The 72089-nt window shown below is 50.2% G+C and overlaps 1 pseudogene; it reads right to left on the reverse strand.

Annotated features, from left to right (window-relative positions):
• Nucleotides 1-2661: 2661 nt before the first annotated feature.
• On the reverse strand, nucleotides 2662-42613 carry LOC147106008 (vasopressin V2 receptor-like; annotated as a pseudogene).
• Between the last annotated feature and the right edge of the window lie 29476 nt (nucleotides 42614-72089).

Genomic DNA, 72089 nt, shown 5'->3' on the forward strand with positions numbered 1-72089 from the left:
GACATTGCAATCAGGGAGGAGGAGTGTGAAATGTTAGATGAAATAACAAAGTGAAAGAGGAAGTATTAAGGGGTTTAATATCTTTGAAAATGGATAAATCCCCTGGCCCGGATGAAATGTTTCCCAGACTGTTAAGAGAAGAGGAAATAGCAGAGGCTCTGACCATCATTTTCCAATCCTCTCTGGCTACAGGTGTGGTGCCAGAGGACTGGAGGACTGCTAATGTGATACCATTGTTTAAAAAGGGAGAAAGGGATAAACTGAGTAATTACAGGTCAGTCAGCCTAACCTCGGTGGTGCGAAAATTATTGGAAAAAATTCTGAGGGACAGGATAAATCTTCATTTAGAAAGACACGGATTAATCAGGGACAGTCAGCGTGGATTTGTCAAGGGAAGGTCGTGTCTGACTAAGTTGATTGAATTTTTTGAGGAGGCAACAAGGAAGGTCGATGAGGGTAGTGCATTTGATGTAGTCTATATGGATTTTAGCAAGGCTTTGAGAAGGTCCCGCATGGCAGACTGGTCACGAAAGCTCATGGGATCCAAGGCAAAGTGGCAAGTTGGATCCAAAATTGGCTCAGAGGCAGGAAACAAAGGGTAATGGTCGAAAGGTGTTTTTGTGACTGGAAGGCTGTTTCCAGTGGGGTTCTGCAGGGCTCAGTACTGCGTTGTGGTATATATCAATGATTTGGACTTGAATGTAGGAAGTATGATTAAGAAATTTGCAGATGATACAAAAATTGGCCGTGTGGTTGATAATGAAGAAGAAGGCTGCAGACTGCAGGAAGATATCAATGGACTAGTCAGGTGGGCAGAACAGTGGCAAATGGAATTCAATCTGGAGAAGTGTGAGGTAATGCATTTGGCAAGGGCTAACAAGGCAAGGGAATACACTAAAAATGGTAGGACACTGAGAAGTGCAGAAGATCAGAGGGACCTTGGAGTGCATGTCCACAGATCCCTGAAGGTAGCAGGACAGGTAGATAAGATGGTTAAGAAGGCATAAGGGATACTTGCCTTTATTAGCTGAGGCATAGAATAGAAGAGCAGGGAGGTTACGCTTGAAATGTATAAAACACTAGTTAGGCTGCAGCTAGAATACTGCGTGCAGTTCTGGTCACCACATTACAGGAAGGATGTGATTGCACTAGAGGGGGTGCAGAGGAGATTTACGAGGATGTTGCCTGGGCTGGGAAATTTTAGCTATGAGGAAAGATTGGATAGGCTGGGGTTGTTTTCTTTTGAACAGAGGAGGCTGAGGGGAGACCTAATTGAGGTGTATAAAATTATGAGGGGCCTAGAAAGAGTGGATAGGAAGGACCTATTCCCTTAGCAGAAGGGTCAATAACCAGGGGGCATAGAGTTAAAGTAATTGGCCAGAGGTTGAGAGGGGAGTTGAGGAGAATTTTTTTCACCCAGAGGGTGGTGGGGGTCTGGAACTCAATGCCTGAAAGGGTGGTAGAGGCAGAGACCCTCATCGCATTTAAAAAGTACTTGGATATGCACTTGAAGTGCCGTAACCTACACGGCTACGGACCAAGAGCTGGAAAGTGGGATTAGGGTGGATAGCTCTTTGTCGGCCAGCGCGGACATGATGGGCCGGATGGCCTCCTTCTGTGCCATAAATTTCTATGATTCTGATTCATACGAGGAAACCCGAACCTCCGGACCGTCCGAAACTTCACCCGCCCCCTGCCCCCACACCTACGTAACCCACCCCTGTTAATATCCAGGCCAATGTATTTGAAGGGCAACAAGTCTGGCCCAATAGGTCAGTGCTGACTATTTATTTGTTGTATATGTTCTTGGCTCATAGCTGGAACAAGCACTTTTGAGTTCTTTTTTTAATGATGGGCTGGATTTTGTCGTAGAAATGGCGGTGAGGCTATCAGTGCTCACCGTTATTAAGGAGCAAATCAGACAGCAACACATGCGCAGTTAAATGCGGAAATCAAGAAGTTGCGGTCCAAGTTGCCCTGCTCTTCCACAAGCTTCGCTCTCCCAGTATCTCCCTGAGAGACTCGGCATAAATTTGCAGTACTTACCCACCAGATACCCACTAAGCATGCCAGGGAAAGTTAGGGCTTGTCCATTCAAGTATAAGTTCATTTTTAACGGCGTGATAAGTCTTAATTACTGCCAAACAACCTCACTGGCACTGAAAATTTCCTTTAAATGAGTGGAGTCTCATTCATTCAGATTTTAATTATTGTTGGAGACGTAACATAATAAAAAAAATTAAATAAGTGTTTTTTTTACTTTTTCTTTGTCTCTTTTATCATCTTTCTTTCCCTCTCTTTATTTTGTTTTCTGTACATGATTTGGCATTGAATTAAACATTCTAATTTACTCTTCCTGGTTTCAACTCTGCGTGTCTCAGTGAGGATTCTTCAATCTGAATGGTTGAGGAGACACGCTGTTGCTTGCCCAGTTCACACAGGCCCCAGATCCCCTGGAGAGGGCACTGTGCTGTTTCGGCTCTCTAATTACCGCAAATTCCAGTGCAAAAGCCGGCGGAAAGTCTGTGGGCGAGTGTGTGTGTAATGAATGGCGAGCGCCGTTTGTTCGCTGGCTGCTGATGGCAAAATCCGGGCCGATGTCTCTGGTCTTTCTCGTGGATGCAGGTTTTCCGATTGGGATGCGGTACAGCCTTGGCAAACCTAGCGACAGAAGGCCATGTAGATCCATGGGTTTGTGCAACTGTTGAGGCTTGCGAGGAGCATTCTGATGGTGAATGGCGATCCTTGAAACAGTGAATGATACACCGCAGTATAAATCTACTGCACCATAACAACCACCAATGTATAAGTTAATAGATACAGAATGCACTCGTATCAAATTACGTTTTGTTTTAATCTTGCTCTGAACTAGTTATTTTTGAATTGTATTTCCAAGATTTCACATTCACCTATTTTGTGAAGCTATGACATTTATGCCTCAGAAGTCTTGGGTTGTCACAAGCCCTTAGTTTATTGGTGTGTATCTTGTACCAAATTGAATAAAGTGTACGTAGACGCTTGTCTCAAATAGGAAGGTCATTCATCGCTTGTCTTGAATTCTGGTGAACTGGAAATAGCTGAAAAAGGTAACAGGATCACTCTGACTCCTCACCACCCCTACACCCTGAGCAGTCTTTACTTTGTGATTCTGGTCAATGTGTGTCAGCTCGCTATTTGAGCGCAAGGGTTTCACAGGAAAGCTCCATTCTGTTTGAACACGCATGCTTCCAGCCAAGGGCCAGTGGAAAGCTCTCAGGAACAGAAATAATGGCTGATATTTGGCACTCTAACCTAGCGGACTAAGGCCAACTGCAGGACCCCCTTCTGCCATGCTGGTCAATACCAAATAAGTCAGCGAAGGCTTGGATCAGCTGTTCCCTGGGTAAACACAGAGCTCCTGCAGCATGCGTTCAACAGAAGCAGCAAAGATATCATCTCTTTTTAGCCAAAATCTAAAAGCACTTGGGTCATGCTAGTACACATTGTGCACAGTAAGAGAAATTAATGATGGCACGGTATAGCAATCATATTTATGCTCGTCACACATTTCTAGCTGCTTTTACATTACAAGCACAGCCACCACATGAGCAAGCCCATATACTGAATCGTTAAAAATACCACTAGGATAAAGGAGCTCGCTTCTGCCAATCTAAACACAGGGAGTTCATCCCATCTGTTTGCTGTCTGTGAGGCTCCATGTAAAAGTAGCAACTTCCTAAGGCGAGAAAGTGGCACACAAGTGCCTCCATGGTCATACTGCTTCTGGAAACTGGGTGCAGTATATAACCATAAAGTAACAGCATTTTATGGGTGATGCTTCGGGTAAAAGACTCATAGTCTGTGGCAAAAACCGCTGGGAAAAAATCAGTGGTATTCATAAACATTGAATGGTTGCAGTGAAATCTGATGCATATTATTATACTAATATAATGTATTTTTTAACATGCAGATTTAATTTATCCTGCTGTACCCACAGATGGTCATAGGCAAGGTCATTAGTTTTTGGTTTTCAATGGATGAGTTTCACGATGCAATGCCAAAATCACTGGCATCCATGTAATAAAAACAGAGGACTGAATTTTAATGGGGAAGGCAGGTTGGGAGCTGGGCCTGATTTGAATGGGAAGCCTCTGTTTCCCACCCGCAGCCAGCCAAACCCCTCCTCTGTGCCTGCAGCACTGGGCCGCAGAGAGGAGGGAGGGGGGGGACTGCATGGGAGCTGCCGCAACAGCGGGGGTGGGGTGTCCGAGTTGGATCGGGCCCACGGAGCGCCTGCAGCGGGGTGGCGGGGGGTTGTTCAAGTTTGATCAGGGGCCACGGAGCAGCAGCAGAAACAGGGGCAGGGAGGGCCGAGGGGTGGCCGGGTGGGGGTCTGAGGAAGATCGGGGGCTGAGGGGGGGGGGCAGAGGTGGCGTCGGAAGAAGATCGGGGGCCGGGAGCAGCACGGAGAGGGGTGCACTTCCTCACAGCTTGTAGAAAATATCAGGGCATAAGGGAGAATTTCTACCCAAAATTCACAAAAATATGCCCGGAATTCAGAAATTTGAATGACGACCAAAAACTCCCATACCTACTAGGGGAAGAGAGAAATTGCATAACACTAGCGGCACACTATGTTACAGCTTGCCATAAACAGAGGGACAACCAGTAAATATAAGAAAAGAGTATATATAAATTATATGAAAGTATATATTTATACACTCAGAGATATATCTGTTTATACACTGTATGGATAGATCTGTATTTTTGTGAACAAACATGAATGTTTTCCGATGCTTTGGCAACATAAGATGTAACTTGTCATGCCAATAAAGCGATTTGAATTGAATTGAATTGGTGGGGGTGGGGTGGATTGGAGGCCTGTGGTGGGGGGGATCGGAGTCGTGGGGCGAGGAGAGGCCTGGCTGCGGGGGGGGGGGGGGGAGGTGGTTCGGAGGCCTCGTCGGGGGGTCTCCGATCGAGTGGGGTGGGTTAGTTAGTGACCCTTGATACAGGAGGTAAGTGTACCTCTGGATCCAGCAGTCCTCGCTTTTCCTTAGCTGCCGGGTTTTACGAGGTGTGCAGAACCTGACCAACTAAAGTTAAATACAAAATGGAGGCTAAAGAGGCTTCCAGCCTCATTATAATATTTAAATAGACGACCCGCCTCCTGGCAGCGGATTGGCTGCCCTGCCCCCGTTAAGACTGGAAGTGGGCGGGTTCAGATCGGGATTCAGATTTTTAACACTTTAACTACCGCCACACTCCCATCCTACCTGTTTTTATTTTTAGGCTAAAAGTTCAGTCACTAGTGGGCCCAACCACTGGCACTCAAGGCAGCCCATTATCCACCGCTCTAACCGCATAAAGGTCTACACCCTCCGCCTTTACCACAGCTAAATGCTATTTAATGTTTGATTGCTGGATGGAAGGTAAATAGTTCTTGGCTTGTGCGTGCAAATCCTGAAAGAGCCCTTGCACCATGTGCTCAAGCACAGGGTTATACTTAAGCACCAACAGACTGCTCAACAGCCTCACACAAAGCTCGTGAACCTTTTCAGCCGCGTATATTGTACAAGATATCCTTTGAAGAGTGCGCTCGGTGTAATTAACCAAAACAAGCCAATGGCCCAGAAATTCGGCTCTCCACGGGTGAGTACGCATGGGGTACTCACCTGTAGGCCCAATGGAAGTGCCGGTTTCCTGCATGCACTGCGCATGCGCGGGAAACCGGCACTTCCGTTCCCCTGAACGAAGGGGTTCAGAGGTCGAACGCGTGCGCAGGAGAGGCTGCGCGTGCGTATCGAACTTCGGATTTCTTTGCAGGTTTTCCCGGGAGGGTAAGTCTGCAGAAGTTAGATATGTAAAAAGCAGGCGTAAGGCCTGCTTTTTACAAGGTAAGTGGTGAATTAATTAAAATTACAACATTTTTTCCACAGGTTTATTATTTTTAAATACTTTAAAGCAAGGTAAGTTTATTTTTAGCCCCGTTAGAAAATAAAATTATTTTTTTCAAAAATTTAAATTATTGTTTAAAATAGCTATTTCATGTAATTTATGGTTTATTTAAAAAATGTGATTAAAAAAATAATTTATTTGAAGATTTAGTGCTATTTTAGGGCCGTAGTATTTATAAGTTTTGACAGGTCTTCCTGTCAATCTTATGAATGGAGCATTCCCTGCTCCGATTGGCTCTCCATGGCCCACGTGATCCCAGGGGACGCATCGAACTACCTGCGCCCCTGGGATACGCAAGCACTGCGTGCCGGCAGCTGGAGCAGGCCCAAGATCGGAATCCCATGGGGGCCCACAGCTCAACGGCCGGCGCGCAAGGTAAGTGCAAGTCGGGGGCTTACACCCGCGGGAAGCCCCCGACCCGAATTTCTGGGCCAATATGGTGACCAGAGTGAATCTGGTTTCCCAGCAATTATCAGATGACATGTTGTTGGTCTACATTTCAAAATTGGCACCATCACAAGAAAGCTCATCTATTGATGCTGATTAAAGGGAGCCAATTTGTGATCGAGAAATGCATCAGATGTTCAACTACTCGCCAAATAAACAAGCCAAGCAAAAAGAAAATACTGGAAAAATGGCATGTAGACGGTCTGTTCTGTGAGTGATCTGTAAACCTAGGACGTCAATGCAAGTACAGTTTAATCCAATTCTAAATATATAAATCAGATGTTATCAAATGCTTGCTAAAAGTAAGTCTTTGCCAAGGTCCAATATTATCCTTTCTTGTTGCAAATTGGTCTGGGTGCCAACTTTCACATTAATAGAACTCCTTTGAATTTTAGGCAAAACTCTCGAGATGCTGTGGTAATTTAGTTATCTAGGACAACGTCCGTAGTAACTTGGATTTATGTAGTCCCTTTAGCATCAAAAACTCTAGGGGCACATGCATAGAAATAGACAGGCAAACAGATTCTGTGACATAGATGGAGAGATGGGGGTATCAGCGAAAGCCTAGTTGAAAAGGTGGTTTTATCTGAAGGGAGAGGGAGGAAGCTGCTTTTATATAGCTCTTTCACATCCACAAGACATCCCAAAGTGCTTCACACACAATGAATTACTTGAAAAGTGTAGTCACTGTTGTTTTGTAGACTTAAGTGGCAGCCAATTTGAGTACAGCAAGGTCCCACAAATCACAATGAAGGGAATGACCAGATAATCTGTCTTTGGTGATGTCGGTTGAAGGTAAATATTGGCCAGGACACCAGGAGAACTCCCCTGTTCTTCTTTGAATAGTGCCATCGGCTTTCTTTTACCGAACAGGCAGATGGAAGGAGAAGTAGAGAGGGAGAGAGCATACAAATTCAGAAGATATTCGATGATCACAAATTGCTCCTTGTTTTTTTTTTCCTCCTGGGTTCTGGTCCACTACAATCATTGCAAGTGCAGCTTTGTCAAACCTTTGCACCCAATAAAAGGATTATATTTTGGCCTTTCAATAATCGGCTGGCTTCCATCTCATCTTTCTCACAATATAGATGTGAAAATAATAATTTGGGTGAGTGAAAGTATCCAAACAGAACATATACAGAATTTACAGCCTTTACCAATCTCCTTGATCTCAGTCCAAAGAAGCTATCTCGCCTAACTGTCTTTCGTTGAAGCCTGCAGATAGACTTATTGATTGGAGTAAGACAGGTTGATCAATACATTCAAAAATAGTGACCAGGAACAAGCAGATTTAACTAACAGTCTGCTTGATTCAAAAGAAGTTACCAAACACATCTGACCAAATTTCAGTTTAATGGCCTGGCTTCTCTCTCCAGTACCCTGAAACAATTGTATTAAATTAAACTAGGATAGGATTTCGGTGCGTGAAACTGCTTTTTAAAACCCTTATGCATCATAATAAAATTAAAAAGCTAATACTTGGCTAAATATCAGACAAAAATGCTCATCCCATTCATTCACATTATGTCTGTCAATTCCCTGGGTTGGGGATTCTTTAGCTTAGAGAGAACCAAGCTTGATAATTTGAGATTTTTCTTTATCGCTATCACCTGACAGTATATTTAAGACTCCAGTTGTGGCACTGCAGCAACTCGCCAAGGCTTCTTCGGCAGCACCTCCCAAACCCACAACCTCCAACACCTAGAAAGACAAGGGCAGCAAGAGCATGAAAACACCACCACCTCCAAGTTATCCTCAAAGTCACACACCATCCTGACTTGGAAGTATATCGCTGTTGGATCAAAATCCTGGAACTCCCTCCCTAACAGCACTGTGGGAGTACCTTCACCAGATGGACTGCAGTGGTTCAAGAAGAAATCTCACCACCACCACCTCAGGGAAACTAGAGATGGGCAATAATTGCTGGCCTTGCCAGAGATGCCCACATCCTGAGAATTAATCATTTAAAAAAGTATATGTATAAGGCTGTGACACCATATAAAGTCTAACTTAAAATAACCAAGTGCACAACCAAAGACAACAGCAGGACCAGCAGTAGTTAGTACATTCCCTCTCCAGTTTCTAAACCTAACTGAACTCCGAAGACCAAGTAAACAATTTGCATGAACCCACCTTGCTCCTACAATGATGCCAAGAAAACCTTAGCATCAAGGTTCCTGCTCCAATAATTCCCACGTAATCACAATGGGCCAGTAATTCCGGTCCCAACGCGTGAGTACGGACGGTGTACTCACGCGTGGGCCCGTTGGAAGTGCCGGATTCCAGCATGCACAGCGCATGCGCGGGAAACTGGCATTTCCTCTCCATCGAACTAAGGGGTTAAGAGGTCCTTCGTTTAGATAGGTTTGCACGTGTGCAAGGGCCTGAACTTTTTGGAAATGAATAAAGGAGGCGTAAGCAGTGGATTCTTGAAGGTAAGTGGTCTATTATTTAAAATTATTACATTTTTTCCACAGCTTCATTGTTTTTAAGGACTTTACAGTAAGGTAAGTTTATTTTTAGACCCGAATTCGTAAAAGAAAATTTTTTTCAAAAATGTTATTAATTGTTTTAAATAGTTTTCTAAAAGTTATTTATAGTTTATTTAATTATTGGGATGTTTTTTTAAATTTTAATTAAAGTTAAACTAGTCTTTTGGGCGCCCGTACTTTTCATGAGTTTGACAGTCTTTACTATCAAACTCATGAATGAGTTTCCCCTCCCCTGATTGGCTGCAGAGTGCTCACCTGATCCCAGCCGGCACATCGCACTAACTACGCCGCTGGATCAGGTAAGCACATCGCGCCGACATCTGAACCGGGCCAGTGACAGGAAATGCAAGCAGGCCTGGGCTTCAGATGTCAGCGCGCAGGGTGAGTGCAGATCGGGGGCTTGCACGCGCGGCAAGCACCCGATCTTAATTTCTGGCCCAATCCCAAGTCCTAGAATTCCCAAGTAATCTGGCTACACCTCACACCATTGGCACTTCACTGTGACTTCGACCTCGAAGTATTCCTCGGTTTGAAAACTCTGGCATTGTTACATTCAAAAGAAATTCTGGTTAACAAAATTGAGGCTCATGGAATAGGTGGGTCAGTGGCAGCTGGGATAAGGAATTGGCTTAAGGACAGAAAACAACGAGTTAGAGTCATAGGCCTAGAAATTGGGTATAGCCCTGCTTGGGGCGTTAGAAGTGGCGCTGCGCAAATTTTATAGCCAGACGCAACTTATCGCCACCTCGCGCGATATTGGATTGCAGCGCCCCTAAAGGTGATTGAGGCGTGAGTTCAGGCATTACACGGGGCTCCTAAGGCGCTAACTCGGTGGCGCTACTCAATATCGGCGCAGGCGGGCGCAGCGCAGGTGCTGTCAATAATCGATGAGCACGAGGCTTTCAGGCGGCGGCCAGCTCTTAAAGGGGTGGGTCAGTCAGCTCCAGCATCCACACTCTGCACCTTGTAGGCCTGAAAATCGGAGCAGGCCCTTCTCTGGTGCAAAAAACTTGGAGCAGATGGAGAGGGTGAGGCAGAGAGCAGAGCGGTTCACCAATGAGGCTCTGGAGGTATTGGTGGCCGCAGTGGAGCGCCGGCGAGATGTACTCGACCGACGAGCTTGGAGGGATGTTTGTCAGAGGGTCAACTCCAGCAGCATGGCGACCAGGAGCCCTGTGCAGTGCAGGAAGAAATTCAACGACTTCACTCGGGTCGTGAGGGTGAGTGGTGTTTATGCAACCTTCTGCATCCCTCCATTTACACCTGACTATGGGTACAGGGTGCGCTATGCCCCAATGGACATCTGTCAGCAAGCACCCATGGCCTTTTCTGGGCACACACATGCACATTTGACTCAGGGCATTATGTAAGGGCTCTTCCACCATGGGGGGCATGAGATGATAACTCAGGGCATCATGTAACATCACTTCCCGTCCTTTCCCCTGCAGGCCAAGCTGGCGAACATCCGCAAGGATCAGCTTCGCACCGGAGGAGGTTGCCCTTGTAATGTATGTACCTTTAAGGGGGGAACTACTTTGTACATGTTAAGTCTGTGTGTTATAGTGATAATTACTACACAGACTACAAGAGTAAATTCAACAGGTCTTTACTGGTTGGAGGTAGGGACTATACTGAATACAATATTACTACACAGTGCTTATATACTGGTGTGGTCACCACCGGTATTACGTATACAGCAGCCAGAGAAAGTTGTACATCTCTTAAGGTGGAACAGGCTTAAGTTCTCTTAAGGTGGAACAGGTTACATACACCACAATCCTCCCTTTTTAGCTTAACACTCATATCCCCATTTAACATAACATAATAACATATATACATATATAACTTCAGGTATAACAGTTCAAAGGTTCAGTCTCTCAGGAGGCTTTCTGATGCGGCTTGGATAACGCCTCTCAGTAGTCTCTGATTCTTGTTGTTGAGGTGCCTCCTCTATTTGGTTTCCAATGTATTGGGTGTCATCATCATCAAGTACATTCCCTGCCGAGGTAGATGCTTCAGGTTCATTAACGTCTTCCACAGTTGTCTCTGTCACAACCATGGGTTCGACCCTTGCTCTCGACTCTACCAGTTGATCCGCATGACGCCTTATCACATTATGACCAATATCTACTGTGTACATCAGAGGTCCTTGTCTGGCCCGAATTGTTCCGGACTGCCATTTTTCATTTCCATAGCCCCTTGCCAACACTGGTTGTCCTACGTCGAAAGTTCGAGTGGTCTTGTTGTTAATATGCCGAAACTGTTTGTTTTCCACTTCCCTCCGCACATTTGGTTTTAACAAGTCCAACTTGGACCGCAACCTCCTGTTATAAAACATCATGGCAGGACTTTGGTTAGTCACTGCATGATCGGCATTTCGATAGGACATCAGGAACTTGTCGACCTTGTGTTGCAGTGGAATCTGATCATCGTTCATGGCCTTAATTGCCTTTTTGAATGTCTGGACAAATCTTTCAGCCAACCCGTTTGTCGCCGGATGATATGGGGCAGAGGTATAATGTTTTACTCCATTCTTCTTTAAGAATTGTCGGAATTCTTCCGATACAAACTGTGGTCCGTTGTCCGAACAGATCTGTTCTGGCAATCCGTTCCTTGCGAATATTGTTCTTAACACCGCAATTGTCTTTTCTGAAGTAGTGGTATTCATCTTGATCACTTCTGGCCATTTGGAATGTGCGTCCACCGCGATTAGGAACATGGAGTCCATGAATGGACCAGCAAAGTCAATGTGTACGCGTTGCCATGGGGCTGAAGGCCATTCCCATGGGTGTAGCGGTGCTATCGGAGGTGCATTTTGCACTTTTTGGCACCCAGCGCAGCTTTTCGTTAACTCCTCAATCTGTTGGTCAATACCCGGCCACCATACATAAGCCCTAGCAAGACTTTTCATTTTAACTCCCCCCAGATGACCTTCATGCAGTTCGTTTAAAACTCTTTCCCTTAACTTGGGAGGAATAATCACTCTTGTCACGTACATCAAGGTACCATGGCAGACGGACAGCTGGTCTCGCCTTGCCGAAAATGCCGGTAACAGAGGATCACCCCGTGTTGGCCATCCTTTCACTGTCACCTTGTAGACTCTGGACAGTGTCGGGTCGTTCCTGGTTTCTCTTTCAATACTTGCATTGGTGACTGGTAAACACTCGATGATGGTCGAATGAAATAACTCAACAGGGTCAACTTTCGTCGTGTCTTCTTCTTCAGGTAGTGGCAGGCGCGACAGCCCATCAGCATTGCCATGCTGTTTCGTACCTTTGAATTCTATTTGATATTGATGTGCCCCTAGGAAAAGAGACCATCTCTGGAGACGCTGCGCTGTCATCACCGAAACACCCTTCTTAGGGTTAAAAATGGATACCAACGGTTGATGGTCTGTCAGAAGTGTGAATTTTTGGCCCTGCAGGTAATGATTAAACTTCTTCACTCCCCATACAAGGCTAAGAGCCTCCCTATCGATCTGCACATAGTTGCGCTCAGCGGAGGTCAATGATCTGGATGCAAACGCGACTGGCCTTTCCGTGCCATTTGGCAACTTGTGTGAGAGTACTGCCCCAATACCATATGGAGAAGCATCACAAGCCAACCGAATAGGCAGTGTCGGGTTGAAGTGAGCCAACACTTCCTCTGAGGTGATCAATTCTTTGCTTTTGCGAAATGCCTTCTTACAGTTTTCGCCCCATTCCCATGGTACCCCTTTCTGTAAAAGAGCGTTTAACGGGTGCAGTACCGTGGATAGATTTGGCAGAAATTTATGGTAATAGTTAATTAATCCTAGAAACGACCTCAACTGAGAGACATTCTCCGGAGCGGGAGCCTTTACAACTGCCTCAATCTTGTCAGGAGACTTATGAAGCCCCTCCCGGTCAATGACATGGCCACAGTACGAGATCCGCTTCTGGAAGAACTCACATTTCTGCCGATTTACTCTAGGTCCATACTCTTTCAGTCTGTTGAGCACCAGTTCCAAGTTTGCGAGATGTTGTTCATCACCATCACCTGTGATCAGAATATCGTCCAGGTAACATTGTGTGCCTGGAATTCCCTGTAATACCTGCTCCATGGCCCTCTGCCAAATTGCTGGAGCCGATGCCACTCCAAAAACCAGCCTATTGTACCGGTACAACCCTCGATGCGTGTTGATCGTGAGGTATTGGCGTGACTCTTCCTCAACCTCCATCTGCAAGTACGCCTGCGCCAGGTCTATCTTGGTGAAGTGTTTCCCGCCAGACAATGAAGCGAAAATATCCTCAATCCATGGAAGCGGATACTGCACCGTGTGAAGCACCGGATTAACGGTGATTTTGAAATCTCCACAGATGCGAACCTTCCCTGGATCTCCTGGCTTGTTGCTCGCAGGACGTTTCATAACGGGAACAATGGGCGTAGCCGACTCACTCCAATCTACCTTAGACAGTACACCTGAACGTTCTAGTGCTTCCAGTTCCGCTTCAACAGTAGGTCGTATTGCATAGGGTACCGGTCTGGCTTTAAAAAATTTTGGTTGTGCATGTTCATCAATCTTGATGTTTGCCGTAATTCCTCTCAGTGTTCCCAGTCCCTGCTGGAACACCTCTTTAGCATCATCCAATATTCTGGACAATCGTTTAGGTTTGACATCTGTTTCCCCGGAATCTACCATTAGTGCCTTCAAGGAATGCCAGTCCATATTCATTTTCCTAATCCACTCCCGTCCTAGTAGTGGTGGACCTCCTTCAGGTAGCACATATAAGTCCATTACTTGGCTTTCTTCGCCCTTGTGGACCACTTCTACCTCTATTTTTCCCATGGGGTACACTCTTTGCCCCGTGTATGTTTTCAATATAATCTCCGTATCCTGTAGGGGAATATGTTGGAATAACCTTCTGTAATCTTTCTTATTCATGACCGTCAATGCCGATCCAGTGTCCAATTCCATTTTTACTTGGACTCCTGCTATCTGAAGAGTGACCCAAATTGTCTGGAGATCTGCATCCTTACCAACGTTGTGTACTCTTAAGCTATCCAGTTCATTACTGCAAGCGTCTGAATCTGACTTCTGTTCGGTCAAACTGTTCTTTGTCACCTTGTGTACCTTTGCGTATTTTCCTTGCGGTGACTTTTTGTTGCTGGTCTTCTTTCCTGACCGGCATACTTTAGCTATGTGGCCAAGCCTGCCACACGTTCTGCATTCTTGGTTTTTAAACCAACACTGGTTCTGATCGTGCGTTGTCTTTCCACAACGATAACATTTGACAGAACTCAAACCCAATTTGTTTGTACCGAGTTCCGGTGACCGTAGCTGCATTACTGCCGTGCCTCTCGCTGCGGCTTCGTGTGCTGCTGCCACAGTGACCGCCTTCTCAAGCGTCAGCTCATTCTCCTCGAGCAGTCGCTTTTGTGTATCCTGTTTAAATAAACCACACACAAATTTATCTCGTAGTGCCTCTGTCAGTCCCGTTCCAAACTGACAATATTTTGCTAGCTTACGTAATTCCATCAAATATTCAGCATTGCTTTCATTCTGCAGCTGCCTTCTGTCGTAAAATTTAAATCGTTCCGCTAGCATCAGCGGCGTGGGGTTTAGATGATTTTTCAGGACAGTAACAATCTCATCGAACGTCTTATCCGCCGGTTCATCTGGTGATAACAGGTGTTTCAATTGCCCGTATGTCTTCGCACCCATTAAATTTAATAATGTTAGTGCTTTATCTGCATCAGGAATTTTATTTGCCTTACAATAATTTTGTATGCGTTCTACATACATGGCCCAATCTTCGATGTCACTATCAAAGGTATTAATGTTCCCATGTTCAGGCATCGTTGCAATTGTATTTTTATGTTATCCAAGATGGCGGCTTCCCGCTCTTGTCGTCGTCCTCCGCCCACAAAATGGCGGTTTTCCCGCGCTTGGCGGTCTTCAACCGTCCCCCGACGCTGTCTCCGCTTCACCGCGGCTCTCGCGCCTTCAGTTTCCCCAGACGCTGCGCCTTTTAGCCCGAATGCGGCCCTTATCTCCGGTCGCGATCGATGTCCCCGCGCTGCGCCTCTCGCTCGAAAGTGGCCCGGCCCTTATCTCCGGTCGCGATCGATCTCACCGCCCTTATTCCTCCGTCTTCCCAGCCCCGTCTGTACAGCCAACGCGGTTGACTTTCTGTCGCGTCGCTGCCCGGCTTACCCACCACCGAGGTAGAAAGAAGAAAGCTGACAGTCGCTGATGGAGGCTTCGAGGTCAGGATGTCTTCTGCACTCCGGTTTCTCGATGCCTGCCGCTCGACGTGTCTTCCAGTAGGGTGATGAGGGTGGAAACCTCTCTTCGACGTCCTGTCTGTGGACGAAGCCGCCGTGGAAATAACTGCCGCAGGGTAAGAATCGGACTCGTCGCCACTGTTAAGTCTGTGTGTTATAGTGATAATTACTACACAGACTACAAGAGTAAATTCAACAGGTCTTTACTGGTTGGAGGTAGGGACTATACTGAATACAATATTACTACACAGTGCTTATATACCGGTGTGGTCACCACCGGTATTACGTATACAGCAGCCAGAGAAAGTAGTACATCTCTTAAGGTGGAACAGGCTTAAGTTCTCTTAAGGTGGAACAGGTTACATATACCACAGTACAGCTCATGCATACTGTAGTACCGGCAGTGACCACACCTGTATATAACGCTGAGAAGTAATCTGTACAGATCAGTTGCAGTTTGAGCCATGTTGCGTAAACACCTGTTGTACCGTTCTCCGCAGTCCGTTTCTTATTATACACGGACGTAACATTGGTGACGAGGCAGGTTCGAACCTACCTGCAACTCTGCATCACCTCCCGGGGATTCGTTCCTGGAGATCAGTGGATTGGAGGTCAAGGCCAGAGACTCGGGCGTCGACCACGGGCAACCGCCCAGTCATCCAGCAGAGACTCGAGAATTGCGGGGGAGGCTGTCGAGAGCCAGGCTTGGCTTTCCAGTCGAGGTGGTCCAGCGAAACGGGCTGGCAACAGGTAGTGCGCAGACCCTTCCCAGACGGCGGTGGGCTGGAGCCCGACCGAGCGACACAGCAAAGGGCCGAGCAGCGTCGACGGGGAGAGAGAGAGAGGGCAAAGTGCACAGGGCGCAGCCGGTGTTCAGGGGCCGATCAGTGTCGGAGAGAGGGAGAGAGAGATGCGCAGAAGCGCGCGAAACCTACAAGGCGCCGCCATTGCCACGAGAACCACCGGGAGCGGCATCGGCAGCAGCGGGGGAGGAAGGAAAGCGTGGGAGACGCCATTTTAAGCCATTGGGAGACGCCATTTTAAACCACACCCAAAATGCCGAAGAGTGGCAGTATCACCGCATTTGAAAATGAAGTCGAAGATTGGACTACATATGTCGAACGAATAGAGGTGTACTGCAAGGCAAATGAGGTGTCAGATGACAAGAAAGCGTTGGTATTGTTAAATTTAATGGGTGCAAAGACGTATGGTTTATTACGAAATCTAGTAACCCCAACGAAGCCAATGGAAAAGAGTTTTGAAGACATAGTAACGATACTAAAGGAACATTTAAACCCCACACCGCTGCTGATAGCAGAAAGATTCAAGTTTCACAAACGGAACCAGCATAAGGATGAAAGCAATGCTGATTATTTAACAGAACTGCGCAAACTATCGAAACACTGCCAGTTTGGAGCGGGACTGGCAGATACCTTAAGGGACAAGTTTGTGTGTGGGCTTCAAAGTGAAGGAACCCAGAAACGGCTTTTATCTGAAAAGGACCTTACGCTGGAAAAGGCTTTCAGCATTGCGGTATCATATGAAGCAGCAGCACGGGGCGCTGCAGAGATACAACAGAGACCGCAAGAATATGGCACAAACGAAATGTCATATGGAACAGAGAAGTGCTATCGCTGCGGCAGAACAACACACGACCAGAATGATTGCTGGTTCAAAGACAAAGTGTGCAGACAGTGTGGAAAAGTAGGACACATAGCACGAGTCTGCAGGTCGGGAAAGAAAACCAGCAATAAGAAACCGACCAAAGGGAAGTACAAGAAGGTACATAAGATAACGGAGAATAGTTCAGACGAACAAAAGAGTGATAACGACTCCGAAAGCAGGGAACTGAGTTGTCTAAAACTACATAATGTGATCACAACGGAGGATCACCGAACCATTTGGGTCACTCTCAAGATAGCAGGAGTCCAGGTAAAGATGGAATTGGACACAGCATCAGCTCTAACAGTCATAAACCTACGGGACTACGAGCGGCTATTCTCACACATACCCTTGAGAGACACAAAAATTATTTTGAAGACGTACACGGGGCAAAAAGTCTACCCCAAAGGAAAAATAAGGGTGACCGTTACATATAACGGTAAGGAAACACCAAAACTAGACCTGTATGTATTGCAAGATGGAGGACCACCATTAGTGGGACGTGAATGGATCCGGAAAATACAACTGGATTGGCATTCCATACAGGCACTGACTGTGGCTGACAAAAAGGATGACGACGTCACATCTGGGCGACTGTCAAAGATCCTAACTGACGCGCAAGAAGTGTTCCAGCAAGGACTCGGAACACTAAAAGGCATGACAGCGACAATTAAAATTGAAGAAAACGCAAGCCCAAAATTTTTTAAGGCCAGACCTTATGCGATCCGCCCAGCCGTCGAAGCAGAGCTGGAGAGCCTGGAACATTCAGGTGTACTGTCCAAGGTAGACTGGAGCGAGTGGGCTCATCATCGTCTCTGTGATGAAAAAGTCATTGAGCAGCACGCCTGGGGAACCAAAGAAGGTTCGCATCTGTGGGGACTTTAAGGTAACAGTGAACCCGGTCCTTCACACCGTACAATATCCACTTCCGCGGATTGAAGATATTTTCGCCTCGCTATCTGGAGGGAAACGCTTCACTTAAATTGATCTGGCCCAGGCGTATCTGCAAATGGAGGTAGAAGAAGCATCAAAAAATACCTCACAATTAACACCCATAAAGGTCTCTACCAATACAACCGGCTGGTATTCGGGGTAGCATCAGCTCCGGCTATTTGGCAGAGGGCAATGGAACAAGTCCTGCAAGGGATCCCAGGGACGCAGTGTTATTTGGACGACATCCTGGTCACGGGCGAAAATGACAGTGATCACCTTGCCAACCTGGAGCAGGTGCTCACTAGATTGCAGGAATATGGGCTCCGAGCTAACCGCCCCAAATGCGAGTTTTTTAGAAAACAAATCTCGTATTGTGGCCACGTTATCGATAAAGAGGGGTTACATAAGTCCCCAGAGAAGATTGAGGCAGTAGTCAAGGCTCCAGCACCGGAAAATGTGTCACAACTGAGGTCGTTCCTCGGGCTGGTAAACTACTACCATAAGTTCTTGCCAAATTTGTCTACAATATTACACCCACTGAACACCCTACTGCAAACTGGGGTGCCATGGAAGTGGAGTGACGAATGTAGATGAGCTTTCCAGAAGAGCAAAACACTAATCACATCGAAAGAGGTATTGGCCCATTACAACCCAGCATTACCAATTCGGTTGGCATGTGATGCGTCACCCTACGGCATTGGAGCAGTGCTGTCACACAAATTCTCGGACGGCTCAGAGAGGCCAATAGCCTTTGCGTCACGATCACTAACCTCAGCCGAGCGTAACTACGCCCAGATTGACAGGGAGGCCCTCAGCCTAGTGTGGGGAGTGAAAAAGTTCAATCACTATCTGCACGGGCAGAAATTCACCTTGCTGACTGATCACCAGCCTCTTGTCTCCATTTTTAATCCGAAGAAGGGCGTTCTGGTGATGACTGCGCAACGACTACAAAGATGATCACTTTTCCTAGGGGCGCACCACTATGAGATTGAATATAAGGGCACGAAACAGCATGGAAATGCTGATGGGCTATCACGCCTGCCACTGCCTACTGTGGAGGAAGCACCAGCAGTGGATCCTGTCGAAATATTCCATTCGACTATAGTTGAATACCTACCGGTAACTAACGCTTGTATCGAAAAGGAGACCCGAAATGACCCGACACTATCTCGGGTATATGATTTGACGGTGAAGGGATGGCCAGCACATGGCAACTCACTGTTGCCAGCATTCTCGACAAGGAGAGAACAGCTGTCAGTGTGCCGGGGGACCTTGATGTGTGGATCCCGAGTGGTAATTCCACCCAAGTTAAGGGATAGAGTGCTCAATGAGCTTCATGAGGGTCATCTGGGAGGGGTAAAAATGAAAAGCCTAGCCAGGGCTTATGTGTGGTGGCCGGGAATCGATAAACAAATCGAGGACCTGACCAAGAGCTGCTCAGGATGCCAGAAAGTCCAAAATGCACCACCACAGGCCCCTCTACACCCATGGGAGTGGCCCTCATCTCCATGGCAACGGTTGCATATTGATTTTGCTGGTCCATTCATGGAATCAATGTTTTTAATAGCCGTGGATGCACACTCGAAATGGCCTGAGGTCATCAAAATGTCCTCCACCACCACGGAGAAAACTATTGCAGTCCTACGGACCATTTTTGCCAGGAATGGCTTGCCAGAACAGATTTGCTCCGACAACGGACCACAGTTTGTGTCCGAAGAGTTACGGAGGTTCTTGAAAAAGAATGGGGTAAGGCATTACACATCCGCCCCGTATCATCCAGCCACAAATGGATTGGCTGAGAGGTTCGTACAAACCTTTAAGAAGGCAATAAAGGCTATGTAAAATGACAACATTCCGCTGCAGCACAAGGTGGACAATTTCCTGTTCGCCTACCAGAATGCGACACATGCAGTCACCAACCAGGCCCCAGCCATGATGTTCTTTAACCGAAGGTTAAGATCTCGCCTGGATTTGCTCAGACCAAACGTACGAAGAGATGTTGAGAGTAAGCAATTCCAGCACATCCATGAGAAGCCAACAAGGAGCTTCAATGTAGGGCAACCAGTCTTGGCCCACGACTACCGAACAGAAAAATGGCAGCCAGGAACGATATGCACACGGCAGGGCCCACTAATGTACACAGTGGACGTTGGGGAGAGCATTGTGAGACGCCATGCTGACCAGATCCTAGAGTCACAGGAGCAAGTCAACCCCATGCCTCGCCCATACGTACCTGGTGATGAACCCGACGTATAGGTTGCATCTACCCCAGAAACAGTAGCATCGGAAGCTGATGAACCAACCGACGACAGGGGGCCAGAATCGCCTCTGCACCAAGAGCAAGACACTCGGGAAAGGCGCTATCCAGAAAGGATCAGGAAGCCTCCCCAAAGACTGAATATATAAATAGACTATTTTCAGCTAATGTTGCATGTTAAAAGTGTTAATTGTAATTAGTTTGATATTTAATTGTTAAATGAGTGTTATGGTGCTGTTCATCTAAAAGGGGAGGAATTGTAATGTATGTACCTTTAAGGGGGGAACTACTTTTTACAGCTCATGTATACTGTAGTACCGGCAGTGACCACACCTGTATATAATGCTGTGTAGTAATCTGTGCAGATCAGTTGCAGTTTGAGCCACATTGAGTAAACACCTGTTGTACCGTTCTCCGCAGTCCGTTTCTTATTATACACGGACGTAACAGTCCTCAACTGCAGACTCTGACAGATCTCGAGGAGAGAGTCCACCAGATTGTTGGAGGACGTCTGAGTGGTCCTGTCACCACTGCAGCTGCCGACCCCATTGTCCACAGCGATGGTAAGGTTCTCACCTTTTACAGCTGTCTCCTTCCACTTGTTTCCCCCGCCAGCATGCTTTCTCACTGTGGACCCATGTCATAGCATTGCCGCACTCTTGCATCCCTTGCTGCCAAGCTGTCCTTTTGCTAAAGCCACTCTTCAACCTCCCTGCTTTCAGATGCTGCATCACCAGCTTGGGAGCCGGCCCCTCGAGCTGCCAGTGCCAGTGCCTCCGGAGGCGACAATCAGGAGGAAGCCGGACCATCCGTGCCAGCCTCAGGGGAGCCAACGCATCTGGAGACTGGGGATAGTAGTTCCCTGGAGGGGAGGGGGGGTCTCTGATGAGGAGCCAGTTGCAGGAAGCAGCGGCCTGCAGCAACGCGAGGCGGGTAGGGAAGCTCGGGGGCTGTCTCCCCGGAGGGCGAGGCAGGCCACCATGACTGCTGCACAGAATGCAGAGGAGGTGCGTAGCCTTGCCGAAATAAGCGCCCAGGCCCGGCTCAGGCACACTGAGCTTATGGCTGCAGTGGGGACGATGCCTGAGTCGATCGACACACTGGCAAAGAGTGTGCTGGACTTTGGGGCAGCAATGGAAAGGTCTGTCCAGGGCTTCGGGGCAGCAATGAAAAGGTCTGTCCAGGGCTTGTCCGAGGCAATGGAAAGGTCTGTTCCGGCCTTGTCCCAAGCAGTGGAAAGGACTGTTCCGGCCTTGTCCCAAGCAGTGGAAAGGACTGTCCAGGGCTTCTCCGAAGAACTGGCACCTGCCACGCAGGTCCTCACTGCTGCCACGCACTCACTTGCTGGCCTTGTCCACATGCAAATTAAGGCCACGCGAACACTCACTGCTGCCACCCTAGCTGCATCAGGCAGGATCACCCCGGGCCCTTGCAGCACCACAGCAGGCCATGAATCTGTGGAGCAGTTGATTGCGGCGGATGATCCGGTGCGGCCCTGTCAGAGTGCCAGTATGTCGGCCGACCACGGTGCAGGTGTCCTCTCTCGGCATGTGAGCATTCCTGATGCCACTGCTGGAATGTCAGCAGTGCAGCTACAACCACCTGCACGGCAGACTGCTTCCAGCCATGCCCAGTTGGAGCAGCCAGCTTCCGTGCCCTCCAAGCCCAGAGGTCGTCCAGGCCGTCCCTCAGGGGCTTCAGCACTTCCAGACACTCAGCAGGCGTCCCCCAGCCTTGACGCAGCCACTGGGGTCCAGTTACGGAGGAGCTGCAGGGAGGGAAGGGGCCGACCTCGTAAGAGAAGTCGGTCTCCATCAAGGGGTCAACAGTAGAGGGAGGTGCTAAGACGTCTCTTTTTTCGATTTCAAGGCCGTCCACACCTGTTGTGTTTGTTTGTTATGTTTTGGTTAGTCTCGCCGGTTTGCCAGACAGTTATCTGTTAGTTTGTTAGTTATGCTTTCTGTTGCCATTACGTTGTCATGCTGGAAGCAAGCACTTTCTTGAAAATAAAGAAAATGTTTTATTTACAATGGAGCTGTAGACTATTTACAATCATGGTGGCCTTCATAGGCTTACTGCGAACCGAAGGGCACTGTTCCAAACACACCCAGCCTTCCGTCAGAGGGGCCTAGAACCGAGTCGTGATGAGCCTCTGACGAACGGCCCTTCCAGTTTCTGGAGCCCTCCCTTCTTCCTCCTCCTCCTCCTCCTGCTCCTCCTCGTCCGCATGCTCCCCCTCCTCCTCCTCGTCCGCCTGCTCTGCTGGACCTTGAGGGTCGGCTGGCATTGGCTGGGTGCGTCGAATGGCCAGGTTGTAGAGCATGCAGCAGACAACGACGATGTGCGCCACATGCTTCGGCGAGTACTGTAGGGCGCCCCCCGAATGGTCGAGACAACGGAAACGCTGCTTCAGCACACCAATTGTGTGCTCCACAATGTTCCTGGTCGTCTGATGGCTGTTGTTGTAATGCTCTTCTGCCGGGGTGCTGGGCAAACGGAGCGGGGTCATGAGCCATGGGCAGAGAGGATAGCCCTTGTCGCCAAGAAGCCAGCCTCGTGGGTGAGCCGGGGCCTCAAAAAGGTCAGCCACTGAGGTCTGCCGCAGGATGAACGCGTCGTGGCTGCTGCCCGGGAATTGTGCGTTGACCGCCATGATCATCTGCCTGTGATCACAGACCAGCTGCACATTGAGGGAGTGAAACCCCTTGCGTTTGCAGAACTCCTCAGGATTCTGTAATGGCGCCCACAAAGCCACGTGTGTGCAATCAATGGCCCCCTGCACCATGGGGAAGTCCGCAATAGCCGCGAAGCCCTGCGCGCGTTCCCCCTGCTTCTCCAGGGTCACAGGGAAGGTGATTAATTCACGCCTCCTATAGAGGGCAGCTGTCACTTGCCGGATGCAGCAATGCACCGCAAATTGTGAAATATTTGCTATGTCCCCAGTTGCTGCCTGAAACGAGCTGCTGGCGAAAAAGTTGAGGGCAACAGTGACTTTGACGGCCACCGACAGAGAGGTCCTGCACCGTAGCCGCGGCTGCAGATCTTCAGCAAGCAGCTGGCACAGCTCAGTCACAACATCCTTACCGAATCTGAGCCTTCGCAGACACTGCTCCTCCGACATGGTAAGGTAGGAGACCTGCTGCCTGAAAATCCTGGCAGCGTATGGTCGGATTTGGCGATGCCCATTGCCCCTCCTCCTTCTAGCCAATCCCGGCCCTCTCTCCCTCCGTCTCTGTGCCCTTGCCAGTTGTTCAGCCAGGAGGACGTTCCCCTCCAAAGCAGCTCCCATTATTATGTCAGACGAGTAAGACGCAGTAATCTCTCACGATCAAACTGTTCTGGACAGGGCTGAAGGTCCCAAGGCTCCGCTGGCTCAATGAGAAGAACGCTCTCCAACTGAAGGTCTGCAACTCTCTCCAGCAGCGAGCAGGATGGCCAGGCCAAATGGCTGCCGCTTTTATACTAGTGCTGTCCCCTTTAAAGAGCGCCCCCCGAGTCCGAGAAGGACCTGGTAACGTTCCATCCAACTGTCACTAATAGCGCCAGGTGGAACGGAGGGGGGCGCCACTGAATTTCTGGTTCGGGGGCTCCAAAAAGGCGTTGCACACTGAAATGACGTCATGATCTGCCTGCGCCCGCGAGCGGGCGCAAAGAGTTAGTGCCGGCGCTAAAAAGCTACTCAATATGGCAGGAGGCGCTGGGTTCACTGCGCCCGCCCGAAAATTGGGTAACGCCCCAAATCTCGGGCTCTTTAGGCGCTAATCGCTGGCGCTACCAACCAAATTTCTCCCCTATAGAGACATAGGCCTAGATTTTCAGTAGCTTGCGCCAGCAGTTAGCGCCTTAAGAGAAGTGATTTCCGGGCGCTATGCGTGTAGCGCCCGGGCGCAGCGCAGTTTGCGCTCCGCCCCAAATTAAGTTGCCCATTAGCGCCGGCGCAAAGTTTAGCGCCCGCCCGGATGCGCGCGCAGAAAATGACGTCACATCCTCGTGCAACGCCCTTTGGCCGCCCCGATTGCAAACTTCAGTCGGACCGCCCCATTGTGCGGCGGGCGGCCGGAGCGTTTGGAAAAAGGAACGCAACACAACCAGCGCGGGCCCCGGGGGGCGCTAATTAAAGGGAACGTCCTCTCCAGTATAAAGGCCATCCTTTTTTCAGAAAACAGTCTTGTGCAACGCATTTCTGGAGACACAACAAGGAGGATAGCTAACTGGTTTCAAGCAGCAAGAGCCAGGTATTTTTGGACTCAGGCAATAGCGCTGCAAGTGGCCATTTGGAAATTAGACTGTTTGCCAGGATTTGATGGGGGCTGCATGGGGTGCCAACGCGCAGCTGCAGCGCCATATCCGTAGGGCTCGCAGACGCATTGTCAGAGGGGCAGCCCTGGCTAGAGGCAGAGGGGGCTACAGGCGTCGGCCACGTAGGCCTTACCCAGTCAGGCTATACCGCCAGCAGCGCTCCTACCTAAACATGAGTGCCGCGCGATGTGTTAGAAGGCTCCGATTCCGAAAGGAGGTGATTGCAGAGATCTGCCACCTGCTTCGCCGAGATCTGCGGCCAAAGCTCAGGTGCAGGACGTCTCTGTCGGTGGAAGTGAAGGTGACGGTGGCATTGAACTTCTATGCCACCGGCTCCTTCCAATACGCTGCTGGGGACATAGCAAACATCTCCCAGTACGGCGCGCATCGCTGCATCCGCCACGTGACCGAAGCACTGTTCAGAAGGAGAAGCCAATTCATCTCCTTCCCCATGGCCCTCGAGAGCCAGCATCAGCGCGCATTGGGATTTGCCAGACTCGGGGAATTCCCCTTGGTGCAGGGCGCCATTGACTGTACGCATGTGGCTTTGCGGGCCCCTCTGGAGCATGGCGAGCAGTATCGCAACAGGAAGGGCTACCATTCTCTGAATGTGCAGCTGGTATGTGACCACAAGCAGCGCATCATGGCAGTCAATGCCAGCTTCCCAGGCAGCAGCCACGATGCCTTTATCCTGCGGCAGAGTACTGTGCATGACATGTTCCAGGCACAGCCTCCCCCAAGAGGATGGCTCATCGGGGACAAAGGCTATCCTTTGTGCACCTGGCTCATGACCCCGCTTCGCGCGCCCAGAACCGCTGCTGAAGAGGCCTACAACGAGAGCCATCAAACCACCCGCAACATCATCGAGCTAACTATTGGGGTCCTCAAGCAGCGGTTCCGCTGCCTTGATCGCTCCGGAGGAGCTCTCCAGTATTCGCCGGACCGGGTCTCCCAATTTGTGGTGGTTTGCTGCATGCTACACAACCTGGCTATCCGCAGGACTCAGGCACTGCCACCTGACGTTGGACCAGCACCTCAGGAGGAGGAGCAGGAGGAGCATGAGGAGGAGGAGGAGGAGCAGGAGTACGTTCCCAGGAGGGAGCGACCAGGGCCAAGGGCCGCACGACGCCACCTTATTACACGGTACTTCTAAGCCCCCTGTCAGGGAATGGCCAGGGGCCATGAGGGAAGATGAATGCAGCCGCTCCGCAAGCCCTCAGCCGGCGAAGCCAACAAACACTAAGAAGAACAACCATGGAGACTGCATGAATAAAGATAATTTTTTATTGCACAAAAATGAAAAGCCCTTCCCACATGAATCCCCAAAAACAATAAACGGGCCCCACAAAAAGCCCAACAAACGACTCACTCGCACAAACTGGGGAGGAGCCACTCCACCTTTATTGAAACCGGGCCTCAACGTCGGCCTAACGCAAAAAAAAAGCCCTCCAAAAGCACAACCATGGGCAAAATAAAGATGGCCACCGCCATATTAAAGGAAAGCTGGCCACACCCTCTACTGAGTGGCCCGCGAGGGCGAGACCTTGGCCAGCATTTTGCCTCCCCTGCCCTGCCTGCTGCTCCTTCGCAAGCTCTGCCCAGTGGCTGCTGCGAGGCTGGGGGAAGGCGCCTGAGGCTCAGATGCCCTTCCGCCAGATGCCGCTGGGGGGCGGCCTACACGGCGTTTGGGCCTCGAGGGGCCGTCTGCTGAGTGGCGCACCTGAGCCTGGCCACCATCAGCTGCAGCCGCTTGCCGTCGACGCCCCAGAGGGGGTATGGCGGTGACGGATGGCGCAATGTGGGCCAGCTGGCGTCTGGGATGCGCTGGCTGGTGCTGTGGCGCGGTGGCACTCGGCCGGGCCCGCACTGCAGGATCCGCAGCAATCAGCCGTCGGCCGGCTTGCTGGGATGGTCCAGCGCGGCGCCTGCCCTGGCGATGCCTGCCTGAGACAGCGCGTGTGGCAGCAGTGAGTGGCCCTGTGGTCCTGGTGTGCGCGCGCATCACATCCGCCAGGGTCTTGACGGCATCAGTTAGCATGCGGCCAGTCGCGGCAGTTGCTGCCCCGAACTCGCGCACACTGGTCGCCAGCGACTCGATGGCCTCAGGCATGCGCCCCACCACGCTCATGAGCTCCGTGTGGCGCCGGTCCGAGTCGTCGGCCATCTGATCGAGCTTCCGCACCTCCTCCGAAGTGAAGGTGTCCGGACTGGAGTCGCGACTCTCCCGCTGGGGAGGAGGGGGCCGAACTAGGGGACCCTTGCCGCGTTGGTGACGGCGAGTGTGCCGAGCAGCAGCACTCCCCTCTGATCCTTCCCCCCTTTGGGGGGAAGGCCGCGGGCCACGCGCACGGCTGCTGGGTGGCTGGACGCCACTGGTCCCAGAAGCTGCATTGCCCTGCGACAGTTCCTCCAGGCACTCGTCCAGTGAGGAGGTGTCAAGCATTTCCTCCTCTCCTGCGGGACGTGACTGTTCCCCCGAAGGTCCGGCTTGCTCCTCCTCCTCCTCCTGGTCGGAGGTGCTGTCACTGGCAGCCTCAGGGTCCTGGTCGTCACCAGCTGAAAGCAGGAATGCACAAGAGTAGCTTCAGAGTGAGGAGACGGCGTCAGCGAGGGAGTTAGGACTGGTGGGATTCAGCGCATTGGTGGGACAGTGGCAAAGGAGGTAGCTTGGATGGGCCAGTGCGACGCGAGAGGGCCAAAAGGCGAGGTCCTTACCATTGCCGGGCAGTGGAGGGTCGGATACACCGCACGCTGTGGGGACAATCACACGGGCTCCCATGAGCACACACACGCGCTCCTCCAGCCGAGTGAGCTTCTGCAGCTTGGCGCGGCCACCCCTGGCACGGGCCTGGCGATTAAACGCTACTTTAGCCTGCAAGAGAAAGGACGGGCTGTAAGTGCGCAGTGAAGCCCTGATGTAGTGTGCACTGCCTCCCATGGTGGAATAGCTTGGACAGAGTGAAGCCCTGATGTAGTGTGCACTGCCTCCCATGGTGGAATAGCTTGGACAGAGTGAAGCCCTGATGTAGTGTGCACTGCCTCCCATGGTGGAATAGCTTGGACAGAGTGAAGCCCTGATGTACTGTCCACTGCCTCCCATGGTGGAATAGCTTGGCCAAAGTGTAGAGTGCCGAATGGCCATTTGATGCTCATGACTGTCCCAATGCTGCTGGCTGAGGGCTGGCCAATAGGACTTTCAGGTCCCTTTGCCCATCATGTCAGGTGTACATGCAAGAATGAGGAGGAGACTGGAAAGGCTACTCACCCTCACAATCCTGGTCAGATCGTTGTATTTCTTACGGCATTGTTTGTGGGTCCTGGGGGCCTCGCCGGTGAACGTCACCCTCTGGGCGATCTGCTTCCAGGCTTTGGTGTAGTCGTGGTGGGTTGGATTCCTCCCACTCTCTGGAAACAAGATCTTGCGCCTCACCTCCAGAGCTGTGACCATTATGTCCAGATCACCCTCTGAGAAGCGCAGGGCACGCTGACGGGCCTTCTCTGGCGTTGCCATGACTCCCTGGGGCTGAGCAGTAGTGTTGAGGCCTCTTTGCAAGGCTGCAGTGTGCAGGGCGTGGCAGCAGACCAATTCGTCCCTTCCCCCTTTAAGAGCTGGTCGGCACCACGGGGTCTGCTGTCAGTGCAAAAATGACCGCACCCGTGCTGCGCCCCGCCTGGGCGCTATCCCTCTGGACCGCCGGCTTAGCGCCTAAAGAGAGTAGTGGAACGCCTCTTTTAGCGCTCCACCAACCTCTTAGGGCAAAGCCACTGAATTCCCGGCAACGGGGCGCTACTTTGGGGCGGGCGCTAACTTCGGGCGGGCGCTAAAGTTAGCGCCCCAAAACTGCCTATACTGAAAATCTAGCCCATAGAGTTATACAGCACAGAAAGAGGCCCCTCGGCCCATCGTGACCACGCAGGCCATCAAGCCCTATCCTAATCCCATTTTCCAGCACTTGGTCCGTAGCCTTGTATGCTATGGCATTTCAAGTGCTCATCTAAATGCTTCTTCAATGTTGTTGAAGTTTTCCTGCCTCTACCACCCTTTCAGGCAGTAAGTTCCAGATTCCAACCACCCTCTGAGTGAAACAGTTTTTCCTCAAATCCCCTCTAAACCTCCTGCCCCTTACCTTGAAACTATGCCCCCTGGTTATTGACCCCTCTCCTAAGGGGAAAAGTTCCTTTCTATCTACCCTATCTATGCCCCTCATAATTTTGTACACCTCAATCAGGTCCCCCCCTCAGCCTTCTCTGTTCTAAGGAAAACAACCCCAGCCTGTCCAGTCTCTCTTCATAGCTGAAGTGCTCCAGCCCAGGTAACATCCTGGTGAATCTCCTCTGCACCCTCTCCAATGCAATCACATCCTTCCTATAGTGTGGCGACCAGAACTGCACATGGTATTCCAGCTGTGGCCTAACTAGCGTTTTGTACAGCTCCATTATAACCTCCCTGCTCTTATATTCTATGCCTCGGCTAATGAAGGCAAGTATCCCGCCTTTTTAACCACCTTATCTACCTGTTCTGCTGCCTTCAGGGATATATGTACATGCACACCAAGGTCCCACTGATCCTCTGTCCTTCCTAGGGTCTGACCATTCATTGTGTATTCCCTTGCCTTGTTAGTCCTCACAAAATGCATCACCTCACACTTTTCAGGGTTAAATTCCATTTGCCACTGTTCTGCCCATCTGACCATCCCGTCTATATTGTCCTGTAGCCTGAGGCTTCCCTCCTCGCTATTTACCACTCCACCAATTTTCATGTCATCTGCGAACTTACTGATCATACCCCCTACATTCATATCTAAATCATTAATGTACACTACAAACAGCAAAGGACCCAGCACCGATCCCTGCGGTACACCACTGGACACAGGCTTTCAGTCACAAAGACAACCTTCAACCATCACCCTCTGCCTCCTGCCACTAAGCCAATTTTGGATCCAATGTGCCAAATTGCCCTGGACCCCATGGGCTCTTACCTTCTGGACCAGTCTCCCATGCGGGACTTTGTCAAAAGCCTTACTGAGGTCAATGTAGACTACATCAACTGCACTACCCTCATCCACGCACCTAGTCACCCGCTCCAAAAATGCAATCAAATTGGTTAGGCATGATCTCCCCCTGACAAAGCCATGTTGACTATCCTTGATTAATCCAAGTGGAGACTAATTCTGTCCCTCAGAATTTTTTCCAATAATTTCCCTACCACTGATGTTAGGCTCACTGGCCTGTAATTCCCTGGTTTATCCCTATTATCCTTCTTGCATAATGGTACCATGTTAGCTGTCCTCCAGTCCTCTGGCACCTCCCCTGTGGCCAGAGAGGATCTGAAAATTTGTGTCAGAGCTCCTGCAATCTCCTCCCTTGCCTCACACAGCAGCCCGGGATACATCGGCCTAGAAATTGAGTAGCCTTAGCGCCGCATTTGAGGCGCTAGAGGGCCTAGCGCTGGAGTTATGGCCAGTTTAGAAATTCCCTGGGGCCCTAGAATCGGCGGTAGACCGGTTGCGCTGCGCCGGCACCGATGACGTCATCGGTGTGCGCAGCGTCCCGGTTGCCGTGGTGACGGGCCCCAGCGCCGAAATTGAGTTGCGGCCGCCTCGCCCGTGGCAGCCGCAACTAAGATTTTTTCAACCGAGTCTTCCCCGAGTTAGCGCCGGCGCATTAAGGTCGCGCGGCGGCCGGCCGCTTTCCCGCCGGCCGCCTGCCCGCACCTCCCTCCCCGGGCTCCTCCACCCCCCCCCCGCGGAACAGATGCGTCTGGCCTGCAAGCCCGGCACTTGTCCGAGGTGCCGGGCTCATTTTTTTCAATATTTGAACGGACAGCGGGTGGGTGCAGGCAGCTCCTCCTTAACTGAAGGAGGAGGCCTGCACTTCCCCAGCCTGCCGCACCGCATCGGGTCCCGCAGCGCCGGATTAGCGCCGCAATGTGGCAGTCAGCGCCCATTGGGAGGCGCTCACGCCCGCCAGTAGCGCCGGCAGCCGTCTGGGCGCGGCGCTACTGAATTTTTGGCGCGCGCAGGGGGACTTAGCGCCGGCGCTAAATTTCCGGCGCTAAAGCCCTGGCGCGGCGCCAACTCAATTTCTAGGCCATCTTGTCTAGGCCCGGGGATTTATCCACTTTTAAACCCACTAAAACCACTAGTATCTCCTCCCTGTCAATACTAATTTGTTCAAGTATATCACAATCCCCTGCCTGATTTCTATGCTTACATCATCCTTCTCCATAGTGAACACAGGTGCAAAATATTCATTTAAAACCTCTCCCACATCTTCCGGCTCTACACACAGATTGCCACTTTGGTCCCTAATGAGCCCTACTCTTTCCCTGGTTATCCTCTTGCCCTTAATATACTTATAAAACACCTTGGGATTTTCCTTTATTTTGCCCGCCAGTGTTTTTTTATGCCCCCTCTTTGCTCTCCTAATTTCTTTTGTAAGCACCTCCCTGCACTTTCTATACTCCTCTAGGGCTTCCACTGTTTTTAGTCCTTTGTATCTGCCAAAGGCCTCCTTTTTTTCCTAATCCATTCTTGTATATCCCTTGACATCCAAGGTTCCCTGGGCTTGTTGGTCCCACCCTCTCTCTATTTCCTTTCTGAAAGATTCCCACTGCTCTGATGTGGATTTTCTTACAAGTAGCTTATCCCAATCCACTTTGGCCAGATCCTGTCTTATCATATTAAAAATCAGCCTTCCCCCAATTTAGAACCTTTATTTCCGGTCCATCTTTGTCCTTTTTCATGACTACCTTAAATCTCACCGAATTACGGTCACTGTCACCAAAATGCTATCCTACTGACACTTCTACCACTTGCCCGGCTACATTCCCTAGAATTAGGCCCAGTACCGCCCCCTCTCTTGTAGGACTTTCTACATGCTGGCTCAAAAAGCTCTCCTGGATGCACTTTAAGAATTCCACACCCTCTAAGCCTTTTGCACTCTGACTATCCCAGTTAATATTGGGGAAGTTGAAATCCCCTACTATTATTACCCTATTATTTCTACACTTCTCTGAGATTTGCCTACATACTTGAACATATTAGCATCGAGAGGGAGGAGGTGCTAGCAGTTTTAGCAGGCCAAAAAGTGGATAAATCCCCAGGCCCAGACGAGATGTATCCCAGGCTGCTGTGGGAGGCAAAGGAGGAGATTGCAGGGGCTCTGACACAAATTTTCAGAACCTCTCTGGCCACAGGGGATGTACCAGAGGACTGGAGAACAGCTAACGTAGTACCATTATTCAAGAAGGGTAGCAGGGATAAACCAGGGAATTACAGGCCAGTGAGCCTAACATCTGTGGTAGGGAAATTATTGGAAAAAATTCTGAGGGACAAAATTAGTCTCCACTTGGAGAGGCAAGGATTAATCGGGGATAGTCAGCATGGCTTTGTCAAGGGTAAATCATGTCTGACAAATCTGATTGAATTTTTCGAGGGGGTGACTAGGGGGGTGGATGAGGGAAATGCTGTGGATGTGGTTTACATGGACTTCAGTAAAGCTTTTGACAAAGTCCCGCATAGGAGACTGGTCAAGAAGGTAAGAGCCCATGGGATCCAGGGTGCCTTGGCGCGTTGGATCCTAAACTGGCTGAGTGGCAGGAGGCAGAGGGTGATGGTCGAAGGTTGCTTTTGTGACTGGAAGCCTGTGTCCAGTGGGGTACCTCAGGGATCGGTGCTGGGTCCCTTGTTGTTTGTGATCTACATAAATGATTTGGATGAGAATGTAAAAGGTATGATCAGTAAGTTCGCAGATGACACGAAAATTGGTGGGGTGGTAAATTGTGAGGAGGAAAGCCTCAGGCTACAGGACGATATAAACGGGTTGGTCAGATGGGCGGAAAAGTGGCAAATGGAATTTAACCCTGAAAAGTGCGAGGTGATGCATTTTGGACGGACAAATAAGGCAAGGGAATACACAATGAGTGGTAGGACCCTAGGAAGTACAGAGGGTCAGAGGGACCTTGGTGTACATGTACATAGATCCCTGAAGGCAGCGGAACAGGTAGATAAGGTGGTTAAAAAGGCATATGGGATACTTGCCTTCATTAGCCGAGGCATAGAATATAAGAGCAGGGAGGTTATGATGGAACTGTACAAAACGCTGGTGAGGCCACAGCTGGAGTACTGTGTGCAGTTCTGGTTGCCTCACTATAGGAAGGATGTGATTGCTTTGGAGAGGGTGCAGAGAAGATTCACCAGGATGTTACCTGGGATGGAGCGCCTCAGCTATGAAGAGAGGCTGGACAGGCTGGGGTTGTTTTCCTTGGAGCAAAGAAGGCTGAGGGGGGACCTGATTGAGGTGTACAAAATGATGAGGGGCATAGATAGGGTAGACAAAGAGGAACTTTTCCCCTTAGTAGGGGGGTCAATAACAAGGGGGCATAGATTCAGGGTAAGGGGCAGGAGATTTAGAGGGGATTTGAGGAGGAACTTTTTCACCCAGAGGGTGGTTGGAATGTGGAACTCAATGCCTGAAAGGGTGGTAGAGGCAGGAACCCTCACAACATTCAAGAAGCATTTGGATGAGCACTTGAAATGCCATTGCATACAAGGCTATGGACCAAATGCTGGAAAATGGGATTAGACTGGACAGGGATGGATGGGCGGCGCAGACACGATGGGCCGAAGGGCCTCTTTCTGTGCTGTAAAACTCTATGACTCTATGACTCTATGACTCTATATCTATTCCTCTATCTCCCCCTGACTGTTTGGGGGCTCCCAGCAAAGTGCTGGCCCCCTTTTTGTTTTTAAGTTCTACCCATATGGCCTCATTAGAGGAACCTGCTAAGATATCATCCCTCCTTACAGCAGTAATTGACTCCTTGATTAATATTGCGACACCCCCTCCTCTTTTACACCCCCCTCGGTCTCACACACACAGAATCACACAGAAACCCCACAGTGCAGATAGAGGCCATTTCGGCCCATCGAGCCTGCACCGACACATATCCCACCCGATCCCTGTAACCCCACGTATTTAATCCCCCTAACACTAAGGGTCAATTTATCACAGCCAATCAACCTAACCCGCACATCTTTGGACTGTGGGAGGAAACCGGAGCACCCGGAGGAAACCCACGCAAACACGGGGAGAATGTGCAAACTCCACACAGACAGTCACCCGAGGCCGGATTCGAACCCGGGTCCCTGGCGCTGTGAGGCAACAGTGCTAACCACTATGCCACCGTCTCGCCTGAAGATTCTATACCCCGGAATATTGAGCTGCCAGTCCTGCCCCTCCCTCAACCATGCCTCTGTGATAGCAACAATATCATACTCCCATGTGTTCATCAACACCTTCAATTCATCTGCCTTACTTGCAAGACTCCTTACATTAAAATAAATGCCATCCAGCCTTGCCATGCTCCCTTGTGCCATTACATATTGGCTCTGCCTTCCAGGCTGACTTGTTTTTTCCTCTATATTTGGCTGTGCATCACCCTCTACTATAGCTCCACTCCGTATCCTATCCCCCTGCCAAGTTAGTTTAAACCCCTCCCAACAGCACTAGCAAACCTCCCCGCAAGGATATTGGTCCCATTCCGGTTCAGGTGCAACCCGTCTGACTTGTACAGGTCCCACCTTCCCCAGAAGCAGACCCAGTGATCCAGGAAACTAAAGCCCTCCCTCCTACACCAACTCTTTAGCCACGCATTCATCTGCTCTATCCTCCTATTCCTCACTAGCACATGGCACCGGGAGTAATCCAGAGATTACAACCTTTGAGTTGTGGTAAATGGCTGTTTTTCAGGCTGGTGGATGGTAGACAGTGGTGTTCTCCAAGGATCAGTGCTGGGGCCACTGCTTTTTTTTGATGTGGCAAACAGTGAGGATGATGCCAATCGACGGCAACAGGACATAGAAAGGCTAGCAGAATGGGCAGACAAGCGGCAAATGTAATTTAATACAGAGAAGTGTGAGGTGATGCATTTTGGCAGAAGGAACAGGGAGAGGCAATATACACTTAATGGCACAGTTTTAAAGAGTGTGCAGGGACAGAGGGACCTGGGAGTTAATGTGCATAGGTCCTTGAAGGTGGCAGGACAGATTGAAAGAGTGGTTAGCAAAGCATATGGGAGCTTGGGCTTCATAAATAGAGGTATTGAGTACAAAAGTAGAGAATTTATGCTAAACCTTTATAAAGCACTGGTTAGGCCACAACTGGAGTATGGCGTCCAGTTCTGGTCACCACACTTTAGGAAGGATGTGAAGGCACTTGAGAGGGTGCAGAGGAGATTTACCAGAATGGTTCTGGGGATGGGGGATCTTAGCTAAAAGGACATGGAGAAGATGAGCTTGGAGAGGGCATGAGGGGAGATGGGAGAGAAGCTGGAGATAGATGTGAGTTCAGGGCTAGGGCAGGGGGAGCATGGCGAGAGGTTTGGCTTGGTGGGTTAGGGGAAGGAAGGGAATCAGCAGAGGCAGTTGAATGGATGGACATAATCTTAGTGACAAAGAAGTCCATGAGTTCCTCGCACTTGTTGGAGATATGCATGGAGGAGGCAGGGGAGAGGGGTTTAAGAGGGCTTGTAATGGAGAAGCGAAGCTGAGGGTTATTTTTGCATTCCAGAATGATCCTATAATAGTGAGCAGTTTTGACAGACAAGAGCAGGACCCGATAGAGCTTAATGTGGTCCAGCCAGATCTGGCGATGAAAGGCGAAACCAGTTTTCACAATAAACATTCAAATCTGCATCCCTTGGATTTAAAGGAGCGGAGATGAGGGCCATACCAGGGGGAATGACCAGGGTGAGAAAGAGTAATGGTTTTAATGGGGACAAGGGCATCAAAGGTGGAGGTGAGGGTGTGATTGAGCAGATAGGTAGCTGCAGAAATGTCATGGTGAATGGAGGGCCAAAGGCTGGGCAGTTGGGAATTTGAAGATGCAGCTGTACGTGAGGCACGGTTTTTTCCAGGGGCGGACACAGAAGGAATTGGGGTTGGGAGGGGGAAGGGCTTTGTGGGTGAAGAGTGATAGGAGGAAGTGATCAGAGATGTCCTTATCTGTGATTGACACGATGGGAGTAGAGAGGCCACGTGAGATGGCAAGGTCAAGGGGGTGGCCTTGAATATGGGTAGGGGAGTTTATATGGAGGGAGAGATTAGGTAGGGTAGGAGGGCAGTGAACTCGGAGGAGAGACAGCATGATGAGATGGAGGTTGAAATCATCGAGGATAAGAAGAAGTTGCTCGGTGCAGAGGCTGAGGGAGGAAAGCAGCAAAGATATCTCGGTGAGAAAATTTGCGTGATACTTTAGTGGGTGGGCAGTAGAGAACCAAGATTTTAAATTGAGAGGCAAGAGGGGTTGTAGAATTCGCAAAATTGGACATTGTCCTATAAGGGTCCATTGGCAGAAAAGGCCTTAATTTTAAAGACTGTTTTAAAAGAAGCCCAGAAAAAGGGACACATAAAATGGCCACCAGACCCCGTGACCAGCTTTTGGGACATTTTAAAATGGTTCCTGCAGTCCCCAGACAGCTTTTGTGGATTCAGCCCACAGTAGGTTCTGGATGGCAGTTTCAGGGAAAACGAAACCAGACAGAGCCCCATACATATAGATTGGATGCAGATCCGATCAGATCGGCCTGTAGATAAAGGCCATCTAAATGTTTACCCAGACAAAGGGGAACAGATTCAAGTTCGAAGAGGGACATTAAAGACAATACGTGGTCATTCCAGACCAGAGATGGCAGTTACCGGCCATCCCGAAGATACTTTAAAAACAAAGACTACCCCGCTGTGCTACAAGCCCGCCAAAAGTTAAACAAAGACTAACCTTGATTTGGTGGGAGATAAGGGCCTCCATGGAAAAGTATAACTGGAGTCCCGGGGTAGCCATTGGTAGCTTTTTCGGTAGCTTTTGGAGCTTGTTGGGCAGCTTTAACTTGGTCACTTTGTGAAGAGCCAGTCGTTTCGAGAGATTGCTCGGGGGTCCGAAGAAGGCCTTTTCGGACTCAGAAGAAGAAAACGAGACCCGGGGTAGTTATCGGGAGATCATCGACAAAAACCCCGGGCCGTTGACGAGACGAGAAGAAGAGGAGACGAAACGCCTTACGGAACGGGTAGCCACCCGCGTCGTGTGCAGGAGCATGGAAAAATCGAGACTGTGACCACCATCGTTGTAAGCAGGAGCACCGAGAAGACAGCCGGTGGGTGAAACGATGGACGGCGAGTCCTGCTGAATTAAGGTGGCCGAGACGCCATTAGCCTGGGCAGCCCGCTGCGCCTACAGCTCAATGACCACGTGGAGACAGGAAGCTTGAGAGGACCAAAACGCAGACTTCAAAACCTCTATGGCCTAGAAATTCAGTGCCCTTAGCACCGATTTTGCGGCGCTAGAGGGCCTAGCGCTGCAATTGGCGCCGGTTCCTAAATTGCCTGGGGCCCTTCCGCGGCGGTAGACTGGTAGCGCTGCGCCGGCACCGATGACGTCATCGGTGTGCGCAGCGTCCCGGTTGCCGTGGTAACCCGGCCCCAAGCCAAAATTCAGTTGCGGCCGCCTCGCCAGTGGCAGCCGCAACTAAGACTCCGGCAAACGAGTGCTGCCGGAGTCTGCGCCGGCGCTTTCCCGCCGGCCGCCTGCCCGCAGCTCCCTCCCCGGACTTCTCCCCCCCCCCCGCCCCCCCGGAACAGATGCAAGCCCGGCACTTGTCCGAGGTGCCGGGCTCATTTTTGAGGAGATTTGCGCGGGCCGCGGCCGGGTGCAGGCAGCTCCTCCTTAACGGAAGGAGGAGGCCTGCACTTCCCGAGCCTGCTGCACCGCAGCGGGCGCCGCAGCGCCGGAATAGCGCCGCAATGCGGCGCGTTGCGCCAGTTTTCAGGCGCTAAAACCCTTCAGTAGCGCCGGCAGCCGTTTGGGCGCGGCGCTACTGAATTTTTGGCGCGCGCAAAGCGACTTAGCGCCGGCGCTAACTTCCAGCGCTAAAGCCCTGGCGCAGCGCAAACTCAATTTCTAGGCCCATGTTTCTAACTGGGATTGGTGACCATGTTTCTGGCCCCTCATAATCTAATCTAGCTAGGTTTAGGGGGTGGGCATTTTAGGGGATAAGTAATGATGAGTTGTTGTTCCTTGATGTTCCGTGTGCTTCCCTATTTCATAATGAACCTTGTAAAGCGTAATATGCCTGTAGATATGTTGGTTAGTACTGTGTTATGATTTGTTTTTCCCTCCCATGTACCTTATTGGCTTACATTCAATTTTTCCTCTATGCAATAAAATTTCATTTCGTTTCATTAAACTTGGTCTATAGAGTATTCTCTGCATTGTAGTTCCTGCCTCAAAGTCCAGTGTATAGAACCTAAGGGGTGAGTGGGTCGAACCACTCGGTGAATTACTGTGCAAGAGAGAGAGGCCTCTAGAGCGAGAGAGAGAGAGAGACCTGGTTGATCGAAAACCCCTTACAGGGTCGAACAAGGTGAGATGCTCAACTGAGGAGAAGGTGCCAGAGGAGTAGGGGGCAGACCAAGGTGTGATTTGCTGATAAGAGCCACACCGCTACTGCAATGGTCTGGGCGGGGCAAGTGGTAGAAGGTATAGCCAGGAGGGGAAGCTTCATTAAGGGGGAAAGCGTCATCACCCATCAGCTAGGTTTCTGTCAAGGCCATGATGTCAATGCAATCATCCACTATAAGTTTATGGATGGCAAGGGCCTTGTTCACAAATGAATAGAGATTCTGTAGGAAGATGCGGAGAGAGGCGGTGATAGCAGATCCGCTGGCAGAGTCCAGAGTCAGCATTGGGAGGGATGGGTGCCATGGGAGTAGATTGACAAGGTTAGCCACCAGAGGACGCGCTGGGCTGGAAGGTCCGAGAGAGTAGAATGGGGCAGTTAGGGTTGCTGCTCGTAAAGAGGCAGCGACGAGTGCCTCAACGGGCCCTTCGGAGGATGCCAAGAGAAGCACAGAGGGAAAGCTATAGGCTTATCTAAGAGGAGACAGCGACAGGAGAGTAGGAAGGTCTGAAGGGTTGGAGTAGAGATTTGGGAAGGCAGAGAACCTAAGAGGGGAGAAATGAAAGGAGCCATGGTGACAGGAGAGAGGGACCTAGGAGGGGTAGAGAGAAAAGAAGAAAAAAAGGGGAAATAGAAATGATGGGCTTAGATCCAGAGTGGCAGCCAAAAGGCACATGCGAATGGACACAGGGAAACTCAAGTTACATAGGCCTGGTTACAAAGCAAGATTAGGATAGATATGTCCTGGTAATAAATGAGGAATGGAGAGGAGATAATAGGAGGGAGTCCAAAGTTAAAGTCAAAGGTCCTGTAGTGGGATAAAGTTGATGTAGCTAGGGTGGAGTTAGCTTGGTGCATCGACAAACTGATGTCCAAGTTCGGAAACAGGTGTGAAGGGCACTCGAGTCCTTAGATTTTACAGCACAGAAAGAGGCCATTTGGCCCAACTGGTCGATGCCAGTGTTGATGCGCCACACGAGCCTCCTCCCACCCTTCTTCATCTAACCCTATCTACATACCCTCTATTCCTTTCTCCCTCACGTACTTATCTAGCTTCCCCTTAAAAGCATCTATGCTATTCACTTCAACTACTCCATGTGGGAGTAAGTTCAACATTGTAACCACTCTCTGGGTAAAGAAGTTTTTCTTGAATTCTTTATTGGATTTATTAGTGACTATTATATTTATGGCCCCTAGTTTTGGATTCCCCCACAAGTGGAAACATCTTCTCTACATCGACTCTATCAAACCCTTTCATAATTTAAAGACCTCTATCAGGTCACCTCTCAGCCTTCTCTTTTCTAGAGAAAAGACTCCCAGCCTGTTCAATCTTTCCGGATAGTTATAGCCTTTCAGTTCTGGTATCATCTTTATCAAACTGGGGCTACAATGTTTCAACCCTACCCGTCACTCTTCCTGTGAGCGCAGCTTCCTGCTGGGATTGTGGGTCATGGGATTGGCCCTTACTCTTATTGATTAAATCTTATCTTGTTTTAAGCAGATCAGTGTTCAAAGTTGTGTTACTTTGCAAACAAATACAAATTTGCTACAGGTGAGCATTTCTAATCGATATTTTCACTTCATCTCTACTACTGAAGGTTTTTGAGTCTTTGCTACAAGACAATTAAGAACATAAGAAATAGGAGCATGAGTAGGTCATTTGGCCCTTCGAGCCTGCTCCGCCATTCAATGAGATCATGGCTGATCTTCTGCCTCAACTCCATTCACCGGCCCTCTCACCATATCCCTTGATGCCCTTAAATGTTACATTTAGTCCCCTCATCCAAATCATTGATATAGATTGTGAATAGCTGGGGCTCAAGCACCAATCCTTGCGGTACCCCACTAGTCACAGCCTGCCATCCTGAAAAACACCCGTTTATCCCTACTCTTTGTTTTCTGTCTGTTAACCAATTCTCAATCCATGCTAGTATATTACCCCCATTTTGCCCTCATTTTGTTCACCAACCTCTTGTGTGGGACCTTATCGAAGGTCTTCTGAAAATCCAAATACACCACATCTATCGGTTCCCCTTTGTCTACGCCACTAGTTACATCCTCAAAGAACTCCAATAGGTCTGTTAAACAGGATTTCCCTTTCATAAATCCATGTTGACTCTGCCCAATCTTACTATTAGTTTCTAAGTGCCCAGTTATTGCATCCTTTATTATAGATTCCAGCATTTTCCCAACTACTGATGTGAGGCTAACAGGTCTGTAGTTCCCCGTTTTCTCTCTCCCTCCTTTCTTAAATAGCGGGGTTACATTTGCTATCCCCCAATCTGCAGGAGCCATTCCAGAATCTATAGAAGTTTGGAAGAAGACAACCAATGCGTCCACTATCCCAATGGCCACCTCTTTCAAAACCCTAGGATGTAGGTCATCTGGTCCTTGGGATTTATCGACTTTTAGTCCCATTAATTTTGCTAGTACTTTTTTTTTTACTAATAATAATTTCTTTAAGTTCCTCATTCTCGCCACACCCTTGGTTTTCTCGTATTTCTGGGAGGGTTTTTTTTTGTTTCTGTCTTCACGGAGGAAGACAAAGTATTTATTTAATTTTCTGCCATTTCCTCATTCCCCGTTACAAATTCTCCTGCCTCTGACTGTAAAGGACCTACATTTACCTTCGCCAGTCTTTTCCTTTTCACATACCTATAGAAGCTTTTAAAATCCGATTTTATATTTTTCGCTAGTTTGTGCTCATATTCCATTTTCCCTTTCTTTATCAATTTCTTGGTCCCCCTTTGCTGATTTCCAAAAAGATCCCAATCCTCAGGCTGACTGCTTTTTCTGGCAACTTTATAAGCTTCCTCCTTTGACTTAATACTAGCTTTAATGGCCCAGATTTTCTGATCGTAGGCCTCCCACGGGCGGAGGGCTGCGATCTGGAAAAATCTGCGCCCTTACCTGAGGGCTCCCGGGAGGTGCAGAGTTCCGCTGCTGGGCCTCTCCAAACTGCCGGTGCGCAGGGCACGCGTATCCCAGAGGCGCAGGTAGTTCGCAGCATCCCTGGGATCACGTGGGCCATGGGGAGCCAATCACAGAAGGGAATCTCCCTTCATACATTTGACAGGAAGACCTGTCAAATATATGAATGGAGATCAATGAAAAAACATAGTAAAACTTCAAATTAATTTTTAAAAAAACATCACATTTTTAAAATGACTTGAAATTACATAAATTAACTATTTTAAACAAAAATTTAAATTTTTGAAAAAAATAATTAAAGTTTTTAATGGGGCTAGAAATAAACTTACCTTTCTTTAAAGTATTTTTAAATGATAAATCAGTGGGAAATATTTTTTAAAAACTTTTTTCAACTCTTATCCTGGTAAAAGCAGGCCTTACACCTGCTTTTACCAGGTGCAAGAATTGTAAGTGTTTTCTGCAGGCAGAGTGTCTCCAAAAAGCAGGACTCTCCACCTGCAGAGGCCCTTCTCCCGGGCAGGTGGAGGATCTGTCAAGAGCTTTCTTGACAGATCGGAAATGCTGTTTCCAGCGCATGCGCCGTGCATGCCTGAAACTGACATTTCCGTTGTCCCTACGGGTGAGTATACAGCGCGTACACACCCGTAGGGATTGGAATTTCTGCCCCAATTTCTTTTGTTAGCCATGATTGGATCACTTTTCCTTTTGGGTTTTTATGCCCTAGAGGAATATATGTTTGTTGCAAATTATGCATTATTTCCTTGAATGTTAGCCATTGTATGTCCACCTTCATAGTGTAGTACACAGACCCAAGCCAGCTTCCAGTGCCAGACCAAGTGTGCTTGCTAGTTATTTGGCCATGGAGGGGCATCGATGCAAATCCAATTGTGACCCCTTGCCCTGCATATTCACACTTCAAGCTGTGCTCTCTGGATAGCTATTAGGTGCGAGAAACCCTACTGGGCGTTCCCCCTATCACAACAGAGATCAGCTAACGGAGCATGGACTTGGAACCTTCCTGGTCTGTAGGGCTCGGCTACTCAAAAAATAAACTCACCGAACCATGACAGGGGCGATATAACTCACCATTGGTAGGTGCTCCAGTTGGGTCCCATACGGACCAGAGCTGCACAATGAAGAATGGTGCCCAACATAGAATATACACCACCACCACCAAAAAAGTCATCTTCAGTGTCTTCAGCAAGGTGCTGGGTATCCCCCTGGCAGTGCCTACTCGTGCCCCCATCATACTCATTTTTGTCAAGAAATCTTTTCCTGCCTGTTCCTTTGCCCAGTTAGGTAAATAGTTCTGCATATTTTGACCTGGCAGATGATCAGAACGGCTGCTGGGATCACAAAGGTGACCAACGTTGTCCAAGTTACGTATGATTTTCGGCCCCACGGTTTGACAAAGGTCGCCCAGCACTCCAATACCTGCGGCTGCACCTCTTGCATCGAGAAGACGAAGATCTGAGGGACGCTGAAGACCAAGGACAAGCCCCAGGCAATGCCAACGGCCAAATACCTTTGCAAGGAGCCCCTGGTGATGGAGATCATGGGCTTGCAGATGGCTTGATACCGATCGAGGGTCATCACGACCAGCAGGTAGGCAGAAGCAAACATCCCGACGATCTGCAGGTACTTGACAGCTTTGCAGACAGCGTTGGGCGCCATGAACCTTTCCGTAACCTCCCACAAAAGCTGGGGCAGCACCTGGAAGGCGGCGACTACCAGATCGGCCGTGCACAGGTGGAAGAGGAAGAGGCGGGTGAGCCTGTTCCTCTTGTGCTTTCACCACAAAATGCAGAGGAAGATGCAGTTGCCCAAAGTTGCCAGGACGAAGACACAACTGAGCACGGCTATTCTGGCCAGCACCGCCTTGTGCCAAGTAGAAAGAGTCCCATTGCCTTCACCAGTCCCCCGTTGGGTGTTGCTTTGATTGAATTCAAGTGTCATATTTCGATTAGAATCTGCCCAAGCGAATTTTTTTTTTTGGGGGGGGATGGTGGGGGGGAGGGGAGTGGTTGGTAGCAATGCACAGCTAGTAAATCCTTTTGATTCTTAAAAAGTCTGTCTAACTTTTAAGGTTGTCTCCAGCACGTAACTTAACGGGCAATTTTAACCAGCACCTTTGCCCGGGCTCCTCGCTGCGGCGAGTGTCTGGTCTGGTCTCCTGCTCACTGCCTCTCCTGGGAGTGGTGCCATCATCATCGCCGCTGTTGAATGGTGCGGCGGATAACTCTCAATGGGCAGCAGGCTCCCCGCAGCAAGCTTTCAGTTGAGGCACAAGTTGAATCCGCATTGATTGGTTCAATTTCCGTCTCGGCGCACATTATTTGAGATCTTAATTCGCAGACATTGGGAAGGATTCTGCACAATGCTGTCCGCAATGCTAAACTTGCCATATAAATAGAAATTACCAGCATAAATACAAACTCGCAGGCACGATGCACCGCGCAAAAAGTTTGTAATACTTTTAAAGCAAAACAAAACCGAGAGGTTCTGATGATTGAATGTATTGTTCACTCTCCGCTCCTCCGGCTTACAAATGAAAGTGACTGTGAAAGTGCTGTGGTATCATACAATTAGACTTTGCGCGCATTGGTGTACATCAATTGTGTCAGTGTCCGCACAACACAACAGAGGCGATGGAATCGTCCTGCTGGTTTCCTCCGCCGTTTACTGCAAGTTTTCCTGAACTCGTGATTTGGGGCAGGGAGACTTTTTTAATTTGTTACACATCGGAAAAGCTATCATAATATCACAGTTATCAAATGATCCGGCAATAGCTGGGGTTATAGGTGTACTAAGCAAATAAACTAAACAACAACTTGCATTTATATACCCCTTTAACTTAATGAAACATCCCAAGATGCTAAAAGCGTTATCAAACAAAATTTGACACCAGCCACATAAGCATGGTCAAAGAGGCAGGTTTTAAGGAGCCTCTTAAAGGAGGAGAGGTAGAGAGGCCGAGAGGTTTAGGGAGGGAATTTCAGAGCTTAGGGCCTCGGCAGCTGAAGGCAGGCCACCAATAAAACAGCTTTCAGTTGAGGTGGAAGTTGAATCTGCATTGAGCTGATTGGTTCAAGGTAACTCAATTTCCGTCTCAGCGCACATTATTTGAGAGCTTAATTCACCGACATTAGGAAGAATTCTGCACATTGTTGTCTGCAATGCTAAACTTGCAACATAAGTAGAAAATACCAGCATAAATGGTGGAACGATAGAAATCGGGGATGCTCAAGAGACCAGAATTGGAGCAGAGCAAATATTTCAGAGGGTTGTAGGGCTGGAGGAGATTACAGAGATAGGGAGGGGGGAGGCCATGGAGGGATTTGAAAACAAAGACGAGAATTTTAAAATCGAGAGGTTGCTTAACTGGGAACCAATGTAGGTCAGCGAGCACAGGGGTTGTAATGATCAGTAACCTGTCATTCTGGAATGGTACACTAGGTGGTGCTGTATGTATATAAGAGTGGGCTACCCATGATGCACTAGGCTACCCACAAGGCAGCAGTCAAGATGGAGGCCTCTACAGATACTGTACCTAGTCCACATGTGCTCAATAAAGTGTCTAGCAAAAGCTAACTGTTCTTAATAAAAATTACTAGTTCTTAATGAACATAACATGGTACCAGGATTAGTAAGATCTGCTGAATATTGTGCAATGCGACATGGAGAATTTGAAGCCACCAGAGCGTTTGAAACTCACAGGAAATGTCGACTACAATTGGCCGACTCTTAAACAACAATTCGAACTCTACATTGCTGCCATCGGGTACGGTGCGAAGCCAGACGCAAGGAAAATAGCGTTGCTGCTCATGGTTGCAGGCCCACAGGCAATAGAGGTATTTAATACATTTGTATTTAATCCAGAGGAGAACAGAGAAAAATTAGACGATGTGCTAAAGAAGTTTGATACACATTGTTCTCCCAAAAAGAATGAAACCTATGAGAGGTACATCTTCCGTTCTCGGACACAGCAGCAAAATGAGACTTTTGATAGCTTTTTGACTGATCTGAAACTGAAAGCACAGACATGTAATTTCTCTGAGCTGAAAGCATCCATGATTCGTGACCAGATTGTGTTTGGTATTCATGATAAAAAAGTCAGGGAACGTCTGTTGAGAGAAACTGAACTAACATTGGAAATTGCTGTGAAAATATGCCAAGCTAGCGAGCTAGCTCAAAAGCATGCCAAGACTTTCAGTGAAATCAATGATGATGCGATTGCAGTAAGTGCTGCTGTCGGTGCTGTGTCCTACAAGGGGAAGAAACATGGGCAGAACAGAAGTGAAAAGCAATCGGAGGAAGGAATTTTAAATTGTAAATGCTGTGGTTACAAACACCAGTTAAAACAATGTCCAGCGTTTGGAAAAATGTGCACAAAATGTCATGGAAAGAATCACTTTGCCAAACAATGCTTTTCAAAAGTAAAAACTAAGAAAGGGCAACGAGTTAATGTAATTGAGGACACTGATTTAAGTGAGACATTTTTTGTACGAATGGTGTCATGTGACAATGTCAAAAATGATACAGAAAATGTGCAGCCCTCAGATATGGACAATGCTGAACATAAAATTAATGCAGTAAACGAGGACAAATGGATGATCCCACTGCAGGTAAATGGAGCATTAGTTACATTGAAACTAGACACTGGGGCAAAAACAAACTTAATCAGTATGAGTGACATTAAAAATATGAAAGAAAAGCCCAAAATACAGAAAAAGTCAGTACTACTGAAGGACTATAATGGACAGAAAATAGATAGCTTAGGTGTATGCAGACTTAAAGTGACAGTCAAAGACAAAGTGCATCATCTCATGTTTTCTGTTGTGGCTGAAAGACTTGATTCGATACTAGGTGACAAAGCTTGTGAAGACTTAGAACTGGTCAAGAGAGTCTACCATATAAACTGTGCCATAAGCAGACCAGATGACTCGGTGGATTCTGTAGTAAATAATTTCCAGGATGTGTTCAAAGGATTTGGAGTTCTACCATTCACTTACAAGATCCAGCTAAAGGAGGATGCTCAGCCAGTGGTACATGCTCCACGAAGAGTTCCAGCACCCCTGCGTGACCGGCTCAAGAAAGAACTGGACAGAATGACCACACATTGGGCTAGATTTTCAGTATAGGCAGTTTTGGGGCGCTAGCTTTAGCGCCCGCCCGAAGTTAGCGCCCGCCCCAAAGTAGCGCCCCGTTGCCGGGAATTCAGTGGCTTCGCCCTAAGAGAGTGGTGGAGCGCTAAAAGAGGCGTTCCACTACTCTCTTTAGGCGCTAAGCCGGCGGTCCAGAGGGATAGCGCCCAGGCGGGGCGCAGCACGGGTGCGGTCATTTTTGCACTGACAGCAGACCCCGTGGTGCCGACCAGCTCTTAAAGGGGGAAGGGACGAATTGGTCTGCTGCCACGCCCTGCACACTGCAGCCTTGCAAAGAGGCCTCAACACTGCTGCTCAGCCCCAGGGAGTCATGGCAACGCCAGAGAAGGCCCGTCAGCGTGCCCTGCGCTTCTCAGAGGGTGATCTGGACATAATGGTCACAGCTCTGGAGGTGAGGCGCAAGATCTTGTTCCCAGAGAGTGGGAGGAATCCAACCCACCACGACTACACCAAAGCCTGGAAGCAGATCGCCCAGAGGGTGACGTTCACCGGCGAGGCCCCCAGGACCCACAAACAATGCCGTAAGAAATACAACGATCTGACCAGGATTGTGAGGGTGAGTAGCCTTTCCAGTCTCCTCCTCATTCTTGCATGTACACCTGACATGATGGGCAAAGGGACCTGAAAGTCCTTTTGGCCAGCCCTCAGCCAGCAGCATTGGGACAGTCATGAGCATCAAATGGCCATTCGGCACTCTACACTTTGGCCAAGCTATTCCACCATGGGAGGCAGTGCACACTACATCAGGGCTTCACTCTGTCCAAGCTATTCCACCATGGGAGGCAGTGCACACTACATCAGGGCTTCACTCTGTCCAAGCTATTCCACCATGGGAGGCAGTGCACACTACATCAGGGCTTCACTGCGCACTTACAGCCCGTCCTTTCTCTTGCAGGCTAAAGTAGCGTTTAATCGCCAGGCCCGTGCCAGGGGTGGCCGCGCCAAGCTGCAGAAGCTCACTCGGCTGGAGGAGCGCGTGTGTGTGCTCATGGGAGCACGTGTGATTGTCCCCACAGCGTGCGGTGTATCCGACCCTCCACTGCCCGGCAATGGTAAGGACCTCGCCTTTTGGCCCTCTCGCGTCGCACTGGCCCATCCGAGCTACCTCCTTTGCCACTGTCCCACCAATGCGCTGAATCCCACCAGTCCTAACTCCCTCGCTGACGCCGTCTCCTCACTCTGAAGCTACTCTTGTGCATTCCTGCTTTCAGCTGGTGACGACCAGGACCCTGAGGCTGCCAGTGACAGCACCTCCAACCAGGAGGAGGAGGAGGAGCAAGCCGGACCTTCGGGGGAACAGTCACGTCCCGCAGGAGAGGAGGAAATGCTTGACACCTCCTCACTGGACGAGTGCCTGGAGGAACTGTCGCAGGGCAATGCAGCTTCTGGGACCAGTGGCGTCCAGCCACCCAGCAGCCGTGCGCGTGGCCCGCGGCCTTCCCCCCAAAGGGGGGAAGGATCAGAGGGGAGTGCTGCTGCTCGGCACACTCGCCGTCACCAACGCGGCAAGGGTCCCCTAGTTCGGCCCCCTCCTCCCCAGCGGGAGAGTCGCGACTCCAGTCCGGACACCTTCACTTCGGAGGAGGTGCGGAAGCTCGATCAGATGGCCGACGACTCGGACCGGCGCCACACGGAGCTCATGAGCGTGGTGGGGCGCATGCCTGAGGCCATCGAGTCGCTGGCGACCAGTGTGCGCGAGTTCGGGGCAGCAACTGCCGCGACTGGCCGCATGCTAACTGATGCCGTCAAGACCCTGGCGGATGTGATGCGCGCGCACACCAGGACCACAGGGCCACTCACTGCTGCCACACGCGCTGTCTCAGGCAGGCATCGCCAGGGCAGGCGCCGCGCTGGACCATCCCAGCAAGCCGGCCGTCGGCTGATTGCTGCGGATCCTGCAGTGCGGGCCCGGCCGAGTGCCACCGCGCCACAGCACCAGCCAGCGCATCCCAGACGCCAGCTGGCCCACATTGCGCCATCCGTCGCCGCCATTCCCCCTCTGGGGCGTCAAGGGCAAGCGGCTGCAGCTGATGGTGGCCAGGCTCAGGTGCGCCACTCAGGAGACGGCCCCTCGAGGCCCAAACGCCGTGTAGGCCGCCCCCCAGCGGCATCTGGCGGAAGGGCATCTGAGCCTCAGGCGCCTTCCCCCAGCCTCGCAGCAGCCACTGGGCAGAGCTTGCGAAGGAGCAGCAGGCAGGGCAGGGGAGGCAAAATGCTGGCCAAGGTCTCGCCCTCGCGGGCCACTCAGTAGAGGGTGTGGCCAGCTTTCCTTTAATATGGCGGTGGCCATCTTTATTTTGCCCATGGTTGTGCTTTTGGAGGGCTTTTTTTTTGCGTTAGGCCGACGTTGAGGCCCGGTTTCAATAAAGGTGGAGTGGCTCCTCCCCAGTTTGTGCGAGTGAGTCGTTTGTTGGGCTTTTTGTGGGGCCCGTTTATTGTTTTTGGGGATTCATGTGGGAAGGGCTTTTCATTTTTGTTTAATAAAAAATTATCTTTATTCATGCAGTCTCCATGGTTGTTCTTCTTAGTGTTTGTTGGCTTCGCCGGCTGAGGGCTTGCGGAGCGGCTGCATTCATCTTCCCTCATGGCCCCTGGCCATTCCCTGACAGGGGGCTTAGAAGTACCGTGTAATAAGGTGGCGTCGTGCGGCCCTTGGCCCTGGTCGCTCCCTCCTGGGAACGTACTCCTGCTCCTCCTCCTCCTCCTCCTCCTCCTCCTCATGCTCCTCCTGAGGTGCTGGTCCAACGTCAGGTGGCAGTGCCTGAGTCCTGCGGATAGCCAGGTTGTGTAGCATGCAGCAAACCACCACAAATTGGGAGACCCGGTCCGGCGAATACTGGAGAGCTCCTCCGGAGCGATCAAGGCAGCGGAACCGCTGCTTGAGGACCCCAATAGTTAGCTCGATGATGTTGCGGGTGGTTTGATGGCTCTCGTTGTAGGCCTCTTCAGCAGCGGTCCTGGGCGCGCGGAGCGGGGTCATGAGCCAGGTGCACAAAGGATAGCCTTTGTCCCCGAGTAGCCATCCTCTTGGGGGAGGCTGTGCCTGGAACATGTCATGCACAGTACTCTGCCGCAGGATAAAGGCATCGTGGCTGCTGCCTGGGAAGCTGGCATTGACTGCCATGATGCGCTGCTTGTGGTCACAGACCAGCTGCACATTCAGAGAATGGTAGCCCTTCCTGTTGCGATACTGCTCGCCATGCTCCAGAGGGGCCCGCAAAGCCACATGCGTACAGTCAATGGCGCCCTGCACCAAGGGGAATTCCCCGAGTCTGGAAAATCCCAATGCGCGCTGATGCTGGCTCTCCAGGGCCATGGGGAAGGAGATGAATTGGCTTCTCCTTCTGAACAGTGCTTCGGTCACCTGGCGGATGCAGCGATGCGCGCCGTACTGGGAGATGTTTGCTATGTCCCCAGCAGCGTATTGGAAGGAGCCGGTGGCATAGAAGTTCAATGCCACCGTCACCTTCACTTCCACCGACAGAGACGTCCTGCACCTGAGCTTTGGCCGCAGATCTCGGCGAAGCAGGTGGCAGATCTCTGCAATCACCCCCTTTCGGAATCGGAGCCTTTTAACACATCGCGCGGCACTCATGTTTAGGTAGGAGCGCTGCTGGCGGTATAGCCTGACTGGGTAAGGCCTACGTGGCCGACGCCTGTAGCCCCCTCTGCCTCTAGCCAGGGCTGCCCCTCTCACAATGCGTCTGCGAGCCCTACGGACATGGAGCTGCAGCTCCGCGTTGGCACCCCATGCAACCCCCATCAAATCCTGGCAAACACTCTAATTTCCAAATGGCCACTTGCAGCGCTGTTGCCTGAGTCCAAAAATACCTGGCTCTTGCTGCTTGAAACCAGTTAGCTATCCTCCTTGTTGTGTCTCCAGAAATGCGTTGCACAAGACTGTTTTCTGAAAAAAGGATGGCCTTTATACTGGAGAGGACGTTCCCTTTAATTAGCGCCCCCCGGGGCCCGCGCTGGTTGTGTTGCGTTCCTTTTTCCAAACGCTCCGGCCGCCCGCCGCACAATGGGGCGGTCCGACTGAAGTTTGCAATCGGGGCGGCCAAAGGGCGTTGCACGAGGATGTGACGTCATTTTCTGCGCGCGCATCCGGGCGGGCGCTAAACTTTGCGCCGGCGCTAACGGGCAGCTTAATTTGGGGCGGGGCGCAAACTGCGCTGCGCCCGGGCGCTACACGCATAGCGCCCGGAAATCACTTCTCTTAAGGCGCTAACTGCTGGCGCAAGCAACTGAAAATCTAGCCCATGGACTTTTGGAAGGCATTCAACAAAGTGCCACACAGGAGCCTTATTAAGATGGAAGCCCATGGAATTAAGGAAAAAGTGGCAGTATGGATACAAAATTGTCTCAGTGACAGGAGCAAAGGGTGGTGGTGGATGAACGTTTTTCAGACTGGGAGGTGGTTTGCAGTGGTGTTCCCCAAGGGTCAGTTTAGGGTCCATTACTCTTTGCAATTTTTATAAACGACCTAGACTCGGGTATAGGGAGCAGCATTATAAAGTAGATCATGATGAGGATAGTTATAGGCTTCAGGATGATATAGACAGGATGGTGAAATGGGCTGAAGCATGGCAAATGGAGTTCAATGCGAAGAATTGTGAAGTGATGCACTTTGGAAGGACTAATATGGAAAGACAGTATGGTACGATATTGAAAAGTGTAGATGAGCAGAGGGACCTTGGTGTCCATATACACAAATCCTTAAAGGTAGCAGGGCAAGTTGATAAGGTGATTAAAAAGCATTTGGGTTACTTGGGTTTATAAATAGAGGCATTCGGCTGAAAATTCAGTAGCCTTAGCGCCTCATTTGAGGCGCTAGAGGGCCTTGCGCCGGAGTTATGGCCAGTAGTGAAATTCCCTGGGGCCCTAAATTGGCGTTGCTCCGGTAGCGCTGCGCCGGCACCGATGACGTCATCGGTGTGCGCAGCGTCCTGGTTGCCGTGGTAACCCGCCCGAACTCCGAAATTGAGTTGCGGCCGCCTCGCCCGTGGCAGCCGCAACCAGCGTTTTGTCAGAGGTGCCTTACTGCAGTTAGCGCCGGCGCATTAAAGGCCCCGCGGTGGCCGGCCGCTTTCCCGCCGGCCGCCTGCCCGCAGCTCCCTCCCCGGACTTCTCTCCCCCCCCCCCCGCCCCGGAACAGGTGCAAGCCCGGCACTTGTCCGAGGTGCCGGGCTCATTTTTAAGCAGATTTGCGCGGGCCGCGGCCGGGTGCAGGCAGCTCCTCCTTAACGGAAGGAGGAGGCCTGCACTTCCCCAGCCTGCCGCACCGCATCGGGTGCCGCAGCGCTGGAATTGCGGCGCGAAACGGCAGTTAGCGCCCTTTTCCAGGCGCTAAGACCCTTCAGTAGCGCCGGCAGCCGTTTGGGCGCGGCGCCACTGAATTTTTGGCGCGCGCAGGGGACTTAGCGCCGGCACTAATTTCCGGCGCTAAAGCCCTGGCTAAGCCAAAACCCAATTTCTAGGCCATAGAATATAAAAGCCAAGAGATCAAGCTAGAACTTTATAAATCACTGGTTAGGCCTCAGCTGGAGTATTGTGGACAATTCTGGGCACCACACTTCAGGAAAGATGTAAAGGCCTTAGAAAGAGTACAGAGGAGGTTTATCAGGATGTTACCAGGGGTGTGAGACTTCAGTTATGAGGAGAGTTTGGAAAGTTTAGGTCTGTTCTCCTTAGAACAGAGAAGGTTAAGAGGTGACCAAATCGAGGTTTTCAAGATGATGAGAGATTTTGATAGAGTAGATAGAGAAAAAATATTCTCTCTGGCAAGTTGATCAATAATGAGAGGTCATAGAATCAAAATCATTGGAAAATGACCTAGAGGGGAAATGAGGAGAATTTTTTTCACTCAGAGTTGTCGGGACCTGGAACACTCTACCTGAAAAAGTGGTGGAAGCTGATTTCATAAATAATTTTAAAAGGGAGTTGGACAGGTACTTGAGGATGAGCAACTTACAGGATTATGGACAAAAAGCGAGGATTTGGGACCAATGTTCCCTCTAAATTTTTTCGTGCGCGGTCCCTTTAATGTTGCTGTGCGGCCACACATGCGCAGTATATTTTCCAGCGGCAGCGGCTGCTGAGTGGCCTGCACGGGTCCTTGCGATTGCTGCGCAGCCACGCACTTTAGGGGAACATTGTGTGGGACTAAGCACGACTGCTCTTCAAAGAGCCAGCACAGGCATGGTGGGCCAAATGGCCTCCTTCTGTGCTGCAAGTTTCTATGATTCTATGAACTGCACGAGCCCTTTAGCGACAAACTCTTAAATGACTCATTTCCAACTACTCTGCTGCTTGCAGTGATTCCCTGGGTTTATCTCATTACCTCTGTGGCCTCTGGACATAGACTCGGAGTTGTTGCATACACTGGTCAAGTCTGACGCGTCAGGATTAAAAACAGCTGCTGTAAACGGCGCTGAATTGGAGGGTATCTCCCTGTGTTATATTAAAAAAGCAATTACAGACTTTTTCCAAGATGTTGGAAACATAAACATTACTGGCTCCAGGATATGGCCGAGTGATGCCAGATATCCTAACACTATGCACTTTGGGAGGACTAATATGGAAAGACGGTATGCTATAAATGACATAGAAACAGAAAAACAGGAGGAGGAGGCCATTTGGCCCTTCGAGCTTGCTCCGCCATTCAATATGATCATGGCTGATCCTCTATCTCAACACCATATTCCCACTCTCTCCCCATACCCCTTGATGCCCCTTGTGTCTAGAAATCTATCTATTTCTTTCTTCAATATATTCAGTGACTTGGCCTCCACAGCCTTCTGTGGTAGAGAATTCCACAGGTTCACCACCATCTGAGTGAAGACATTTCTCTTCATCTCAGTCCTAAATGTCCTACCCCGTATCCTGAGACTGTGACCCCCCAGCCAGGGGAAACATCCTTCCTGCATCCAGTCTGTCTAGCCCTGTCAGAATTTTATATGTTTCAATGAGATCTCCTCTCATTCTTCTCAACTCTAGTGAATACTCTAGTCGACCCAATCTCTCCTCATACAACAGTCCTGCCATCCCAGGAATCAGTCTGGTGAACCTTCACTGCATTCCCTCTGTGGCAAGTATATCCTTTCTTAGGTAAGGAGACCAAAACTGCACACAGTACTCCAGGTGTGGTCTCACCAAGGCCTTGTATAACTGTAGTAAGACATCCTTGTTCCTGTACTCAAATCCCCTTGCAATGAAGGCCAACATTCCATTTGCCTTCCTAACTGTTTGCTGCACCTGCATGTTTGCTTTCAGTGACTGGTGTACAAGGACACCCAGGTCCCTCTATACATCAACATTTCCCAATCTATCACCATTTAAATAATACTCTGCCTTTCTGTTTTTCCTACCGAAGTGGATAACTTCACATTTATCCACATTATACTGCATCTGCCATGTATTTACCCACTCACTCAACTTGCCCAAATCGCCCTGAAGCCTCTTTGCATCCTCCTCACAACTCACAATCCCACCTAGTTTCATGTCGTCAGCAAACTTGGAAATAGTACATTTGGTTCCCTCATCCAAATCATTGATATACATTGTGAATAGCTGGGGCCCAAGCACTGATCCCTGCGGCACCCCACTAGTCACAGCCTGCCACCCCGAAAAAGACCCACTCTGTTTCCTGTCTGTTAACCAATTTTCAATCCATGACTGTATATTACCCCCAATCCCATGTGCTTTAATTTTGCACACTAACCTCTTATGTGGGACTTTATCAAAGGCCTTCTGAAAATCCAAATACACCACATCCACTGGTTCTCCTTTATCTATTCTACCAGTTACATCCTCAAAAAACTCCAGTAGGTTTGTCAAACATGATTTCCCTTTCATAAATCCATGTTGACTTTGTCTAATCCCGTTGATAATTACCACATCATTTATAATAGACTCTAGCATTTTCCCTACTACTGATGTTAGGCTAACCGGTCTGTAGTTCCCTGTTTTCTCTCTCCCTCCTTTTTTAAATAGTGGGGTTACATTTACCACCCTCCAATCTGCAGGAACTGTTCCATAATCTATAGGCCTAGAAATTCGGTATAGCTGCGTTTGTGGCGCTAGTCCTGGCGATGCGCAAAGTTTAGCGCCAGGCGCAATTTAGCACCACCTAGCGCGATATTGGGTTGCAGCGCCCCTAAAGGTGATTGCGGCGCTAAATCAGGCGCTGCACACTACTCTTAAGGCGCTAACCCAGCGGCGCAACCCAATTTCGCGGCGGCGGGGCGCAACGAGGGTGCTGTCAATAATAACTTTCCCTGAGACACACTGGCGCCGGCCAGCTCTTAAAGGGGCAGGTCAATTGGCATCACCAGACACACTCACTGCCTTGTTGGCCTTCAAAGCTGTGGGAGCCTACCTGTGGCGTACCAGCCTAGCAAGACATGGAAAGGGTGAGGCAGAGGGTGGAACGCCTCACTGATGGGGCATTGGATGCTTTGGTTGGCGCAGTGGAATCAAGGCCAAGGAAGATGGTCGGAATGTGATTTATGTTTTGGACAGTCTCCCGGGTGTGTGAGGCAGTTATGTGTCAGTGTATTAGTTTTGCTTTCTGTTGCCATAGCTTTCTCATGTTTGAAGGAACCACATTTTGTGTAATGAAACACTTTTTTCATTTACAATGGCCATGCCTTCTATCTACATGCATCTTGCCCTTCACAGGCTTGGGGGTATCAGACCGGTTCCATTCCTGTTCTTGGAATGGCAGCAAGCATTCTGTGAGAGGGGCCTAGAAGCTACTTTTGATCAGCCTCTGACGTGCAGCCTGAGAAGAGCCACTCACGTAGAAGTTCAGGCCAGCAGCCATCTTCTCAGCCACTGACAGAGATGTCCTGCACCTTATCTGAGGCTGCAGATCTGGCTGAAGCAGCTGGCACAGCTCAGTCACCACCTCCTTTCTAAATCGCAGCCTTCTGACACACTGCTCCTCCGGCATGTTCATGTAGGAAAACTGCTGTCGGAAAACCCTGCCAGCGTAAGGCCTGCTGCGGCGACGTCTGTTGGCCCTCCTCCGTCTGGCCATGCCCGCCCCCCTCTCCCAGCGTCTCAGTGCCCTTTCCAAATGATTCAGCAGCAGGATGTTCCCCTCCAATGCAGCCCCCATAATAAGTGCCCACAGGAATGTTCCCCGTTGTCAAGGCTCACCAACAGCAAGGTGATGGTCAGAAGGCTGAAGATCGTCTGCCTGCGCTGGCTCAGTGGTCAAATGGCTCTCAGTGTGCAGCTCAGCAACTCGTTGTAGCTCGCGAGGAAGTTGTGCTCCAAAAATGGCTGCCGCTTTTAAACCACACCAGTCCCTTTTAAATAACGCTCCTCCAGCCCGAGAGCGAGTTGGTAAGGTCCAGGTAAGCTGTCACTATTAGCGCCAGGCGCTACGGAGGGGGGCGCCACTGAATTTCCAGTCCGGGGTGCCCAAAAGGCGTTGCACACTCAAATGACGTCATAATCAGCCTGCGCCCATGAGCGGGCGCTAAGATTTAGCGCCGGCACTAAATGCATGCTCAATATGGGGCGAGGCGCATTGCGCCCGCCCGGAAATTGGCTAGCGCCCCACTTCTCAGCCTCTTTAGGCGTTAATCGGTGGCGCTAACAACCGAATTTCTCCCCCATAGAATTTTGGAAGATGACAACCAATGCCTCCACTATTTTTATGGCTACCTCTTTTAGTACTCTGGGATACAGATTACCAGGCCCTGGGGATTTATTGGCTTTCAGTCCCATTAATTTCTCCAGCACTATTTTTTTACTAATACTAATTTCCTTTAATTCCTCCATCTCACTAGACCCTTGGTTCTCTAGCATTTCTGGGAAGTTATTTGTGTCCTCTTCCGTGAAGACAGAACCAAAGTATGTATTTAATTGCTTAGCCATTTCCTTGCTCCCCATTATAAGTTCTCCTGTTTCTGACTGTAAGGGACCTACATTTGTCTTCACTAATCTTTTTCTTTTTACATACTTGTAGAAGCTTTTACAACCCGCTTTTATGTTCCTTGCAAGCTTACTCTCATACTCTATTTTTCCCCTCTTAATCATTCTCTTGGTCCTTTTTTGCTGAATTCTAAACTGTTCCCAATCCTCAGGCTTTCTACTTTTTCTGGCAACTTTATATGACTCCTCTTTAGATCTAACACTATCCTTAATTTATTTTGTTAGCCATGGTTGGACCGCTTTTCCTTTTGTGTTTTTGCGCTAGAAAGGAATGTATAACTGTTGCAATTCATGTATTCGTTGCTTAAATGTTAGCCATTGCCTATCCACCATCATGCCTTTTAATGAAGCTCCCCAATCTATCATAGCCAACTCACTCCTCATACCTTCTAGTTTCCTTTGTTTAGATTTAGGACCCTAGTTTCGGATTTTGCAAAGTGTAGATGAGCAGAAAGACCTTGGTGTCCATATACACAAATCCTTAAAGGTGGCAGGGCAAGTTGATAAGGGGATGAAATGCAGAATGTTGTATATTTTTTCTAGAAATTAATGTTTCCCCCTCCCCCCAATTTTTGATTTGAATCTGCTTTCTTATGAGGGGGCGAAAGTGGGCATTCAAATAATGACTTTTGTTACTTTTGTTAAAAAACAAGGTTAAAAATATTTAAAGTACGATGTTGTTTCGTGAGGAGTGAATATGCAGTTGAAATAAACTGGAATTAGAAGTGGTGTTGATATTCAGAGTGTGACTTCAGCACCCTTATCCTGGACAGCTCCACGCATTCAGCAGACCTGTTAGATTGTACAAATAGTGCAAGTGGAAACTGGCGTCTGATGTTCAAGTCACTTTCAACCATCAGTCATTTTAAAATGACAGGCAGCCTTTAAACCCATTCACTGGCATTAGAAATTGTCAGTATTAACCAGTTAGATAATTTGAATGGAGTGACTATTTAGACAGAGGGAGAGCCAGCGGCAGCAGAGCCTATCGGGAGAACCAGAGAGGCAGATACCAGGAGTCGGTATTTGGACCATTGCTTTTGTTGTTATGTATATAAGTGACCTGCACGTGGGTATAGTAGTACAATTTTGAAGTTTGCGAATGATACAAAACTTGGCAACATTGTAAATAGTGAGCATGATAACATATTTGGCTTTGAATACAAGAACAAGTAAGTCATGCTAAACCTTTACAAATCTCTGGTTAGGTCTCAGCTGAAGTATTGGCCCAGAAATTTGGGTCGGAGGCTTCCCGCGGGTGCAAGCCTCCGACCTGCATTTGCCTAGCACGCCGGCCATTGTGCTGTGGCCCGCGTGGGATTCCGATTCTGGGCCTGCTCCAACTGCTGGCGCGCAGTGCTCGCGTATCCCAGGGGCGCAGTTAGTTCGATGCGTCCCCTGGGATCACGTGGGCCATGGAGAGCCAATGGTAGCAGGGAATCTCTATTCATAGATTTGGCAGGAAGACCTATCAAATCTATGAATACAATTCAGCCCCAAAACATAACTAAAACTTCAAATAAATTTAAAAAAACATTTTTTAAATAACTATAAATTACATAAAATAACTATTTTAAACAATAATTTAAATTTTTGAAAAAATTAATTACAGTTTCTAACAGGGCTAAAAATAAACTTACCTTTCTTTAAAGTATTTAAAAATAATAAACCTGTGGAAAAAAATGTTTAATTTTACTTAATTCACCACTTACCTTGTTAAAAGCAGGCCTTGCGAATGCTTTTTAAAAACGTAGCTCCTGGAGACTTACCCTCCCGGAGAAACCTGCAACAAAAATGGAAGTTCCAGGCGTACGCACTGCCTCTCCGGTGCACGCGTTCGACCTGTGAACCCCTTCCTTTAAGGGAACAAAAGTTCCTGTTTCCCGCGCATGCGCAGTGCATGCACGAAACCGACACTTTCGTTGGGCCTACGCGTGAGTACCCAGCGCGTACTCACCCGTGGGGACCCGAAGTTCTGGCAATATTGTGTACAATTCTGGGCACCACACTTTAGAAAGGATGTTAAGGCCATGAAAGGGTACAGAGGAGGTTTACCAGGATGATGCCAGGGATGAGGGACTTCAGATATGTGGGGAGATTGGAGAAGTTGTGATGGTTTTCCTTACAGCATAGAAGGTGAAGGGGAGACCTAATAGAGGCATTCAAAATTATGAGGGGTTTTGATAGAGCAAGTAGGGAAAAACTTCATTCACTATAAGCCCACTGACTCCCACAGCTACCTGGACTACACTTCCTCACACTCTGCTTCCTGTAAGGACTCTATTCCATTCTCCCAGTTTCTCCACCTCTGCCGCATCTGTTCTGACAATGCCACCTTCAATACTAGTGCTTCCGACAGGTCTTCCTTTTCCCTCATCCGAGGATTCCCCTCTACTGTGGTTGACATGGCCCTTGACCGTATCCATTCTATTTCCCACACTTCTGCTCTCACCCCTTCCCCTCCCTCTCAGAACCATGATAGGGTTCCCCTTGTCCTCACCTTTCACCCCACCAGCCTCCACATTCAACGGATCATCCTCCGCCATTTCCGCAACCTCCAACGTGATCCCACCACCAAACACATCTTCCCCTCACCTCCCCTTTCAGCATTCCGAAGGGACCGCTCCCTCTGCGACACTCTGGTCCACTCCTCTATCACCCCCAACACCCCTTCCCCTTCACCCGGCACCTTCACGTGCAAGCGCAGGAGATGCAACACATACCCTTTTACCTCCTCCCTTCCCACTGTCCAGGGCCCCAAACACACCTTCCAGGTGAAACAGCGATTTACTTGTACTTCTTGCAATTTAGTATACTGTAGCGATTCGTGTACATCACCACTAAATAATCGAGTTCAATTTTGACGAACTATAAATAAGTTGTTTGTTTACAGGAACAGGTTAAATACAACAGGTAAGGTAGCAGGTAAGATGGCTGACTGTAGGAGCACCATGGTGTAGGGGCTAGATTTTCAGTTGCTTGCGCCAGCAGTTAGCGCCTTAAGAGAAGTGATTTCCGGGCGCTATGCGTGTAGCGCCCGGGCGCAGCGCAGTTTGCGCCCCGCCCCAAATTAAGTTGCCCGTTAGCGCCGGCGCAAAGTTTAGCGCCCGCCCGGATGCGCGCGCAGAAAATGACGTCACATCCTCGTGCAACGCCCTTTGGCCGCCCCGATTGCAAACTTCAGTCGGACCGCCCCATTGTGCGGCGGGCGGCCGGAGCGTTTGGAAAAAGGAACGCAACACAACCAGCGCGGGCCCCGGGGGGCGCTAATTAAAGGGAACGTCCTCTCCAGTATAAAGGCCATCCATTATTTCAGAAAACAGTCTTGTGCAACGCATTTCTGGAGACACAACAAGGAGGATAGCTAACTGGTTTCAAGCAGCAAGAGCCAGGTATTTTTGGACTCAGGCAACAGCGCTGCAAGTGGCCATTTGGAAATTAGAGTGTTTGCCAGGATTTGATGGGGGTTGCATGGGGTGCCAACGCGGAGCTGCAGCTCCATGTCCGTAGGGCTCGCAGACGCATTGTGAGAGGGGCAGCCCTGGCTAGAGGCAGAGGGGGCTACAGGCGTCGGCCACGTAGGCCTTACCCAGTCAGGCTATACCGCCAGCAGCGCTCCTACCTAAACATGAGTGCCGCGCGATGTGTTAAAAGGCTCCGATTCCGGAAGGGGGTGATTGCAGAGATCTGCCACCTGCTTCGCCGAGATCTGCGGCCAAAGCTCAGGTGCAGGACGTCTCTGTCGGTGGAAGTGAAGGTGACAGTGGCATTGAACTTCTATGCCACCGGCTCCTTCCAATACGCTGCTGGGGACATAGCAAACATCTCCCAGTACGGCGCGCATCGCTGCATCCGCCAGGTGACCGAAGCACTGTTCAGAAGGAGAAGCCAATTCATCTCCTTCCCCATGGCCCTGGAGAGCCAGCATCAGCGCGCATTGGGATTTTCCAGACTCGGGGAATTCCCCTTGGTGCAGGGCGCCATTGACTGTACGCATGTGGCTTTGCGGGCCCCTCTGGAGCATGGCGAGCAGTATCGCAACAGGAAGGGCTACCATTCTCTGAATGTGCAGCTGGTCTGTGACCACAAGCAGCGCATCATGGCAGTCAATGCCAGCTTCCCAGGCAGCAGCCACGATGCCTTTATCCTGCGGCAGAGTACTGTGCATGACATGTTCCAGGCACAGCCTCCCCCAAGAGGATGGCTACTCGGGGACAAAGGCTATCCTTTGTGCACCTGGCTCATGACCCCGCTCCGCGCGCCCAGGACCGCTGCTGAAGAGGCCTACAACGAGAGCCATCAAACCACCCGCAACATCATCGAGCTAACTATTGGGGTCCTCAAGCAGCGGTTCCGCTGCCTTGATCGCTCCGGAGGAGCTCTCCAGTATTCGCCGGACCGGGTCTCCCAATTTGTGGTGGTTTGCTGCATGCTACACAACCTGGCTATCCGCAGGACTCAGGCACTGCCACCTGACGTTGGACCAGCACCTCAGGAGGAGGAGCAGGAGGAGCATGAGGAGGAGGAGGAGGAGGAGGAGGAGGAGCAGGAGTACGTTCCCAGGAGGGAGCGACCAGGGCCAAGGGCCGCACGACGCCACCTTATTACACGGTACTTCTAAGCCCCCTGTCAGGGAATGGCCAGGGGCCATGAGGGAAGATGAATGCAGCCGCTCCGCAAGCCCTCAGCCGGCGAAGCCAACAAACACTAAGAAGAACAACCATGGAGACTGCATGAATAAAGATAATTTTTTATTACACAAAAATGAAAAGCCCTTCCCACATGAATCCCCAAAAACAATAAACGGGCCCCACAAAAAGCCCAACAAACGACTCACTCCCACAAACTGGGGAGGAGCCACTCCACCTTTATTGAAACCGGGCCTCAACGTCGGCCTAACGCAAAAAAAAAGCCCTCCAAAAGCACAACCATGGGCAAAATAAAGATGGCCACCGCCATATTAAAGGAAAGCTGGCCACACCCTCTACTGAGTGGCCCGCGAGGGCGAGACCTTGGCCAGCATTTTGCCTCCCCTACCCTGCCTGCTGCTCCTTCGCAAGCTCTGCCCAGTGGCTGCTGCGAGGCTGGGGGAAGGCGCCTGAGGCTCAGATGCCCTTCCGCCAGATGCCGCTGGGGGGCGGCCTACACGGCGTTTGGGCCTCGAGGGGCTGTCTCCTGAGTGGCGCACCTGAGCCTGGCCACCATCAGCTGCAGCCGCTTGCCCTTGACGGCCCAGAGGGGGAATGGCGGCGACGGATGGCGCAATGTGGGCCAGCAGGCGTCTGGGATGCGCTGGCTGGTGCTGTGGCGCGGTGGCACTCGGCCGGGCCCGCACTGCAGGATCCGCAGCAATCAGCCGACGGCCGGCTTGCTGGGATGGTCCAGCGCGGCGCCTGCCCTGGCGATGCCTGCCTGAGACAGCGCGTGTGGCAGCAGTGAGTGGCCCTGTGGTCCTGGTGTGCGCGCGCATCACATCCGCCAGGGTCTTGACGGCATCAGTTAGCATGCGGCCAGTCGCAGCAGTTGCTGCCCCGAACTCGCGCACACTGGTCGCCAGCGACTCGATGGCCTCAGGCATGCGCCCCACCACGCTCATGAGCTCCGTGTGGCGCCGGTCCGAGTCGTCGGCCATCTGATCGAGCTTCCGCACCTCCTCCGAAGTGAAGGTGTCCGGACTGGAGTCGCGACTCTCCCGCTGGGGAGGAGGGGGCCGAACTAGGGGACCCTTGCCGCGTTGGTGACGGCGAGTGTGCCGAGCAGCAGCACTCCCCTCTGATCCTTCCCCCCTTTGGGGGGAAGGCCGCGGGCCACGCGCACGGCTGCTGGGTGGCTGGACGCCACTGGTCCCAGAAGCTGCATTGCCCTGCGACAGTTCCTCCAGGCACTCGTCCAGTGAGGAGGTGTCGAGCATTTCCTCCTCTCCTGCGGGACGTGACTGTTCCCCCGAAGGTCCGGCTTGCTCCTCCTCCTCCTCCTGGTTGGAGGTGCTGTCACTGGCAGCCTCAGGGTCCTGGTCGTCACCAGCTGAAAGCAGGAATGCACAAGAGTAGCTTCAGAGTGAGGAGACGGCGTCAGCGAGGGAGTTAGGACTGGTGGGATTCAGCGCATTGGTGGGACAGTGGCAAAGGAGGTAGCTCGGATGGGCCAGTGCGACGCGAGAGGGCCAAAAGGCGAGGTCCTTACCATTGCCGGGCAGTGGAGGGTCGGATACACCGCACGCTGTGGGGACAATCACACGTGCTCCCATGAGCACACACACGCGCTCCTCCAGCCGAGTGAGCTTCTGCAGCTTGGCGTGGCCACCCCTGGCACGGGCCTGGCGATTAAACGCTACTTTAGCCTGCAAGAGAAAGGACGGGCTGTAAGTGCGCAGTGAAGCCCTGATGTAGTGTGCACTGCCTCCCATGGTGGAATAGCTTGGCCAAAGTGTAGAGTGCCGAATGGCCATTTGATGCTCATGACTGTCCCAATGCTGCTGGCTGAGGGCTGGCCAAAAGGACTTTCAGGTCCCTTTGCCCATCATGTCAGGTGTACATGCAAGAATGAGGAGGAGACTGGAAAGGCTACTCACCCTCACAATCCTGGTCAGATCGTTGTACTTCTTACGGCATTGTGTGTGGGTCCTGGGGGCCTCGCCGGTGAACGTCACCCTCTGGGCGATCTGCTTCCAGGCTTTGGTGTAGTCGTGGTGGGTTGGATTCCTCCCACTGTCTGGAAACAAGATCTTGCGCCTCACCTCCAGAGCTGTGAGCATGATGTCCAGATCACCCTCTGAGAAGCGCAGGGCACGCTGACGGGCCTTCTCTGGCGTTGCCATGACTCCCTGGGGCTGAGCAGTAGTGTTGAGGCCTCTTTGCAAGGCTGCAGTGTGCAGGGCGTGGCAGCAGACCAATTCGTCCCTTCCCCCTTTAAGAGCTGGTCGGCACCACGGGGTCTGCTGTCAGTGCAAAAATGACCGCACCCGTGCTGCGCCCCGCCTGGGCGCTATCCCTCTGGACCGCCGGCTTAGCGCCTAAAGAGAGTAGTGGAACGCCTCTTTTAGCGCTCCACCAACCTCTTAGGGCGAAGCCACTGAATTCCCGGCAACGGGGCGCTACTTTGGGGCGGGCGCTAACTTCGGGCGGGCGCTAAGGTTAGCGCCCCAAAACTGCCTATACTGAAAATCTAGCCCCAGGTCTTTCCCCAACGGGGAAACTCTGAGGGATTAGAGGTCGGATCGCTTAAACCAGTGACAGTCAGCCCTCCGTTCTCTGTTCTTCGTTCTGGCTATGTGCCGCCGTATCCTGCAAACAAATGAAAAGTGAAGAGATGTTGGAAGCGTGAAGAGCACATATATTTACTCCAAAGTGCTACCCTACATCTGTGTGTGAGTCAGGGCAACATCCAAGATGGCAGGTTCCGAGCTCAACTGCCAGCAGGTTCCGAGCTCAACTGCCAGCAGGTTCCAAGCTCTGACGTCATGATGTCATCACGCAGAGTACAGGAATGAAGCCTGAGTGCAGTAACAGATACATTTAAAGGTAAGTTAAAGGGAATTATGTATCTCAATGTAAGGGACAACCGGTGGTACCGCCACAATACTGTATTTGCTGCTCACGATGCGGTCTCCTCTACATTGGGGAGACCAAATGCAGATTGAGTGACCACTTTGCGGAACACCTCCGTTCCGTCTGGAAGGGTGACCCCAAGCTTCCGGTTGCCTGTTGTGGTAAACCACTGTTTGTATTCCACTGTGTACATGCCTGGACATGCCTCGGCTGACTCCTCCCACAAGTCCTAGTATAAAGGTGACTGCTCCCCAGCCCTTTGTATTTCTGGACCGGTCGACCACTCGAGGCAGACCTTCATTCTTTTGTTAGTAAAAGCCTTTAGTTACTCTCTTAACTCTCAGTCTTTTATGAGTAATTGATAGCGCATCAATTTTATTAACAAAATTTTTATAATGGAAAAGATCCTCACACCAGCATGCCTGGACTTAGATCATCGGGAGGCGGACTCATCCACCAAGTTTACTCACTGGCTTAAGTGTTTCGAAAAATTCCTGACCGCCTCCGCAGCAATCAAATCGGACGAGGACAAACTGGATGTCCTGACCTCCAAAGTGAACCACCAAGTGTACTCGGTCATCCAAGACGCGACCTCGTACGCGGACGCTATCAAGCTCCTCAAGGACCAGTACACGCGCCCAGTGAACGAAGTGTACGCCAGGCACCTTCTGGGGAGTCGTAAACAACAACCTGGGGAATCGACCGTGGAATACCTTCAGGCACTGTCTGTGCTTGGCCGGGCCTGTGGTTGTAAGGATGTAAAGGCCGCCGTGTACACAGAGGAACTTATCCGGGACGCTTTTGTAGCGGGCCACAGATCCAATTACACCCGACAGCGACTGTTGGAGCAGAGTGACCTCGACCTTAACAAGGCCTCTGAACTCGCACTATCATTGGATGCCTACTCCTCTGCACCGTGGACGCTGCGGGGAATGACAGCCTGGGACACGGTAGGACCGCCTCATAGCGCCGTGCCACCCCAGCCACATCCCAGCAACGGCCCAACTACCGCAGCAGTGTCCCAAGGCCAGACAGCAGTGCCCCAAGGCCAGAAATGCTACTTCTGTGGCCAGGCAAAACACCTCAGAGCGCGCTGCCCGGTGAAAAACGCGATCTGCTCGGGCTGCGGGAAGAAGGGACACTACGCTAACGTCTGCAGGGCCAAAGCCACCCCGAACCCCAGCAGCGCCGCGTGTGGGCCATGCGGGCCGCCATCTTGGGCCTCCCCGGCCATGTGCGAACCACTGGTACAGCAGCCATTTTGGACGCCTCCAGCCACATGGGGATCATGGACGCCGCCATCTTGGACGGCAGCCGGAACGCAGCAGGCCCCCAACACCGCCTCATCTGATACCCGCAGCGACACACCGACCCCTACGCTGGCATCCGTTACACTGGACCAAGCGAGACCGCACCAGCTGGCCAGTTCCACAATGGACATTAAGGTAAATGGCCACGATACAATCTGCCTTTTTGACTCTGGGAGCACGGAGAGCTTCATCCACCCCGACACGGTGCGGCGTTGCTCTCTCCCAGTCCTGCCTGCGCACCAGCGGATTTCTATGGCCTCCGAGTCCCAGTCGGCGGACATCGGCGGCTACTGCGTAGTGACACTCGTAGTAGACGGGACCGTGTACGATCATTTTAAACTTCTGGTCCTGCCCGACCTCTGCGCTGCCGTCCTGCTGGGGTTAGATTTTCAGTGCCACCTTAAAAGTGTTACGATGGCGTACGGTGGACCCCTACCCCCACTCACAGTCCGCAGCCAGCAGCTCCCAAATTGCCCGCCGCGCACCAGGTGCAACCTCTCCACACTCAGAGTCACCCCCCCCCCCCACTGTTTGCTAACCTCACCCCCGACTGTAAGCCCATCGCCACAAAGAGCAGGCGATACAGTGCCGGGGACAGGGTTTTCATTAAAACCGAAGTGGAGCGGCTCCTGAAGGAAGGGATTATTGAGGGCAGCACCAGCCCCTGGCGAGCCCAGGTTGTGGTCGTTAAGACCGGCGAGAAGCAGCGCCTGGTCATCGACTACAGCCAGACAATAAATCGCTACACCCTGCTGGACGCCTACCCACTCCCCCGCATAGCTGATATGGTCAACCAGATCGCGCAGTACCGCGTCTTCTCGACCATTGACCTGAAATCAGCGTACCACCAGCTCCCTATCCGCCCTGAGGACCGCCAGTATACTGCCTTTGAGGCAAACGGCCGCCTCTACCACTTCCTTAGGGTTCCCTTTGGCGTCACCAACGGGGTCTCCGTCTTCCAAAGGGAGATGGACCAGATGGTAGATCAAAATGCGTTGCAGGCCACTTTCCCATATCTGGACAATGTGACCATCTGCGGCCGTGACTTGCAGGACCATGACGCAAACCTCGAAAAATTCCTCCGCACCGCCCAACTCCTGAACCTGACATATAACAAGGAGAAGTGCATATTCCGCACAAACCGCCTCGCCATCCTTGGCTGTGTTGTGGAACACGGAGTCATCGGCCCCGACCGGATGCGTCACCTTATGGAACTCCCACTGCCCCACTGCCTCAAGGCCCTGAAGAGGTGCCTAGGGTTTTTCTCCTATTATGCCCAGTGGGTCCCCTACTATGTGGACAAGGCCCATCTGCTGATCAAGTCCACCTCTTTTCCCTTGACGGCAGAGGCCCACTTAGCCTTCCGCCGTATCAAGGAAGACATTGCCAAAGCCACCATGCACGCAGTGGACGAATCCATCCCCTTCCAGGTGGAAAGCGACGCGTCCGACTTTGCCCTGGCCGCTACCCTCAATCAGGCGGGGAGACCCGTGGCCTTCTTTTCACGAACCCTCCAAGGCCCGGAGACCAGACACTCCGCTGTTGAGAAGGAGGCCCAGGCGATTGTGGAGGCTGTGCGTCATTGGAGGCACTACCTGGCCGGAAAACGATTTACCCTGCTCACTGACCAACGTTCAGTTGCTTTCATGTTTAACAACAAGCAGAGGGGCAAAATCAAAAATGACAAGGTCTTGAGGTGGAGAATCGAACTTTCCACCTACAATTACGAGATCTTGTACCGGCCCGGGAAGCTCAATGAACCCCCGGATGCGCTATCGCGTGGCACCTGCGCCAGCGCGCAGATCGATAGACTGCGGGCCCTCCACAATGACCTCTGCCACCCGGGGGTCACCAGGTCCTTCCACTTCAAGGCCCGCAACCTGCCTTACTCTATTGAGGAGGTCAGGACCATGACCAGGAACTGCCAAGTCTGCGCTGAGTGCAAACTGCACTTTTATAGACCAGACAGGGCCCACCTGATAAAAGCCACTCGCCCCTTCGAGCGCCTGAGCATTGATTTTAAAGGGCCTCTCCCCTCCTCCGACCGCAATGTGTACTTCCTCAATATTATTGATGAGTACTCCCGTTTCCCGTTCGCCATCCCCTGCCCGGACATGACCAGTGCCACGGTCATTAAATGTCTGAACGACCTCTTCACCCTGTTCGGTTTCCCCAGCTATATCCATAGCGACCGGGGCTCATCGTTTATGAGCGACGAACTCCGTCAGTACCTGCTAACTTGGGGTATTGCCACAAGCAGGACCACCAGTTACAACCCCCGGGGGAACGGACAGGTGGAAAGAGAAAATGCGACAGTTTGGAAGGCCGCCCTGCTAGCCTTAAAGTCTAGGGGCCTTCCAACCTCCCGCTGGCAGGATGTGCTCCCCGATGCGCTCCACTCTATTCGGTCACTGCTCTGCACTGCCACTAACGCCACCCCTCATGAGAAAATGTTTGTCTTCCCAAGGAAGTCCACATTGGGGACATCGCTACCGCCATGGCTGACATCCCCAGGGCCGGTCCTACTGAGAAGGCACGTGAGGACCCATAAAACGGACCCCCTGGTCGAGAGGGTCGACCTCCTCCACGCCAGCCCCCAGTATGCTTACATTGCATACCCGGACGGGCGGGAGGACACAGTCTCCATAAGAGACCTTGCACCCTCGGGGGCCGCAGTAACCCACTACTCACTACCACCCCCCCCCACGATCTGATATCCAGCCCCAGCAGACGGCAGGCCTGGGCCCCGCGACCCGCTCGACATCTACGAGGACGACACGCCTGTGCCACAGCCTACGCAGGACTTGACGCCGGAAGCTCCACTACCCCTGCCGTCGCCACGCCGATCACAGCGGCAGACAAGACCTCCGGAGAGACTCCAATACACTAACTTTTAATACACTTCACCCCGCCGGACTCAATTTTAAACAAGGGGTGAATGTGGTAAACCACTGTTTGTATTCCACTGTGTACATGCCTGGACATGCCTCGGCTGACTCCTCCCACAAGTCCTAGTATAAAGGTGACTGCTCCCCAGCCCTTTGTATTTCTGGACCGGTCGACCACTCGAGGCAGACCTCCATTCTTTTGTTAATAAAAGCCTTTAGTTACTCTCTTAACTCTCAGTCTTTTATGAGTAATTGATAGCGCATCACCTGTCACTTTAATTCTCCGCTCCACTCCCACTCTGACCTCTCTGTCCTCGGCCTCTTACACTGTTCCAATGAAACTCAACGTAAGCTCGAGGAACAGCACCTCATCATTCGATTAGGCACTTTACAGCCTTCTGGACTCAACATCGAGTTCAACAATTTCAGACCATAACCTCTGCCCCAATCCTTTTTTTTTCATTATTTTTTTCGCTCTCTCTCACATGGCAGCTGTCGATCATTATGCCATTGCCATTTACACCTCATCTAGAGTCTTTTTTTGTTTCTTGACTTGTCCCATTACCATCTCCTTTTGCCTTGCACCATCATCCCTTTTGTCTCTTAATCGCTCCTGCCTTCCATCCTATCACGGACCTTCCTTTTTGTTCTTTCCTCCTCTCCCCCTTTTCCCTGCCCCTGCACTTGCTTAAAAACCTATTCCATCTCCAACTTTTTATAGTTCTGACGAAGGGTCATCAACCTGAAACATTAACTCTGTTTCCTCTGCTGCCTGACCTGCTGAGTATTTCCAGCATTTTCTGTTTTTATATTAGGGAGAAACTGTTTCCTCTGGCGCCGATGAAGATGGCTGCCGTCCTTGCGGGCTCCGTGCGTACCAGGCAGCTCAGTGTTCTTGCTGCTTGGTGCTCTTGGCTCGTCAAGAAAAAAGCATTTCACTGACTAGATTACACTTCTTGTATTTAGTTCTGTGACCAATAAAATTGAAATTGAAATTGAAAAAAAAATTGAAAAATTGAAATTGAAGTGGGTCAATTACCAGACATCATAGATTTAAAGTAATTGGCAAAAGAACTAGAGGCAAAATGAGGAAAAATTATTTCACACAGAGGGTTGTTATGATCTAGAATGCACCACCTGAAAGGGTGGTGCAATCAGACTCCATGGGAACTTTTAAAAGGCAATTGGTCATGTATTTGAACAGAACTAATTTGCAGGGTTATGGGGGAAAGGCTGGGGTGTGGGACTAAATTGGGACGCTCGTTCAAAGAGCCAGCACAGACATGACGGGCCAAATGGTCCCCTTCTGTGCTGTAAGATTCTATAATTCCACTAAAGCCCATCACCGTCGGATTGTTTGGAGGGCAAGGCTGGAATCACAGCTGTAACTTCCTTCCATTGTTGTGTAAAATGTGAGGCAGAAATGTTTAAAAGGAGCTGATGGCTTCTGAGGATCGCAGTTACACTGGGAGCCGCAACCTTGCTTGCAGCCACTAAAAGTAAGATGTCATTTTGCTGAATATTCCTCTCGCTCTATGATTTGAAGGAAACTCTGAGGGATTAGAGGTCGGATCGCTTAAACCAGTGACAGTCAGCCCTCCGTTCTCTGTTCTTCGTTCTGGCTATGTGCCGCCGTATCCTGCAAACAAATGAAAAGTGAAGAGATGTTGGAAGCGTGAAGAGGACATACATTTACTCCAAAGTGCTACCCTACATCTGTGTGTGAGTCAATGAATGTGCATCATGCACCTACCTCCTGCTGGAAGTGTGCCATGTGAGGGCAACATCCAAGTTTCAAGTGTGATAGTAGTTGCATATATCCGTGCCAACTACAGAATTGCCCTGCAGCAATATGGGTGGCGTGTGTATGTGTGAAAGAGCTGAAAAGTTGTTTGAATGTTTTTTATGCAGCCTCAGTTAAGCTGCATCACTTTGAGGAATTGCCTTGGAGCATTCATGCTGTGCGCACAATACCTGAGATGGGGAAATGCTGGGTACCGTGGCAGTCTACCTCAGGTTGCCAGACTTCTTTTTGTATTTGCTTCCAGCAGCTGAAGATGTGGGAGACTGTATTTACTCTTTTGGCTGCCTCCTCCTCTCTCTCTTAGGCAGTCCCTCGGAACTGAGGATGACTTGCTTCCACATTAAAAATGAGTTCTCAGGTGACTGATGAGTCCAATGCAGTCTCTGTCACAGGTGGGGCAGCTGCCTCCTCCAATGCAGTCTGGACAGCCATTTGGTGAGAAGGTTGTCCCCCTACCCAGAAAAGGACAACCAACCGTTCCCACACCTGCTGTGAAAATACCTCAAGCGCAGCATCTGGAAAGGTGGAAGTTCAATTTCTTTACTAGGTTCAGCAAACAAACTCTCCAAGTTCCAGCAGAACACTGTTGGCCTCCCAAAAATCAGAAGCTGGATCCCTATAGACAGCAGCTATGAGAGCTGCTGTGCAGGTAATCCTACCTCTGCAATCTACAGGCTCCCTGCACAGTGCCCAATTCAGGCAGGGAGTTCGTACATCATATATAAATGGACAAAATCACGCTCCCCTTAATCTGGTATCACTGTCTCTACACCTTGACTGGAAGATTGCCTCCAAGTTATTTGAAGAAAAATTTGAAGTTGACAATTGTGGATTAAATTGAAGTTAGAATCTATGCTAGAGCTTTGGAAACATGTATGAGAAGATGTGAAGACTCAGACGGCTGGATATTAGGAAGCCTTCCACATATACAGGAGTGCAATGTAATGTTTGAGAGTGAATGTTTAACAGTTGAACAGCAGGCACTGCAAAATCACGTGCTGTATTTTCTTAAGGCAAAAAGATTGTTCAAACATATTACCATACTGTTATAAATCTCATCATCATCAAGAAACTACTCATGAAATAACACTGGACGGCCAGCTGGTGGCGCCGTCCAAGGAGTATAAATACTCGGGCGTGGGCCCAGCTTGCCCAGGGACATTTTGTAAGACAGGAACTAGTGAAGTACAACTAGACCTCCATGTTCTGAAACAAGTTGATTAAAGCCTTGCTTTATACTCGAACCAAGTGCGTAGTGAGTTTTATTACGTCACATACCATGTGATATTTTCCATATGTCCACTGGAGTGTGACAAACATATTTTGTCATCTCATTTATGGAATCACCCGTTGGAAAATGAGAGTGCCCACGGAACAAGACTGGAATAACTTTATTTCAGTCGAAGCACTTTTTAAACCTGTGTCATTTTAAGTATTTATTTCCTCAACCTTTTTATTCAAAGATAATTCCAGTGACTGGACTGACCTTATATTCACTATTTATAGCAAGCAGGAAGGCAATGAATGTATGATTCAGGCCCTGTTTGTCACTGTAAGTAAACATGGCAGTGAAAGGTACGGGAGCCAGGGCATCGGTAATTACTCCTAAAACCACTTTCACTGCAGTACAGTTAAGGATGTGTGGGCGCAGAGCACGCAGAGGGCAGATGGACTGCTTGTAGCTGTATTTTTTGTGGCTGTATCTTGCAGGTGAGCTTCCATGCATTATGAGAGAGGGACTTATCACAAGCAGTGCAAAGCTGATAGCTCTGAAAGCAATTCTTGATTATAATGCAGAAGCAATTGCTCATGCCTCAAAATAAAGCCAAAGGTTTTTCAGAATTGGTAGGAAAAAAAATGAAATTGAGGCGCACCACAACCTTCAGCTCTGAAAAGATGATTTTGCGTTAAGGTGAATGCATTGCAAAGCGCATTTGATATCCTTTCCCAAACCATAACATTATCAGGATTGTGGCTAGAAGTGTTGCAAAGACAGATGTGAACGAGGAGGGTTAAAGAGGCAAAACGTCCTAATTCTACTAGAAAAAAATAAATGAGATGAATAAATGAATCACTGTGAGGAAATATGCATTTGGTAGCTTTACCAGAGGACAGTGAAAATAGGACAAGAGAACCAGATGATTTGATTCAGGGGTTCTGAATGCAGCAGGGAATGCCTTGGAATTGAAAAGTCTGAGGGATCAGTAGTGTTGAGTGAGTCGGTCTTTAATCTCCACAGTCAAAGTAGATTAAATTAGCAACAGAAAGAAAAAGATCGAAAGAAAGAAAGACCTTTCATTTATATAGCACCTTCCACCATCCTCGGGACCTCCCAAAGTGCATCACAGCCAATGAATTACTTTTGAAGTGCGGTCACTGTTGTTACACAGGCAAACGTGGCAGCCAGTTTGCACACAGCAAGTACCCAAAAACAGTGACGAGATGAATGAACGAGAACAAAACTATCCTTTAAAAAATCAGATTGAAAGAATTAGCTTTCACTTTTTTGTCTTTTTTCATTTAAAAAATAAATAAAATGAGTGCTAATTATGCCATTGGAAGAATTGGGTGAGAGGAGTTACAGAGCCCAACTGAAGTAAGGGAACTGAACCAACATGGAGCCCTAAGTAGAGAAAGTGTATATTGCTTATGATGTGGTCCTGGAATAGTAACCCAGAGTTCAAATCCCACCATGAAGATAACTAAGAAACCTGCCAGATTGTCAATAAACCCAACTGGTTCACTAATGTCCTTCAGGGAAGGGAACCTG

This window comes from Somniosus microcephalus, chromosome 16 (genome assembly GCF_052327205.1).
Source record: "Somniosus microcephalus isolate GS21.2 chromosome 16, FLI_Smic_1.0, whole genome shotgun sequence".
NCBI lineage: Eukaryota > Metazoa > Chordata > Chondrichthyes > Squaliformes > Somniosidae > Somniosus > Somniosus microcephalus.